Raw genomic sequence first — 72,089 nt, 5'->3', positions numbered from 1 at the left:
GAATCTTCTTGGAGTGAAGGTCATCTCTAGGGTCGGTTCTGGTGTTTCATCTTTAACTAATCATTGGTGTTTCCGAACAGGATCATTATAAAGGACCCATTTTTCATCATAAGTAACGATACGGTTCAAAAAACTTTCATTTTCAAGCCGTTGCAGTAGCTGAGAACACACATTCCCTCTCTGCTGAAGGTTGGCGACGGAAAGTCTATTCGGAACTCATTTGCCTAGCTTTAAAACCTTTCCCAACCAGGTGCCTGTGAACTGTTCCATGCGATGAATTTAACCTCTGAGCTATCATATCGACTGTCAAATTAGGTTCAGTTTCGACGAGTTCGAGCAAGGCATCGGAGTTAAAGACTTCAGGACGACCAGCGCGCGGGGCATCCTCCACGTCGCAGTTACCACTTCGGAATTTTGAAAACCACTTTACCGCAGTCCTTACACTCACGGTATCCTCTCCGTGAACAGTGTTTATTTCTGCAGCAGCAGTTGTTGCATTTTTACCACTTTTATAAAAAAAATACAAAATGTGCCTCTTATACGCGTTCGAAGATTCCATTTTATTTTTTAACAATACATGCTTCTATCCGCGATTAAAATCACTTGTTGCATGCACAATATATCAAAGGAAACATAAATAGTTTCGCTATATTCCGCGAATTATTTTTTGTATGCAAAAGTCGCACAAAAGTGAAATTATGGGTAAAATAGGCTCGCACTTATGGACTGACCGACATTTTTTTTTTGTTTTTTTTTTGTTTTTTTTTTTGTTTTTTTTTTTTTGTTTTTGTCGGGACTACTAGCAAGTGCAGCACTCAGACATTAATCGAGTCCATTGTATTACACTTGGATTCCCTTTTAATTTTCTTTAAATCTACCCGATCTCCGAAGAAATCTGAGTAGATCTTGTGGTGCCAAGGAGCCAAGATGGTCGCTTCTTAACACATCAATGCCAAAGACCTCAAACCTGATTCGAGCGAAGGCGGGGCAGACACATAGGAAGTGGTCCGCCGTCTCATCCTCCTCTTCACAGGCTGGGCAGAGTACACTGTCTGAGATGCCCAACCTTTCCATGTGCTTTGCCCACAGAAAGTGGCCCGTCATCAGTCCAACCAGCCGTCTACACTCCCCTCTGCCTAATTACAGAAGGATTTGCGACAGTCGATCGGACATGACATAAGTAACATCAGTTTTGTCCATCTACAGCCTCTCTCAGCCTGCTAAGCTCGCTTGTGGGTGGTAGTTACCCATTTGCTAACCGTGGCCGTGATGGCCGCAGAGGGGAGTGGCAAAACGGGCTCTGGGCCAAAGAAGTTGGCCTCAGAGCCCATCTAAGCTAAGGAGTCAGAGGTCTCGTTGCCCGCGATACCCACGTGTCCCGGGACCCATGTTAGCATCAGGCTATTATGTCTACCGACATAGTTCAGCCTGGATTTACAGGACTTGACTACCCCTGATGTGGTTGGAGGGCTGTCTAAGGCCATAAGCGCAGCTTGGCTGTCGCTGCAGACACATATAGATCTGCCTCTCCATCGTTTTCCCACAACAAAGTTCATCGCTTCTTGAACTGCATACACCTCCGCTTGAAACACAGATGCATGCATTCCAAGAGCAAAGTACAGTTTTGTCCCGCTGGATTCCACGTAGACCCCAGAGCCGGAGCCATGCTCGGTCCTGGAGCCATCCGTAAAAATGCGAAAACAGTGTTTGCCGGGCTCATTTTCTGAGTCTCCCCACAACTGAGCCTCTGGTAGCACTACACTGTATCTCTTTTCAAGTACGACCCTTGATGGCATGGAGTCAAGGGGGATGGAGAGAATCGTTGGATCGATGTTCATGCCTTCTCTGTGTTCCAATGCCGGACAAGGACCGTACCAGTTCCCACTGTGTTTCAGTCTGCAGATGGCCTTCAAGGCCTCTCCTTGGATGAAAGCATCAAGTGGTGGTAAACCAATCAGAGCATCTAGTGCCGGGCCTAAAGTAGTCGGAAAAGCTCCGGTTCAACAGATGGCCACAGTGCGTTGTAGTCTCGATAAGGTCCTCCTGACTCCCACTAGAGAGAGTCTACTCATCCAGACCACTGATGCATAGGTGATAATGGGTCTTATCATAGCCGTGTAGATCCATAGGACCTTGCTAAGAGAGAGACCCCACGTTTTCCCAAAGACACCTTTGCACTGCCAGAAAGCTGACCGACATTTGTATGCAATATAGATAAAAGTCAGTCATCCCCCAATTAACTCCGAACGCATAAACAACGAGACCACGGCCCTAATTGTCACTTGGCTGTCACAGTAGATATTTAAGTCCTTCACAGTAATTACAGTAGTAGGCAACCAATCCACTGTTTCCTTATTTATGGGAGCCTCCGCTTGGAAAACACTACAGTGGTCCGGAAGTTCAAATGTGAGCTTTTGGCTGTGGGGAAGCACTATGTCGTCCGCATAGTCTAGATCTTTCAGGAGTTGCATTTATATTGGATGCCATCAAATACCTATTCTTTGTACCTCGCCGAAGTCCTGCCGTGGGCTTAATTGGGTTAGATATGGCACCGTATTGTAAAACTCTGCCCTGAAATCCTAAATAAGTCAGCATACCATATTTTTTCTGGTACGCCTTTCCACCGTAAAGCGTCCCAGATATTGTTGAAACGCTAGCGGTCAAATGCTTTTCGAAGTCGATGCACATCGTATGCAGTGGCTCCTGCAGCTCGGTGTTGTGTTTACAATGGGGTGTACGTGACAAGAAATTTTTAAAATTTAGGAGCAGTTTCATTTAAATTCAGAAAATGGTTCCATCAAGACATCTCTACATTCGGGAAGAGATTTTCATGCAAATCGAAAGCGCGTGTGTTGGTATTGTACGAAATGAAACCAAGCAACAAATCAAGGCGCTTGTATTACTTACTTTTTTTTAATTTTTATTTATTATCCTCTAAAGCTAAAATTCTCCTTTACATGCCATCAAATCAAGTTTATAGTCATAAAATTAACGAAAAGTAAATAAAATAAATTAAGAGACCTTCCTTGATTTGCATGAAAGGGGGGGCAAGACAAGGAACTCATTCGGACTCAGTAGGGAATTTTAAATGTGTATGGACGTTTGTATGTATGTATGTATGTAATAATCAGCAAGAATGGCATCAAGGATCGAGGGTTTTTTTTGCAATCCAATGCTATTAAATACCCTAGAGGCTATATTTTCCTTTCATTTTTTATGAAGCACAAAATCTGCATTGATTAAATAGCTCTGTGTGCGCAGAAATGCCGAAAGAGATTATTTTATTGTATGACTGCTATGTCAATGGCACCTTTTTTTAGATGTGCACTCCTGCAAAATATAGAAATTTTTAAAATTTTCATTTTGCGCTGTGATACAGAAATTACTTAAAGGAATTGTGCGCCGCATAAGTTTTGTCTAGCCCCTTTAGCTGCTTGGAGTTGCTAAAAGGCGAGCGAAAATTTACTTTCTACTTTAAACTCGAAATGTTTTTTCATAGCAAAGTTTTCATTAATAAAATTTTGAATATTTCCCTTTTATAACTTTTCTAGCATGAATTACATCGGAAAATGTATAATATTTTACTTGCAGTAGAATTGAAGTTCAGCTCAAGTTTCACAGCTTAAATGTATGCAACAAAATTATTACGCACATATACACACACATGTTTTGTTTATTTATGCAAATTCATATTTTTATGTTCGAGTTTTCTTCTGTTTTCTTCTTAGTGAAATGCAAACACTTTAGCGCCAAGAAGTAGGCAACATTTTGAAATTAAAATATTTGAATTGCTTGCGCAATCATCGAAGTAATTCTTTTTTTATTACTCTGACTATTTTAGGTATGCCCAAATTCTTGGTTCAAGTATAAAACGTAAAAAGAAAACAAAAGAAAACATTATTATTATGAGCGATAATACGCGTAATGGGTGACGTACAAAACAACGCAGCATCTGCTGAGCTAATCGTGCGTGATTTTTCATTTGCTATCTTTTGCTGTTACACGCACATTTACATTTATTTCTTAGTGGCCGCAAGTCGTGCACGAAATTGCGCGTTTAGTAGCTTTTTACGCTTCTCCAATTCTTGTAAACTTGTCTGGTGTACAGTGAACTCCCCAAGCAATAAAACAACAAGAAATTATTTAGTACTTGTGATGAAATTGTGCAGATATTACAGGAGTCTTTCGGTCAGGTTCAGCGGTTCCTGTGGTTCTGAATCAACTGCCTTTATAACTACACAACCACAAAATCTCAGACAGTTCTGCCGACGAGCTGAGAGAGTCGGTCCAAGCGATTTGAGCAGGTTCTTCGCAGTTAATTGGGATTGAGCGAAGAAGTAGATTTATTTCAATTCTTCATTAGATTTCAGAAAAAAACATGCAAGTGGAGTGCCCATCGAGGCGGTGTTGGAGAAGATAAAGTTGCATTGGAAATGAGACTTGCACTAGATATCGCTGTCTTCGATCATCTACAAGCGGTTGTTAGGATATTCCCAGCAGAAGTACTCCAGATTTAGAAAACCTGTAAAACATAGTGACGTAACGGCGAAGGAGCGCCAAAGGCATCTATTTTTCATCCATTTGTTTTCAGATAGGCAATCAGGATTATTGCTTCTGGCATTAAGAACAATTTATACCAGAAGATCAGTAATCAAATTCCAAAACCCATGATTTTAAATCGATGATGAGCTAAACAGTCGGATGTAATAATAAACATCTCACTCTACTGTTGTGATACCATACAGGGGAGGGGAAAATAATCACACAGGTGGAAAGAGTAAGAAGGGGTTTTGGATTAGAGTATGACAAACAATTACGTTCGTATTAGCCGCTTCAAGCTACTGATGAATTTCACTGTGTGTGTGATGTTTAAATCCGCAATAACCGAAGATGTGATACGAGTATTTAAATCTTCTTCCAGCTTCTACAGAAAGAACTTGAAGCAATCCCAAGTCTCACCGCATGGACACCCAACAGACTATGTCCGATAAGGATACCTACTCGATTCGAGAGCTGCGGCTTTGTTAGTCTCAGAGGTGGCCTTGGGCGCTCCGATCTACCCGTGACCAGAAAGAGCTCGCGACATTGCACGTTTGCGCACTAGCCCAGCGCTCGCTGAGTTGATGCGAGGTTCATATTTCCAGCAGTAGACCACAGGTTTTCAAAATTGAGAGACAGATTTGAATCAAGTACGACACTTAGGACCAAAATATCTTATGAGAAGAACAAAAGCGAATATTTTCAGAATAGCTGACATGACAAGGGGCGTTAAGCTCTAAGCGAATTTGCGTTTTAGATGGACCCTCTCTATAAATAAGAAGCTGATTAAACCGAAGCACGATTACTTCAAAGGAAAAGGCCTTCTAAGTAGGTCAAGAGGGAAATTTTCAGACTGAAAGCTGCGATCACAAAACTTTGACTTTTTAGAAAATATGTGGTTAACATGGACAGCCTCCACAAGCAAGTGGAAGATTTGGTCCGACTATGGCGGCTCAAGTTCAAAAAAGAATATTTTCTGAATGATAACCATTATAACGGGACAGTGATCGCTAAAATGTATTCTTGCAAAACTTTCAGTACTGCAGCTGAAAACTCGATAAAACCACAAGTTCTGCTATATCAGTAGGTATTTAGCTTTGGCTTCCAATCAACACTAGACTCTAAGCAACTTCTCCAAGCAGAAACTAAAGAAGATCTTCAAATACTCCTTGCCTGAGATAAGTCGATTCATCAACAACTCCAAGTAGTTTGAAAATAACTGAGAATACGTTCAACAAACGACATCAGGTGTTTCAGTAAAAAGTGCATCAAATTACTCAGGATTATGCCATTGCCAACTTAGGCAAACTGATCCCCGTTGACTATTGCAATTTCTTAAGCTCATAAGTCGCTTAAGCTGCACAAAGGTTGGGTGATTATTTTAGGATATTTACTGTGGCATATTAACTCGTCAATTTCTGTAAAATTGTCCATTGCTTTTACTGCTTTACTGCAATTTCTTCTCTTCGCCCCTAGAAATATGCTACATCTTCGTTTGCATTCCAAGTGATTTGCTCTTTGTATTTTCAACCCGTTCACTTTATTTGCATTGTTTTACTCTTTCTGCTTGTTTGCATTGCTCGAGTTCAGTGTTACTTACTTATTTGTTTATTTATTTGCTGGCTATTTATGCTTATGTTAATGCTCCTCAGCACTTGCCATATTATTGTAGAGCATCAGTACGAGGATTGTTGTTGCTATTATTGTAGCAACCACATTTCCGCAACTATTTACATTGAAATTTATCTTCTTTTGGAATAATCAAACAAATAAAGAGTTTTGGCAGTGAACACTTGACTACGAGCCACAATCGGACTTTTCCTTTGCCTTTTGTTTCTACTTCTTATTGTTTTTTAAATCTTGGGTTTCACTGCAACTTGGCTTTGCTGGCCGCCACTGGAAAGTGGGTTTGCCTTTATTGTTCGCCGCTTGTTTACTTAAGTATTTAACCCAGTTTGTTTTTCAACTGTACACACACACACTCACACAAACACGCACATAGCGGTGTATAAGCAAACCGACAGTCAGTCAGTATTTGTTTTAGTTAATACGCTTGAATGAGTTATGCGCTTTGCAGGATTTTCGGTACTGCATTTTTCATTGTTTTAACCATTTTTGAGGATTTACGCAAATAAACCAGTTGGTTTTTGTGGAAAAGGGTGGCCATTCACAGGCCATTCATTCAGCTATTAAGTTGAGAAGTTGACTTGGCGTTGAAGTGCGTGATTTTTTTTATTCAAATACAAATTTACTTACCCTTCATGATCCGACCGCCACCTATTTGTGTGTGCTGTAATCATAAAATATTTTTTCTTCCTTCCTTTTGTCGGTCTTCCTGCGTGTAATTCTGCTGTGTCCCTTCTCCACTTCTCACGCTCACATTAAAGCCATAATAGCACCATTTTCTAGGCTTTTAATGCCTTTACCCTTGGATGGGCCTAAAAGCAAATCTTATTTTCATTTTTCTTTTTCTGTTTCTTGTGTTCCTTTGCTCTTTCATCCACTGCTGCGGTAGGCGTTTGCAAATTTCATGCTGTGTTTATTATCGGATTTACAAATCGATACAGGCGTTGAGATATTGGTAATTTATGAGCGGCAATTTAAGGCATCATTAAGCGTACAATAAATGAGGTGCAGGGGATTTATAAGCTTGTCATAATATTTTTGAATTGAATGGAGAATATTTTATTCAAGTGGATACGTACAGAGATTTAGATTTATGATTTCTAGACACATCTCTTTATGGTAATCGTAAAATGTCACAAAGGGATTTGCGAATGCCGAAAATATTAACCGCAAGCTCAGATTGCAAATATATAACCGCACTTAAAACAACAAGAGCAATCATTTTTATTACCGATATCGTAACAAGTATTTACTTTGTAGAGCCTCTTCGATAAATGATGCTTAACCATAAAATAAATAATACTGGCAAAACATTTTCCGCAGGGATTAAGCTGTGGAAGATACGTACCTTCATGTGACTTACCACAAAATCTTTTTGGGGAGAGCTGAATTATGTTGTTTAATATTTTATTGTTTTCGTTGAAATAATTTATATTTTATTTACAAGGCAACTTTATTTTGTTTACTTAGACCTTGTATCGAAAGGCACTAGTACAATCCTTTTTCAAGCTTCTACTTGTAAGCAGATCTGTTTGCGTTTATTCTTATAAATAAAAACTGATTTCTGATTATCACACGAAATAAGGCGTATTATATAAAAGTTTTTATATAATTTATTTTTTGTTTTTATACCAGTTTAGTGCCTTTAGTTGTATGCCATTTTATTTAACTTAATTTCCTTTATTCCTCTTTTAATTACACATTTTTTGCAATAATTTTAGAACTAATTTTAAAAATTTTATCTCTGCCGATTACTAACAGCGCGCAAAAGAGAGGGTGCCTTTGCCTTTTGACTGCCAGTTGCAAGCCTACCTTGCGTGAGTGATGAGTTGGGTGGAAAGTACCCAACAATAAGCCAAGTAAGCTGATCAAGCATTAAGTTAAGGGGGGAAATCCATGTAAAATTTTCAAAAAATCAATTTTTTTTCGATATTTCGAAAGTATGGTATCTTAAGAATACACTGTGAAACTTTCATGCGAAAATTCCTAATATTATAGCTGCTGTAGCCCATTAACTATGTAGGGAGCGGTCCGCAATATGTTTTAAATATTCCTTTTTTTTATTAATTGTCTTTATTAGTCACTAAAATCAACTGTTTAAACAGAAGTGTCTACTAAAACTAACAACTTAAGAGCTAATATTTCAATTTTTTATGTTACAAACTTACTTACAACTACAGTAATCTTTAAACTTAACAACGGAAGTTCTCTTAAATAATGATCTTACTCTTAGAAGTAAGAGAGGATGTCACTCGCGCTCCTGTACCTCAAACTTTAAACTCGTTTATCTCGACGTGTTGTAACTCAAAAAGTTATCGACCTATTTGTTTGAAGCTTGCTGAGGCCTTTCTGTACATTCGGAATAATAAACAATCGGAAGGATAAACCTAAAATTTCAGATATTTCGCGTTGATAAATTACTTTTTTGGGGTTAAAAATGTCAATAAAATTAAATTCTGACTTTTTTTTAAAGGCTTATTTCATAATTAATTTTATACTTGTTTTTTAATTTTATAGGTTCATCCTTTCCGTTAATATGTTATAAAAAAACCAATTGAATTTTTTTGTTTCAGATCGATAGATTAAGAGTAATAAATAGAGCAGTTTGGGACGTCGCAACGTAGGCAGCCGACAAGAAATGATCCTGAGCCGCCATTTTGGAAAAAATGAAAAAAAAATTTTTTGTACTCTCGAAAGGTTAAATAAAGTTGTGTTCAGACCGCAAAATTATATAATTATTTTATCACCTTTAAAAATACGTTTACAAAAGGATCGATTTTGAGGCTTTTACATGGACTTCTCCCCTTAAGTAAAGGGTGATCAGATTGGAGATACTTTTTTCGATAGGGTTTTTTGACAGTTTTTTTCAGTAGTCCTTGACATTTCATCATGAAAAAAGCTACGCCTCAACCATGTTTGCAATCGTACAATTGTATTACAAAAATCGACTCTCTGTGAAAAGTGTGAAAATCGCGCGCTCAGGCTAACTTATATGCCCTTATTATGAGCAACATTCGATCTTCGACTGTAGTCGAAAGTGCTGATCGAAAGAATTTTCATTTGGTATTATGGTGCTCATTCGCTGAAGAATAGGACTATTGTGAATTTCGATCGCTCGACGCATTTACAATAGATAATTTTTCTCAGCTGATACAGCAAATTAAAATAAAAGCAGAAGCGATTGCATTGAAATCCTTTCTTAACAACATTTTTGAAAGTAAACTTAAGCATGTTTTGTGAAAATGAGTACAACGGGAAGTAATAAATGTTCTGGAAAATTATATTTGCCAGAGATGGATACAATGTAGTAGTACAGAGGCTGATCTGCAACAAACAAAAGCACATTTTTAGAGCAAATACCGAATTCCAGGAATAATTGGCGGTGTTGATGGCACGCATATTAGAACTGTAGCTCCCAGGAAAGAATTTCAGCATTTGTATTACAACAGGAAGGGATTCTACAACATTAATGCGATGATTGTAAGTAGATATTTGCATATGTAAATATGGGTCATAAATTCTATATGCGAATAATGTAAATTTTAGGTCTGTGATCATACAATGAAAATAACTTATATAAATGCGAAAAATCCAGGAGTTACTCATGATTCTATGGCTTTCAACATGTCGCCATTGAAAGCGTATTTAGAGGAGCAACATCTCAATGGCCGTCGCAACACTTGGCTCCACGGCATATAATAAATTCCGCTTTTAATAATTTTTGTCTGTCTCAGGTGATGCTGGATACGCTCTAAAACCATATTTAATGACGCCGTTCAGAAACTCTGAGGAAGGGTCTCCACAAAGGACGTACAACAAACAACATGCTAAAGCGAGAAGTATCATTAAGAGAACAATTGGAGTCTTGAAAAACCGATTTAGATGTTTGTTGCAGGCAAAAGCTCTCCACTATTCTTCAAAAAAAGCAACACAAATTATTAATGTGTGCGCAGCTTTGCACAACATTTGTCTGCTTTACAATGTTCAACTTCCGGATGAAGAGTTATGCGATGAGACCCTTAACGATGATGCTGGAGATATTGAAGTAGAGTCAAATAACGGAGAAGCAAAAAACATAAGAAATGAAATTTTTAGAATATTATGGAAAAACTAAAAGGTATTAAATAAAAACCTTTACGCCATAGTTCCTTTTTTATTCAAATATTCGTCATTCGTCAGCCCATACTAACTAAGGGAAAATAAAAATGTATTTCTACACACACAAAAAAAAAATATATTAACCTTAATCCATTTTGCTGCCGTTCTAACTGGTGGTCCCAAGCAATTCAGCTCCGTTGTAAACTCCTCCCATTTTTTTGCTGCTTGAACTTTTGTGCAAATCCCTTTTGCGAATTGTGGATTCTCTTCCATTAATGCAACCAGCCTTTCTAATTGCTGTTTGGTACTCACGACTTTCGACCTGCATAAAATTAACAAAATTAGCATATGTTTATTATACAAACCTTACCACACCGCAGTGAGAAGAAGCATCCATGCCTTCCCAACTTCTCCCACGTTTGCCATCCTTGCTGAAGCAGGACTACCAAGTATTTTGGAGCTCGTAACTAAATCTACATACAAGCTTATCCCCAAACTTTATAACGCCCACAATGAGCTCCTCTACAAGGATGTTTTGCCAACAATTAAAAGCAAAAAAATTTACAAGGTTGAGTCAACGATTCGGCGATGTGTAAGCTTTGCTAAAACATTAAAAATCATCCTTGGACCTCAACTGATTAAACCGGAAAACGAACCACACTGGAACTTAAACCAATCATCATTTATTTTGGAATTAGAGAAATTTCCTAAAGAAAGTACTACCAGTGCCACCTTTAAACAGTACTTCCTGAATATAATTGAACCATACCGGAAGAAAGGGTGGAATTTTTTATACACTGACGGTTCGAAAACCGATTATAGCACCTCGTTTGCAGTTTTGAGAAGTAGTGGCACGCTAATTACCCGAGGAATCATTGACCAACATTGCTCAATATTTACAGCCGAAGCTTTAGCCTTAAAATTAGCTACCGATTACGCAAAAAAAATAAGGGGAAATTTGTAATTTGTTCCGATAGCAAATCAGTAATCAATGCAATACGCAACATAGGCAACGCTAACAATATCGTATCCGAAATCAGAATCATGTATTAAAAACAGCAATAAAATCCGAATCATGTGGGTGCCAGGGCACAAAGGCTTAGAAGGAAATGAACTCGCAGACCGCGCTGCGGATGATACACATTTAACACCTTGCTTCACGTTTCACACAACAAGCAACAATGACATTTTAAACGCAATTTACAGAACATTAGCCCTTGATAAACAAACTAAATGGCTTAATTATAATAATAAGTACACATTGATTAATAAACATGGAGAAAAAGCTATTTTCCCAAGCACATCTACTCGACAGCAAACACAAACATTCATTCGCCTTCGTATTGGCCATACTCACCTCACTCACCTCACTCATGAACACTTATTACAAAATTTACAACGTACAGCGTGCCCCTTTTGCAACAGCACACTGTCCACAGAGCATATTTTAAACGACTGCAGTCAACTAAATGTCTTTCGACTAAAATTTTTCGGAACTATTTCACCCAGCACACTTCTAACTACTATAAACCTTGAAAACATGTCTAAATTCATAAACTATCTTAAAGCTTGTAATATACTATTGTACATAAAATCTAAATTATTTTAAACTTTGTACTTAGATATTAAACGCAATATATGTACATTTTACAGGATTAACAAAAACGCAATTTTAAAAGAGAGTCGAAGGCCTTGGCTGCTAGCACTCCTGTTAGTTATTAAGTATAATAATTGTATTATTGTACCTAATCATAATAAATAAATAAATAGTTTAAAATATATATATTTAATGCAAAAATGTCAAGAAGCTTTTAATAAAAACAAATATGTAAACTTTTTTAAATGCTTTAAACCCGTTTGCTTTTTATAGCCATAAATATGTAATTCCTATCATCGGCCATAATTAAATGGCCAGGTACTGTTAATGTGTTATGGTTATGTGTAATAGACTGTGTGGTTAGAACAGAGGGGTAAAATTCCATCCTTGTATTTAAAAGTTATGTTAAGAGAATTTCTTAAAAAAAAATACGGAAGAACACTTTTTTGCTTTATTTGAGGTTGTGCAATAGGATCAGTTACTCCTCTTTCAAAAAGGTCGTTATGGTGCCTTAAGTAATATTTGGTAATATTTGGTGCCTTCAGTAATATTTTATTTCTTTTAAAAAAGGAGCAAAAAATTTTTTAATTAGTAAGTTTGAGGTATTTGTAGAAAATCCCCATCGTTTTTCTTTTAAACGCAAGCGTCAATTTAGTTCTGCTCCGACCGCACTTGCAACACAGTCGCCTCACTTATTCGAGCGGGTACCACCAGATGAGTGCGTCACATAACTTTACTGATTTTACTATAATTTTTTAAAGCCAATAAATTACTTTTGTTTAGAGTGCGCAATTTTTACGAATGATTCCCTAGTAGCTAAAGTTATCAATTTTACTCTTGGAGATTTATAAATTATTTACTACTTGCATAGAATTAAAAATTAAAATAATAAAAAAAGTAGTCGGCTGCAGTTAGAATCAAATATAACTTCAATCTCTGCCTCACACTTCCAAAATATTCTGCTGAACCCCGTTAAAGAAGTAACTAACCTTTCAAGTGATGCGCCAGAGGCAAAGGAAATGAACAAACGAAACGCATTAATATTTCAGTGCCACAAAATTATGAATAACAATCCGAAGTTTGTTTGCCAAGTTTTACCGCAAATGCGTAAATTAACATTTAAATATTCGTTAAGAAGAGGAGATCAGCAAAAAAACAACAAAAAGAGAAGAGCGTACGTCTGTATGCATTTGGGAGGGAAACCACGGGTGTTGCGAAAAGAGTGCTGCAGCATGCAACACGCTGCTGCGGCAAGCAGCCAAGTGCATGGCCAACTACTAAACAGAATAAACTCATTTGGGTTGTGGCAACTTTGTCAACGCTTTGCGGATACTCCGGTGGAAAGTAGCAAGCGAAGGAAACTTTCGCGCCCTGGCAATGCAGTTGTGCTAGTCGTGAACACCTTTTGTATGTGTGTGTATGTACATATTCCTGTATTTACGTACGCGTGCCGCTAGGTGAGTGCGCGTGTGACTAGGTGAGTAAACTTCAAAGCCGTTGCATGTGTGTGTGTGTATGTGTGCATGTAGATTGTAAACGCTGGTAATTTGCCATTGTTTTTCGCCGTGGCACGTTCTCGCTTTTATTGGCACCGTTTGAATGCTACTACCCCAGTGCAACCATGCAACGTCAGCTATTAACCGCTTGCCACCAGCCAGCTGAATTGTTTGTGTTTGTGTTGCCGACTTTGTGGCGTTGCACCTCCACCATTGGCAGCAACAAAAGCCGAGTATTGTGGCCACTTTGTTAATGCGGCGCCTTCTTTGAGTGGAAAGACTACTGCGAACTGGTATGGGTGTGTACATGTATGTGTGTGTGCATGTATTTGTAGTGTTTTCGTGGCGCTTGTGACCCTAATTCCGAGGAAAGCTGGCATTTTCGATTTTCATGTTTGCTTTTATCGCATCATCTGGCGACTTTGTTTCTCATGTGGCTTTCTCAGCGTTCTTTTGCTGCACACGTATGCTATTTTCGGTACCTGTGCTTGTGTGTGTGTACGTATGTATGATATGTGTGTTAGTGCATTGCGGCGCCAAAGTTAACAGCAGAGTTAAAGGTGAAGCTGTGCACTTCGTTTTCCTATTCGCTTTGTGAAACCTTTCGTGTCTCTTAAGTTTGCAGTTAATTTAACTCGCTTCGTGCTACAGCCACAGTCAAGGGAATAGCTAACTAAGAATGCACGGAGTTGTGCAATTGAACTCTTGTTTTCTGAAAAGAAATTCGATACAAGCAATCGTTGTGGTAGTAAATGAGTAGATTTTTCTTTATTGCCCTGCGATTTTTTCATTCGAAAGTCTCACTTTAGTGTGGCGATAGAATTAACGAGACGACATTAAAAGTGTTGAAAGCTTTCGGGCGCAGTGTGGAGAGTTTGATGAAGCCTTTGAAATGTGCATTGTTGTGTTTAAATGATTTTTATTTCCCATGTATTCGGTTACAATAGCGAGCTGTATTGTGTGCTTGAGACTATTTAAAATTCCGGTTACGTGGCATCGAAGTTGAATGCTTGTGCTTTGCACTTTAGTGAAACGTGTTGCTGTTTCTCCATAAAAAACAAGTTTGAATTTCTTTAAGAACTTGTTGGGCCACATGCCCTATAACAGACAATTTATTTCCAAAAGAATCGGTCTCACTGGTCAGTCAACCGCAGGTGTGCTCTGCGATTTCCAAATATCGAACAAAGAATTTGCCTTAAATTTGGTGTTTTGGACGGGATTTCGTATGCCGAATTATTGAAAATGTTGCAGAAAGTTTATGGCGAGTGTGCTTTATCAAAAACATGAGTCTATAAGTAGTAATGGGCTTGATTGAAAAGTAATGAGACTTATTTTTTAAGCAGTTTTATTAAACCTGTTGGCTTATACAACTAAGATTCTTCAAAATAGGACCCTTGAGCGTCAATACACCGCTGGTACCGGTCCTTCCACTGCAGGAAACATTTTTTAAACTCATCCGCCTGAATCGCGTTCAATTTGGCTGTCACAGTTTTTTGGATCGCCTCGATGGAGTCGAAACGCCTCCCCTTCAGCTTTCTTTTTAGGCGCGGGAACAAGAAGAAGTCCGGATTGGACAGGTCTGGGCTGTAGGGAGGGTGGGGAAGCATCGGAACCCCCATCTTGGCCAATGCAGAGCTGCAGAGGAAGGGGGTGTGCATCGGCGCATTGTCGTGATGAAGGGTCCAATAGTTGACGAGGTCGAGCCGAACCCGGGCGACGCGGTTTTTCAGCCGTAGAAGCACTTCTTTGTAAAATGCCGCATTTACAGTGCTTCCTGGAGGTACAAACTCCTTGTGGATTCGATCGAGCAACGTTGCTCCAACGATCACTGCATTTTCGCCACTGCAAAATCCTAACACACTTTTGAAACAGCTTTCACGCGCGGAGCAATGTTGACTGCACCGCTGATGCCAGCGAACTGGGACCGGTTTCTAGTGGAAGGGGAAGGTCCAACGATCATTTTCCCCCATCAGCCGATTCGGTTGATCGCTTGGCAGACGCTTCGCGCGGAAAGGCTCATTACTTTTCAATCAAACCCTGTATAAGGCTTTTGCTGAGGGCCGAGAAGTCGTGGAAGATTTGCCCCGATTTGGTCGTGCATCAACGTCTTCAACGGATGAGAACGTCGACGAAGTCATGGATGGAAACCATCATTTAAGATGGAGGGAGGTAGCTCGTGACCGTAGCGGTTCTCGCGAATCAATTCGCAACATATTACACTTTCAATTGGGCATGAGACGCGTGGCTGCTCAACTCGTTCCAAGTTAGTTGAATTTCTTTGAAAAAATTCAACGGAAGAAGGTGGCTGAAGACATGCTTGAGCAAGTGAATTCGCACGCAACGTTTATCCAGTGCATCATAACTGGTGACGAGATATGGGTATATGAGTTTGACATGCAAACCAGTCAACAGGTGGCTGAATGGCGCTATTCACATGAGCCGAAACCTAAAAAACCACGTCAAAGTCGGTCAAAAGTGAAAGTCATGCTACTCGTTTTCTTTGATTATCATGATGTTGTGCACTCGGAATTCATTCCAAATGGTTCTACGGTAAATAAAGAATATTATTTAGAAGATATGCGACGTTTGAGAGAGAATGTGCTTAGGAAACGGCCCAATTTGTGGAAAGAAAGCTCATGGATCTTGCAGCATGATAACGCACCGTCTCACAAGGTTCATATTGTGAACACTTTTTTACCAAAAACTCGACAAATATCAGCGAACTACCACCGGATTTAGCCCCTGTGATTTTTTCCCTTTTCCCAAAACTTAAATTGCCACTCCGCAGACGCCGCTTTGAGTCGATAGCGAGAACTCGCTGAAGAAACTAAAGAAGATCTCTTCAAACGCGTTTAAAAGGTGTTTTGATGACTGGACTAATGGTATTTGGCATATGTCTATTGTTTCGAATGGAGCCCATTTTGAAGGCGACAAAAGACATTTTGTTGATTAAACCATTACTTTGCGTTTTATTGAACAATTACCGGTACTTTTTTGACAGAAGTATCTACATCTGTACCCTTTTTCGCTTGCACCCTTTTTTGGGTGTTTGGCAGAGCTCCTCCTTCTATTTGTGGGACACAAATTGAGGGACCTACAGTTTTGAGCTGACTTCGAACGGTAAATAGTTTTTTATGATTAGGTTTTTCATGGCAGAAATACACTCGGAGGTTTGCCATTTCCTGCCGAAGGGCGGCCGCTGTTAGAAAAACATGTTTTATTATTTTGCTGTATCGAACCTACGCACTCCCGAAAGGTAGTCAGGCACCAACGCATTTGGCTACGGCGGCTGCCATAATGAAAAATGATAAGAAAGAAACTTTTGACAAAAATTAGAAAAAAAGAAGATTGTTTCCCACCAAAAATTGCAAAAAAGTATATAAATGAAGCGGGTCGCTGGAAAGAAAAAACTTATGGTCATGCCAGTCTATTATTGCGACAAACTCAGTTAACCTCGGTGGGGACTGACTACATCGTCCCGACGGTAACATTCAATAGGAACCTTGCCACTCTTCCATCCGAGGAGGAAAGGAATAAGGGATTTTCACTAAACAACTTCGACACTATAGTCGGCACAGCCGGCTCTAAAATGGATTGTGGTGTTGGAGCTGGTATATACTCTCATATACTTAAAATTGAAAAATTTGTGCGTCTCTCTAATACCAGCAGTGTGTTCCAGGCGGAAGTACTAGCAATTGGGGAAGCCTGTAGGCTACTAATCGCAGATTTCTCTTTTAAGGGCAATATCGCTATTCTTTCGGATAACCAAGCTGCAATCCAGGCACTGGATTCAGGTACAACAACCTCTGAAGTGGTGGAACAAAGTAGGAATAGGCTTTCCACCTTGAGGGAAAACCATAAAGTTACCTTAATCTGGGTCCCGGCATATCGGAACATTGAAGGTAACGAAAAGGTAGATGATCTGGCAAGAGGGGGATCTGCCATGAATAACGCTCTTGCAGAATCGGTACTCACACCATTAGGTGCAATCAGGAATATAATTTCCCAAAAATACCTCCGAATCGAGAGTCTTGAACAACTGTCTGGATTAGACGTCAACAACCTAATAAGGTTCTTAAACCGCACAGACTGAATATAGTCGTGCTGTAAGTAACCGTTAAACAAGTTGGTAACGAGGATGTGGCAACAAAATGGTGTGAAAGCGCTAGTTGGATTCTGGAAGAATCACCACTTTAACAAACCAACCAACCAAAAATTTCACTATAACCAGATTGTCAATGTTGAATAGATCTCAAAATTATAAAACCTTTTAAAAATGTTTCAGTTTACTTCTTATTATACCCAGGTCTACAAATAAATTTTCATACAAATTTTCGACAATTCCCAAAATACTTGGCTCACGTGCTATATCAAGGACTTGGATAAAAAAATCTCTTTTAATTCTTGGAATCTTCAGGATACGCTCCTTAAAGCTTAATTTATCACCCCCTCTGCCACATTTAATGACTGCTGAGTCTGAACTCAATCTCCGCCGAAAATCACGGGAATGTCACAAAAGCAGAGATCAAATAAACGCTGAAGGGGAAAACAAATGTTCCAGTGAAAGGCAAAAGTGTTAAATCGCGGCAAAAGTGGTAAACACGCCAAGAGGCCCATCCCCGCCATCTTGCATTTACCACGAACTGCTTCTTCATTTTACTACACTACTTAAACAATACATACACACAGCGTATGCCTATGCATTTGCACGCGTGTATGCTCTGTGTCTTCATACTCATTGCCGCACAAGTACAACGTAAAGGTACTTATTTATGCACAAGTCACTTGAACGTTAACCAGAAACCAAACGAAAGCCTTGAAGTGTCGGGAGTGGAGTGTAGAGGGTAAAAGGAGTTAAGTGTTAGAAGCAGTGGGAGTGAGGAGCAGGTGGAGTCAAGCCAAATTGGTGCGGTGAGAGAAGCCAGCTTGTAACTTAGCTATGTATGTAAAATGCGCTAAAGCTTAAAAGCATATTTGTGTGTGTGTGTGTGTGTGCGCTTGTGGGTACCTTAGGAAGTGATAAAAATATATACATGTGTATATATGTTTGTATGTATGTATATACCCGCTACTAAATTGCGGAGCGCCAAGAAGTATGCTCGTTTATTTTAAGTACGCTGCGGTGGCTGCGGCACACAAATCCAATACAATCACACATACAGGGACACTCAAAGTGCTGAAAGTGGAAAGGTTGGCGAAAGGATGCTGCCGCAGCTGTTGTTTGTGGTTTTGTAAATGCAGCGCGCCGGCACGCCGCCAAAGTAGATATGTACGGATATATGTATGCATCTGTGTAGACTTGTTGTTGTCGACAGCAAAAATTGAATTGGCGGTGGTGCAGCACCTCGTCCGCATGCCCTGCTTGCCCTCTTCTGTTCACTGGCAGAAGTCACTTTTTTGCCGGAAGTGAGCATTAAATATTATTCAGCATAGTTGGCGAGAAAAAATACGGAAGAAAAATGATCGGCGAGGAAAACAAGCGAAAAAATATTGCCTTGCTATTGTGGAAGGCGTGCAAAAAAATTGGCCTTCAACGGAAATGGCAGTGTTGCATTTTTTAAGGCTTGAAAAGCGACGGTGACGCTGTTGAATGTCAGACAAATTAATTATTTACCGCCAACTTACAATGAATGTTTTTTTTCGCGTAAGTGCACTTTGATAGTGAGTGAGCAGAAGCTGACAGACGCGACGAATGGCTGGCGGAGTTAAGCGCGAAAGCATAAGACAAATTAGCGAAGCTGTGTTTTCAAGTGTTTCGATTTTTTACTCAAATGAAAACATCAACCATGCGGTAGGAGGTGGGTGGGTGGTTGCTGCTATCTAACTGAAATATGGGCTAGAAAAGCGAGATGAATTAAAGTTGAAGAAGAAATTTGTGGATACAAGCTGAGGAATTTCATAGGATTACTTTCTGTTTCAGCTAGATAATTTACATTACACATAAAAGTAAAACGTTTTAAAGCCATGGTAATGGTAATGTTATTGATTGGTAATGTGTTAAATATGATACTATATTAATGACAGTGGTAACAGTCACAGACGGAAGAGAAGGATGATGCGACCAAAGATTCTTTCTATGAGCGCTGGGAACGTTCCTATGAGCGCTACGCTTCGACTCTCACTCCTGCTCTCAGAGAGCACTGCCCAACAAATCGGCATGCACGAGCAATGGAGCAACATTTCTCGTTCCCTACATACCGCCGCTGAAGAAGAAATCGGATTCCGACGAGCCCGAAAAAACAATTGGTACGACTAGGAATGCCATGCTGCCGCAGAAAGAAAGGATGCCGCCTATAGAGCTAGGCTGCGATCGGGCGCAAGCCATGTGGGATCGCTACAGAGAGCTAAAAAAGGGATAGAGACGTATAAATACGTGAGTGCGAGGAGCTTGAGATGCTGGCCAACAGGAACAACGCCCGAAAATTCTACCAGAAAGGTCGGCGGCTTACAGAAGGTTTTAAGACCGGGGCGTTTTCCTGTAAGAACAAAGACGGCGATATCTACAGAACAATCTTAATTTATGGAGGGAACACTTCTCGAACCTGCTAAACAGTGACAACTGCGCATGTCACAGAAAATGTGAAGATCCCGATACCCCATTCGTTGACGACGGAATTGTCGTTCCGTTACCCGACCATGACGAGGTGAGAATAGCGATAATGCGGCTAAAGAACAACAAAGCCGCGGGCGCCGACGGACTACCGGCTGAGCTATTCAAACATGGCGGCGAGGAGCTGGTAAGGTGCATGCATCAGCTCCTATGCAGAATATGGTCGGATGAAAGCTTGCCTGCCGATTGGAATTTAAGTGTACTCTGCCCAATCCATAAGAAGGGCGATCCTGCAATTTGTGCCAATTACCGCGGGATTAGTCTTCTAAATATCGCCTATAAGGTTCTAGCGAGAGTATTGTGTGAAAGGCTGAAGCCCACCGTCAACCAACTGATTGGACCTTATTAGTGTGGCTTCAGACCTGGAAAGTCCACCATCGACCAAATATTCACAATACACCAAATCTTGGAAAAGACCCATGAAAGGAGAATCGACACACACCATCTTTTCGTCGACTTCAAAGCTGCATTCGACGGTACGGAAAGGAGTTACCTGTATGCCGCGATGTCTGAATTTGGTATCCCCGCAAAACTAATACGGCTATGTAAGATGACGTTGCTCAACACCAGCAGCGCCGTCAGAATTGGGAAGGACCTCTCCGAGCCGTTTGATACCAAACGAGGTTTCAGACAGGGTGACTCGCTGTCGTGTGACTTCTTTAACCTAATGTTGGAGAGCATCGTACGAGCCGCAGAACTTAATCGCTCAGGCACAATATTTTATAAGAGCGTACAATTGCTGGCGTATGCCGATGATATTGACATCATCGGCCTTAACAACCGCGCTGTTAGTTCTGCCTTCTCCAAACTGGATAAAGAGGCAAAGCGAATGGGTTTGGTGGTGAACGAGGACAAAACGAAGTACCTCCTGTCTTCAAACAAACAGTCGGCGCACTCGCGTATCGGCACCCACGTCACTGTTGACAGTTATAATTTTGAGGTTGTAAAAGACTTCGTGTATTTAGGAACTAGCATTAACACCGATAACAATGTCAGCCTTGAAATCCAACGTAGAATCTCTCCTGCCAACAAGTGCTATTTTGGACTAAGTAGGCAACTGAACAGTAAAGTCCTCTCTCGACGAACAAAACCAACACTCTACAAGGCTCTCATCATACCCGTCCTAACGTATGGCGTAGAAGCTTGGACGATGACAACATCCGATGAAGCGACGCTTGGAGTGTTCGAGACAAAGATTCTGCGTAAGATTTTTGGACCTTTGCAGGTTGGCAACGGCGAATTTCGCAGGCGATTGAACGATGAGCTGTATGAGCTTTACAACGGCATAGAAATAGCGCAGCGAATAAAGATCCAGCGGCTACGTTGGTCGTCCGAATGGATACAAACGCTCCGGCTTTGAAAGTATTTGATGCGGTACCACCTGGTGGTAGCAGAGGAAGAGGAAGGCCTCCTCTGCGTTGGAAAGATCAGGTGGAGAAGGACTTGGCTTCACTTGGTGTGTCCAATTGGCGCCGGTTAGCACGAGAAAGAAACGACTGGCGCGCTTTGTTAAGTTCGGCCAAAATCACGTAAGCGGTTATCGCGCCACTTAAGAAGAAGAGAAGAATAGTCACAGTATGAATAATGGTCGGTCATGGTAGTTATAGAGGTAATAGCAATAGTGGTGGTAATGATACTGATGACAGTAGTTTTTATTGTAAGAGTAATAGCCATGGTATTGGTCGGTGTAATGGTAATAATAATGGAAATAACAGGAGAAGTGGTAATGATATTGGTAATTGAAAGGTAAGGGGTATTGATAATGATATTGGGGAGGGGAGAAAATATATAAGTAAGGGTAATCGAAAAGGTAGAGCGGATAGTTACAAATATATGTAGAAATGGAAAGCATCAGCAGCTATACTTAGGGTCTTACAACTACAGTAAACATAAGCTGAACTCGGTCCAAACCGACATTTACATACCCCCACACATTTGAGTAAAATTAAAGTTGGGCTGGCTGTTAATTTTTGGAATTCAAAAAACTCATAAAAAAATAGTAGTATAGACATCAGAGAGGCAGGGCACCCTTGAGATGTTTTCACTACAAGAAGATAAGACTAGGGTTCTCTTGAGAACTTCTGCTCTGCTCGTGAAAAGATGGAACTGATGGAAATTCAGGTTGGTTTGATGGGAGGAAGTTCAGTCTTAACATAACAAATTGGGCGCTGTTTTTATACGATAATATTTATGTCGGATCTAAATAATATGGGGAGCAATGCATGTACCAAGTTTAGGCGAAATTTTATTAAGTCCTTATTGAGGCACACGCATTTACTGAAAACTGTGTGGGGTACTGCTCATTTTTCGAGCTTTTACTTGTGTAATATTTTTTTTCTTAGATTCGTGATTTGTGCAAAATTTTAGTAATTTCTCACCATTTATAATAGCAACACCAATTTAAAATCGAATTCTTTATTCATTTTGCGTATATATCTCGATTCTTTACATACGAGTATTAGTGAACAAAATTCTAACACCCTTGAGCTCAAATCGCGGGTACAATGAGGAATGCCCATGACCTAGTTCCGAAATGAGCTTTGAGGATAATAACACCCTTTTTGGGTGTTTGGCCGAGTTCCTTCTCCTATTTGTGGTGATCGTCTTGATGTTGTTCCACAAGTGGAGGGACCTACAGTTTCAAGCCGACTCCGAACGACAGATATTGTTATGAGAAGCTTTTTCATGGCAGAAATACACTCGGAGGTTTGCCATTGCCTGCCGAAGGGCGACCGCTATTAGAAAAACGTTTCACCGAGATTCGAACCAACGTTCTCTCTGTGAATTCCGAATGGTAATCACGCACCAACCCATTCGGCTACGGCGACCGAATTAGACCAGTTCAAAAAGTTTGTTTGGAATGCCCGCTATTCCAATCTCGATTAAATTCTTTGTTTTCAAGAACGAAAAGCACCGAAACGGAATGTAAAAAATCCTGTTGTATTTTACTTTTCAGACTATTTCAGACCAGAATGGCAAGTCTGCTTCCCTTTCTCACTCTGCTCGAAACCTTTTATTTATCGACCCGGTCACCATTGCCAGAACTTAAAAAATTGTCAGAAAATATGTAAGTAATTTTAGATCACCATTTCGCAAATTCACTGATCACTTCCCTGATAGAGCCGATTCGCCCTATTGTTCTGCACTTAATATACCAAGCTTCATATCAGAAAACAGCTGCGGAACTTTCCAATATTCAATTCTCTTTAAAAAAACTTATTTATTTATTATATTTATGTTGTACTTGTTGTTGTTAGCACTTATAGTTTAGAGAAATTAAAATATCACAATACAAACGAAAATAAGAAAAGAAAACTTCTTCAGTCACCAAGATCTCAGCGCCTTTCTCTTAAAAGCGCTCGAGCGGGGATAAGTCACTCAATCTCGTTGGTCAGTGAAGATTGGCGTTTTGCGAGGTGACAAAACCAACGGACTTTTTATCCGAGCAATTCAATATTTCCTGTGCGGTATGACAAGTATTACATCCTGTTGGAGTATTACATCTCCGTGCGAGATTCATACCATCCTTCCTAGGCAACAAAAAGGCTGTTATCATCATCCTATATCAATCACTAATTAAAATCAGCAGAGCTCATTGCTCATCTAATGCATTTCCAGTGGTTTATTCTTACTTGAGATTTTAAATTTTACTTCTTTGCGAGGTCGACTCTGTTATTAAGTGGGCATATCACTTTACTATTAATATTGTGAGGGATTTAGCACTGCGATCTGAAAGATCTATTGTATCTCCTTCATGGATTAAGAGTATTCCTCGGAGCTCGACTTCCTCCATAAATTTTCGTATTTATTCCATTTAATTTTTATTCCTTCTCCGGTAAAATATGTTTTCCACGTGCTTGTCCCTTTTATGTATCATACCTGTGCATGCTTGGTGGTTTCATCTTTCGGATTTTCTCATTTTTATGAGGTATCAGCGATACCTCTGCAATGACCTCGCTTTCGGCCACTTGTTCAGCTGTCTTCACTGCTACGTCTTTTGGTATTTTACTCCTGGTATTGATGTATTGATTGCTGGCTGCTTCTTTAGTTGAGCCTTCCGCTAATTCAGCGGGTTTTCTCACCCCTGATGTCGTCTCAGTCACTATTACCGCGTCCTTTGTGTAAGTGGACGAGAATAGTGCCAAATCTGTGGGATATTCTACAGTTGCTCTCCTTGATTGCTTTTATTGACTGATCGTTGATGCGTATTTTAATATGTAGTATTTTTAGTGTATACAGACGCCTGTTTTGGGTAATGATAAGATCTTCTCTTTCTAGGTGCATACCTGATGAGATTCTTCCTGTCGCATGCGCCTAACTTTGGACTTTCCCAGCTGGACAGTATTACCTATTTTTAAAGAAAATTCAACGCGTTCTTAAATCACGTAGCTCTCCATCGTTAAATGTCGGGGCTAAGTAGGTATTTCCACCAAGCTTCACAGCTGTAGTTTTACTAAAAATCGAGAGCACCTATTGAAAAACCCTATATAAGCATTTTCTCCAATTATACGTCTTTAGCCATCAGAGTATCAGTTTTATGTTCATATCAAAATCACCGTCTTTTGCCCTTTCACTCTCATGACGCTTTTTGTGTTTAGTCACAAATTCTTCTAAAGGCATGCGCGTATGTATGAGTATATAACGGTTTAAATTTTTAAACGAATCGAGGTTTTTCCCCATGCCTGCCTATTATTGCTTTTTTTAATTAATCATACCTTGTTTTAACCTTTCATCAACTACCCTCGTTAAAACGCATTTGCACCTTCAGCTACATCCACGTATGTATGTATGTGTTCCGCTACAAATATGTCGCATGCAACACGCGACTGAACCAATTTAAAACCCATGCAATTATCGCTGTCGGCACAAGTTTTATTTCTGCTCCCCGCCCATACACTTGCACTCGCAACAATGTGCTCCACGGGTGTCCAATTTTTTAAATAATGATAATCTCAGAAAAATGGGTGTGGCTAACCCAACACTTTGCTGTAATCAAAAACGTAATGAGTTTGGGGAAAAATGAAAAATGCTTAAATATTCAGAGCATAATAAATTGCTTTAGAATGCGCGTATGAAAGACTTGAATTGGGGAGGCGTGCGAGGGAGTGTGAATATAATTTTTGTTTTGAAAATGTGACTTGAATATTAAATTTGTATAATTTGTAAAGATTAAATACTTGTGTGTGTATGTGCATGTGTGTGCACTTAGAATATAATGTACGTATGTATGCAAATGTGTGAAGCATAGCCGCGAGGTGTTGACGCGAACTCAATGACTTTTATGATTTGTGTGAATTTTTAATTAAAGCTGAGCCAAGAATTTAAGTTACGGGGTAAAAAGAAATGGGTAACAAACCGCAAGTAAAGCAAAGGTGGCTGTGGAAATAAATTTTTTATGAAAGTAAATTTAAAAATGTGTTTCTTTTTTTCTGCTTGCTTTACAATAGTGCCCTTTTGTGAAATAATGCATTTTTTAAACTGTCCATATTGTTAAAAAATATTGTGTATGGAAGGTGTGTGCCAGTTCTCTTTACTGTAAAATACAAGGCTTAGAATAAAAATAACTGATATTTGCTGCTTTAATATTTAACACTTTGCCCACGGGAGATTAGAAACTTAATTAAAAAATAAAAATAAATTCCTTTAACGAAAGTAAATCTCTTTATAGTATGAAAGAACATTTTAGGCTTAATTGCATAGTGCAATAAAATTTAAAAATTTTAGTCGCTGGGGTCTCATAATATTTTACTTAATCGCAACAAAGTTTTGCGACAGAAGGCCAATAGCGAAAATTCCAGGAAATATACTTGTACAGGCCCAGCACTCGAAGTGTAACCAATTAAAAAGGCCATAAATTTAGTATGAAGAATTACTTTTATTCAATTTAAAGTAAAAAAGGTGTGAAAATAATACAAAATTAAGAATCAGTTTACTTTTCTGGATATGACCAACTTTTGCTTTGACTATGACCTTGAGACGGTCCAGAAATGGATTGCAAGCTGCCCGAATGTGACTTGGAGGTATTTTGGCCCACTCGCGGACAATGGATTTTTCAGCGCCTCGAGACTGGTGAACCTTTTAGTTCGGACCTTCCTCTCCTAAATGGCTGAAAGAGAATAATGCATCGGATTAGTGTCTGGTGAATTTGAGAGCCATAGTATGGACGTTATGAAGTTCGAAAAGTTGTTTTTTAATCATTCTTGGTTCACTCGAGCTTTGTGAGAGGGTGCCGAGCCCTGTGAAACGTCCATGTTCTGCCGCCGAAATGTTTGTCTGCCCACGGCTTCAAAGCAATCTCCAGAATACTTTCCCAATAATATTCCGCATTTACCTTGTCGCCAGGCTCGATGAAAACGATTGGAGAGTGCCCATCTGCGGTTGAAGCGGCCCAAACCATTACCTGTGGCGGGTGCTGGCTTCTGGTGGCCAATCGATGACTCAAATTCTCGTATGAACGGTCGGTCAAATAAAGCCTATCGGTTTGGGAGCTTACGAATTGCTCGATTTGAAAAATTTTCTCGTCAGAAAACACAATGTGAGGAAATTTACCGATTTCGGCCAAGCGAAGCTCTTTCAAGTCTGACTTGTTGCTGCTTTGGTGTAGATCATGCGCCCTTTGGATCTTGTAGGGCTTGACTTTGAGCTCATTTTTCAGTATGCGGCGGATGCTACGGTCAGAATTTTTTAGTTTCGCCATTTGATTGCCACTACATCAGGGATTTCGCTCAAGTCACTTTTTCACTTTTCGAACCATTTCACGTGGCGTTGCAGTCTTTTGATGACCACCTCCAGGACGTTTCGCGTTGCTACCAGTATCATTGTACCGAGTAATGGTGCGATAAACCAACACTTTATTTACTTTAAGGTACTCGAACTCACGAACAATCGCTGGTTGTGATTTTCCAGCCAAATATAATGCAATCACACTATTACGTTTGAAATTCATTACTGATTTCCATTTTTCGAATTTACTCTCCTCAAAATGCTTCCGTGTGCTTGTAAAAAATACTCTGGACTGTCATTTAGCCAACTAAGAGACAGCTGATACCTTGTCTGAAGTTGGCTACACTTGAAGTGCCGGACCCTGTATACTTTGTCATGGCAGACATATACCCGGTGGTTTATAATTGCCTGCCAAAGGGTGATCGCTCTTAGAAACAACTTTTTGTATCATTAATTTGTGTTTTGTGTCCAAGCACTTCCGAATAATAACCACGCACCAACCCATTCTTATGCGACGGCCGCTACTGGTGCTAACATAGACGAGATAATTTATGCAAATTTCAAAAAAATCTATTTCTAATTTGGTTTGGTTCAAACTCAGAATTTATATTGCTGACCAACCTTGGGATGAATACTTTTAAAGTTTGGAGTTCTGGGTTTCTTGAGGTGGCAGATTATGAATAAAAAGTCAAATTTTCGCAATACCAAGTAGGAGATCCACTGTAATGAATGTAGGTGTAAGGGACGGTTTGGGCTCTCCATTGGTTTTTTTTCAATATTGTGTTTATTGAAAAATAAAACCCTGGCAGCCTTCATTTGGTACTTTGCAAATTTCTAAAGACTCACTTCATTTAAATTAGTATTTTCTGCTAGTTCGATTGGTTACTGTTCTCAAAGTATCCACTATGCCATTACATGATCCTTTCCTCTCAAAGCAGTTAGCCAGCACCTCAAGTAGAATAAGTTTTGAAAACAAATATAAAAAAAATTGGCATCCATAATAAATCTGTTCTGAAAATGGCAATACCTTAAGAGTGGAACCAGCTTAGTTCAGAATACAAAAAAAAAATTGGTTGACTCCATGCCACGTACTCTTTAAGCGTAATTGATAATAAAGGATACCCAAAAAAGTACTAAATACCTTAAATTTTTAAAAATTAAAAATAATCTTTTAAACTGCGGCGTGAATGCTCTGTATGTCTTTGTTTTTTTTTTTTGTTTTTGCATTGCAATGAAATGAGGGTACACTATTTTGTATTTTATGTTGGGAAATTTCTGCATACTCTGCTATAGAAAATCGCCATAGAACTCCCAAAATTTTACAAATGCAATAGAACTGATAAAATAAAGCGCCTTTAAAAAACTAATATGTGAAGAATTCACTAAGGGGTATTCCGGAAATCACTCGAGGCTGTTAACAGAACCTTCAGAGATTGTTCGGTTGAACGATCAAACCTTGTGGGTGTCAGGATCCTTGTTTTATCGAGTTTCAACTGGCGGACATTACCAGTGGTACCATTTGGAGCAAGAGCAGATGAAATAAGAGCACTCATGAATCGATCGCAATGGTGCTTGCATATGACTTTTACCAGTACTCGTATATGTTATGTATCACATCAGTCCATAAGTTCGTGCGTATTTATTTATTTATTTATTTATATATTTATAAGCACGTGTTGTTAAAAAATAAAATGGAATCTTCGAACGCGTATAAGAGGCATATTTTGTATTTTTTTTATAAAAGTGGTAAAAATGCAACAACTGCTGCTGCAGAAATAAACACTGTTCACGGAGAGGATACCGTGAGTGTAAGGACTGCCCAAAAGAGGTTTTCAAAATTCCAAAGTGGTAACTGCGACGTGGCGGATGCCCCTGAAGTCTTTAACTCCGACGCCTTGCTCGAACTCGTGGAAGCTGAACCAAGCTTGACAGTCGATATGATAGCTCAGACGTTAAATTAAATTCAATTCAATAATCCTGTCCGCAAACACCGACCCCTAGAGATGGCCTTCACCCCAAGAAGATTCTCCTGTCTATTTGGTGGGATATGGCCGGTGTTGTTTATTATGAACTTCTGGAACCAAACCAGACGATAACTGCTGATTATTATTCCCATCAGCTATCAAACCTGAATGAGACACTTAACACAAATCGACCGCTTTTAGTGAATAGACGCAAAGTTTTGTTTCACCACGACAACGCAAGACCTCATACCGAAAAGCAAACATTAGGCTTCAATGGACTTCAATCCCTTCCTTAAATTAACCAACGAACTCCCAGACGAACAAATCACCAAACGCAGACGATTTGGCTGGATACGCCACACTTTGCACCTGCTGGCGACGCACAGTAGAAGTGGATTTATGAAATTCTAATAAAACTCGGAAGTTTTTCAAAAACTTGCTCGCAAAATGATTGATGAAAAATGAATGATGATGAAAAATGATTTCATTATTCTCTTTCTCGCTCTATGCTTCAATCGGAGTTAAAGAAAATTTTATACCATATATTTATATACATATGCCATGAGAAAGTGAAGAATAATAAACCTAATGTTTTGCGTCCTCCCTCTAAAGTAAAACTAGGCCGCTGGTGCAAGAAACGACGGTGTTTGTTAAGCGTCGGAATTTAAAAGATTTCAGCATACAGAAAAAAATGATTAGTTAAGTTTTCGAAGATATTCGATCTGAGCCAACTGCAATGCCTATAAGTAAAATATTATACTAAAACTTTGTTTGTATTTATGTGTTTTCAGTACGAATTTTCATTAATTTTGATGTTTAAATAGCTCTCCTGTAAATTTAAATTTTTGGACTTGTCGTGTTTATATCTTATTAACTTGTTTATGACTTGATAAATATATGTATGTCTGTTCTACATTTGGTTGTGTAGTTGGATTCAATCAAATTATCTTAAGTGCTATGCTTAAGATTTTAATGCCTTCAACCACGAACGTCTAATTTCATTTGAGAATTTCGCGTTATATTATTGTACATTTATATGTATGTATGTATGTGCACGCTATGAGTATAATCACCTCATATTTGTATATAGTATATATGCCTACGTGAGAAAAGTCTCGATAAATATGTATATGTAAGTAGGTATGTTAATGGCGTGAAGAAACGCCGTAAATGGCAGAAATGTTAATTTGCAAAAGTAATGAAGTGATGAAGCAAGCACACAATTAAAATTGAGTTATAAATAATAAAATGCAATAAAAATCAAAGACCCCGAAACTGACAGCAGGAGATATATTTATGATGCGTAGATAAATTTTGGAAAGCAGGCATACAAATTAAATAACAGCTCGACATACATATGTACTCGTATATGGATTTATGTACCTACATAAAAACGTAGAAAATTTCTTTGAAGGAACATCCTCCAAAACCATTGTTCTGATTTTGAACTTTTTTACACCTTTGGAAAGCCTATGGGACGTACATAGATGTTTGTGCATAAAACTTATTTTGACGGCGTGTTGCCACCTGTTTGTATTTTAAAAACAGTGATTTATTGGAAAATATGCGTAATTATCACAGCAAAGATATCAAGGCAAATATTTTTAGGAAATATCTATTCTAAGAACTGTTTCTTGATAGGGTTGTCACCTGATTTTTTTTGCAAAATAGCAACTTATCACACATTTCACTTGAATATTAAGATAAAGGTATTAAATGTAAAGAAGCCGTAAGAAAAAAATATTTCTGCCTGGTGTTGCCATATGTTTTTTATTGCAAAAATAGCAACTTATGGTAAATTTCTTTGGAATGCTAAAATATGGATATCGGAAGAAAGGTGTTTAAATGATCTTCAATAAAAATTTATTTGGTTGGCGTTGCCATCTGTTATTTTGAAACTAAGAAACTGATTACCAAAAAATATATTAATTAAAAAAAGTAACAGAAATAAAACATGTGTATATCAATTCTAGGGTAAATATTGCTTTAATCCAAGAACGTTTTTAAATGGCGTTGCCATTTAATTTTAAATAAAAATTGTAATTATTAAAAAAACCAATTGAACTTTATGCACAAAGATTATAGTTATAATTAGAATTATGTGCTTATCGGGTTGCCACCTAACTCCAAAAGCAAAAATATTAAATAATTGCACAGTTGAATTAGGTAATAGGATGTGGATATCACGCAAATTGTGTTAAAAATGTTTTTGTTTTTCAATGGAGTTGCCACTTATTTTTTAATTCAGAAAGTATTGGAATTGAATTATATTATAAATTTTGAATATCTACTAAAGAAAAATATGCTAGTGAATTTTTTTAAGTGACTGCTTTTCTCCGAAAAAAAAAAAAAAATAAACAAATAAATAAATAATTGGGGCGTACACTTCTGCTAGGTGTTTGGCCGAACTGCTATTCATATTTGTGGCGTGCGTCTTGATGTTTTTTCACAAACGGGGATACCTACAGTTTTAAGCCGATTCCGAAAGGCAGATGGTTTTAATGAGCAGCTTCTTCTTGACAGAAATATAGTCAGCAGTTTGCCCTTTCCGGCCGAGCGGCGACCGCTATTAGAAAAACTTTTTCTATCATTTTCATGCACGGAAACTCGAACTTATGCACTCCCAAATGGTAGTCATGCACTTACCCATTCGGATATGGCGCCGACTGTTTCTCCTGCGTTGGTATTTTCCGTGCAAGTAACTGAAATGATTTTTATGTACATTTGTACTGCCGATATTGAAACTAAGTTTATTTCGTATAGAGGAGCACTTCAATAAATAGAGGGTGACGGGTGGTACAATTACTACTAATAAAAGTTTATTTCAATCAGGCCCGTGCGAACGGGGCGGGGTTTGCAGGGTTCAAGCATGAGAACATTGATGAGTTATTATAAAGCATATTATAATACATTAATTTCAATCTTTTTTTGATTATTATTTATCCTTATCACCTATCAATGATTCATCATATCCAAAACTGTGACTTAGGCGTGTACTGTGTCATAAATTTATAAACACAAGCAAAATTATATCGGACTGCAACAAAAGTTGGAATCGCCCCTAAATCTGAGGGTCTGCGCACGGGCCTGAATTCAATCACTTTTCGTGGAAGACAAGTATCAATTTTTTTCCGTTATATCCGAAACACTCTTGGAATCTGCCCTCCGTACTCTTTACGCTCAAGAAGTGATGTCGGGATGCCATTAACCTCGCGAACGATATTTTCTTTTAGTGCTGAGATGGTTGATGGTTCAATTACTCCACATCTTGACAATGCACACCAAGCTGCCATTTTGGGACTATGAAGTTGTTACTGATACTTTAATAGTGGGTCCGGTCTTTTAGGTGACCAGTAGCCGAAATTTGGCCTACTTACACTTACCATTTAAAGTGGGCTTCATCACACCAAAGTGTTTACCGCACAAAATAGATCCAACATTGGTTGGCAGAAATTTGTATGCAAATTGTAATAATTCGGCATAAGCGGTTTAAAGAAGATTTGAATTTAAAAGGCGTGAAATCTAAAATCCTTTCTCAATATTTCGGGCACAAGCCAAAGAAGTCCGGGGGCTGCCGCTCTCTTGCGTACGGACTGACGCGAATTATCGTGCAAACTTTTAGCGACGAGTTCAATTATTTTCATTTGCTCTCCATGTTCGGGTGGGCTCCGGCCGTGAATTGTTTGCCATCGACCTTGTTGCCAGGACCTTTCGCATCCATGAACGAATAAAATCTTTACTTGAGGCATCACGTAAACTTCGAATATTGTATCGTGAAAAAAAACTTCAATGAAAAGTTGCACACGAATCATTGGCCTTAATTTACGCTTCGATTGCGATTGATCACCCGTCCACTGCGACATCGTGATTGCATAAACCATTCGAATAATAGAGCTATATAAATGAGCATGCATGCCGCTCTTAGGCTTAGCGGTTAAATCCTAGTCACCGGACGCCCTGTATATGAAAAAAGACTATTAAAAAGAGAAATTGTGTACCTTGCCGTTTAAAAAATTTAATATTCTTCTTTTCTGATTTATGCATTTATTATATTTGTAACCAAGGCCGCAGCCAATGTGGTTAATGAACCGATTACTTTATTAGTTATTGGTGTGGACTTAGATCTAGTAAATTTCCAGGCACAAAAAGGGGTGGAATAATCATTAAATTCTTATGCTCTTAATTACATCTGTTTACTGAGTTTTCGTTTGCTGAGTTTTCGTTACCTTTTAAATGCTTGTGGGATAATATGCAATTTGTTATGATTGTTTTTTACAATAAAAAAAATCAACGAGTTTCTCCAGTTCATTTATTGCAATATTGAAAAAACCAAGAGGAAACGGAGCTCTAGCAACTACACATTTTTTTAAGCGCGTACATGGATTTCTATTTGAAAACCACTTCACTGACAGGCTTTCTTGCATTCCTCATCATCTTCACAAATATCGCACATCTTCGAAGTAACTTCGTAGTAGGCGGTCGCTCTCTTCAACGTGTCATAGTAGTCGTACAGCACAATTGAGGCCGGTTTCTGGCGTGCGACGGCATATTGGCGCAAAGCCTCGATTGGCAAGCACTGCGGTGCACCTTTCGATAAACTTTCAAAGTAGATGACAATTAAGGTGTCCGATTTTTGGCTCTCCACTTGCTGCAAATGAATTTAAATAAATTTAAGAAAATAGACAATAGGTTTCTTGGTTATCATAATTTAAGTGCATTTTCTTACTCTAACGTGTGGCACGGACTCAATATACTCGAAAGTGTCCACATCGGCCACAAATCCGGAAGGAAGTGTGACTTCCAAAAGCGCCATGTTGGAAGCTTCTCCCTCGCCGACATATTCAAGACACACTTCCATTTCCAACTTCAAGACTGGCGTATCCTTTTTGATAACGGTTTGGATGTTGAAACTTGGTTTGGGATCCTTCTCGACGACATTGTATTGATAGGCGATTTGTACTAAGGCGGCGCCTTTACCTTTCGCATTGAAATCCACTGAAAGAGTTTTTTGTGGTAGCTGTGGCAAAATAAACAAAATTGGATGAAATAGCTGAGTCTGGTTCTTAGGTAAGGGAAAATAGCTGCTGGAATTAAAAAAGGAGTAATTGGAAAAGAAATGCAAAAGTCCTTATATTGTGTTTTATAACTAAATTTTTATTACTAGTACTAACTCTACTCTCTATCCCCGAACTGGAAAATCTGGGAAAAATCTGCACCGACGCTGGCACCGCTGTTTTCACTAAAGCTCCCAAAATGGAATCGGGAGTCGGAGCAGGAATTTTCTCTAAATCAGCTAATTTATCTTAGTCTTTGCAATACTGCTGGAATGCAACATTCTTAGAGAACGCGGGAGCGAGGGAGATATTAAAATTGTTTCCAATAGTTAATCCAAATTTCTCGTAGCCGGCCAACTGGCATCTCACTGACTGTTGTTAAAGCGTACTTGCACAACTTATTTCTCAGAAAAGCGCAGATCAAATGTAGCTACATTTCGTCATATACTACTTCGAAAACCCTTTAACCCCAGTACAATTGACGTAGGACGCAGAAAGTCCTGGGGACTCCACGACATTTAATTTCCGAACTCGTAGCTGTGTTTACCGGTCATTCGGCGATCGACATACTCAAACTTCGGTTTACCAACTAATCCCCATTCACAGAAGCTGTGTGGACCTTTCAGAGAAGGAGAGTGTTGTGCACTTTCTCTGGGCTCGGGTTTGGCAGCCAGACGATTAAGGCCAATTTCAAGTGGCTGAAAATTCGCGATGATTGTTTTTTGTGTTGATTGTTTTCTTCGATTTAAAAAAAAATGTGGAGAAGGTGACCACGACCAAAAAAATTCTCATTTTTGACCTACTTGAAAATTTTATACAAAGTTCAAATCTCTGCTTTACATGGTTTTTGTTGCAGTATAAATTATATTTCGATAAATAGTTAAAGCTTTCCTTTGAAGTTTGATAGGAAGTAAGTGATTAATTTGTTTAATGCAGATTGATAGTAAACCTGTCAAAGTTTTATTGCGAAAAGCTGTATTCCAATCACTTCAGTAATTTTGAGTATGCTGCAGATTGAAAACTGAATTCATGATTTTTTAACACATTTCGACTTATAGCCAGCGCCCTTTTCTAAGTGTGTGCCACTTTTGTAGAAGGAAATCTGTCGTGAGTGATCAGCTTCAAAAAAAAAAGAACTCTGTGCGAATCGCAGCATTTTGTGCTTAGTTATTTGCTTTCATACATTACAGATATTATATTTTCGGATACGGCAATAATAAAACTATTGATTTCTCTATATAATTTAGTTGCCCCGCTATTTCTTTACTCACCTCCACACTTTGTAGGAGCAGCCCATTATCCTCGGTTACCTTGATACTTTCCGTGCGCTCTGCACCACCCTTCGCCATCACTTCAATATCCATTAAGCCTGGTTCATACTGCGCCTTCTCTGCGAACTCAATTAAGGCGTGCAATCCCACCACAGTGTCTTGGGTAGAAATGAAACCACCATAGCTATTACGTTGTGCCACCAACCACTTAACAATGGGCAGCAAATCTTCAATACTTCCAACATTTTTGTCAAGTAGGGTCAAGAGCACATACGAAGTGATCTCTACATCACCGTTAGGAGTCCAACGCCACCACTGCCTTGGTTGATATTCAACAGCCGACCACCACCTGCGATCTTCAGTCGATTTCGCAGCTGACTGTAATAAGCTAAGATGTTTTGCAGCCAAGGGATGATTGGCCCTCTGTAGGGTATAAGCCGTTAGTGCTTTGGCGTAAATGCTATCAGTCTTCTCGATGTTCTCCAGAATAAATTTGAATGCATTGTCGATGTTAGTTTGATACTTCGTAGCGAATTGCTAGGTGTTTTGGAAAAAAAAGGAATATTTGGTATATGTTTTACAATTTTTCTGGACAAAGTGCTACCTTGTTTTCTAGGAAGGCCAACAGCACATGTGCCGTTAACGGTACGCCATGCTGACGCTCTGCACCGAAGAGAAATTGGTTTATCTCTACAAAGCTCCCATTGGTCGCTTGGCGTTTAGCCAGATAGTCTAAGCTCTTGTCTAATGCTGCATCATCTACTTTTATGAATTCTTGCAGTTGATGTAGCGAACGCGCAACGTATGCCGTAAGCCAAACCGAGCCATTCTCATGCTGATCCTTGGCACGGAAAGCAATAAAGGAGCCATCATTCAAACTAAAGCCCAGCATGCGTTGATAGCCCATTTCCAGGTGCTGTAGAATTCTGGTTTCCAAAGCTGGCGTTAACTTGTTGATGTTCTGTGGGACAAAAAGCAGAAAAGTAACATTGACTCTTTAGCTTAAAGTTGACGTTAATGGTTGCAAAATACAAACCTTCAGATACTTCAATACCAAATAGTTTGGCATCAACGTCGACATGGTTTGTTCAGCACAGCCACTTGGCATGCGCAATAATCGATCGAGATTATTAAGAAGTGGTCCTAGTAAGTCACCGATCACAGAAACTTCAATATGCTCTGAGTCGGGCACAACATCTGCCGGTAGCACCAAGTCGAATTTTTGTTGAAACTCTGGCGCTTCTTTTAGATTTATAAAGAAAGCGCGATTGGCAAACTCTGTCACACCCTCGGGAACTACTTTCAGCATTTTATGTATAGCATCTCCTGCAAGTGGCGATATGGCTGTATACTTCAACATAATGTTGCCAATTATTTTGGGGCGCAACATAAATGCCACCCCTGCTGAGGACTGTGCGGGCACACGCACGATTTTTACGCGTTTGGGTTCGCTGATGACCTCATTGGAGATTTCGGTGAACTCGTACTCGCCATCTGTATTGTCGAGTGTTATTTCAACGTCCAGATCCTTGTCAAGGTAGTTGAAGACTAGAGCTGGTATGTTAATGACCTCACCTTTGGGGGGGAAAGTGGTTAACAAAATAACATTTTTTGAGCGCCAGCAATAGCTGACTAAGTCGAAAATCAGGTTGTAGAGGTAAAAAAAAAAAAAATAATTTCGTATCTGCTTATTGTATACCCAATAAATGAAGGTTGCTTGGAGGTTGAGTATACAGAGCTTCGTTAGTAGTATATAATTGACTCAGGCAGCTATCGGGCACTTAGTGATCTCCGACTTTATGTCGTTTTGGTTTAGCTACATGCGAACTGTCGGTATCGATAAGAGTAACTATGATTTGACAGCTAAGACAGCCATGGACGCCATACGGCTAAAATTTAGATCGCAGCGGCTGCGAATAATGCCGGATATCATATGCAAAACCCAAATGCCGTGAGCCATGAAACCTTTCTGGCCCAAATTGTCATTATTTTTTAGTTAAAATTTGTCGTTTGCTTTCTTTTATAAGAACCTGTAACGCCATTCTCTAATCTAACCAATAAAGTAAACTTCACTAACCAAGCCGATAAACTATTCCTGACTTCAAAATGCACTTTTACTATTTTCGTTTTCTCAACCACTTCATAAAATGAAAGTTAAAGTAAAAGTCTGCTATTCGCGCAACTATGGCAAACAAAGCTAGCCGTTATTTATTTTCCTCTCCTTACTAAATTTCCCTTTAAATAAAAATTTAACTACAAACTTTAAAGTTCACATCAACTACAATGGTTCCAGTACCTAACAGAAGTTTAAGAGAACAAAAATGTGTTATCGGCATAATAAAATCAGCTATAAACGGCCTTTTATTATTTTCTTTTTAATTTATCATAATTTTCTCGGCGCATTTTGAAAGCTCTGCTGTAATTTCTAAACGTCTAAATTATGCTTAAAAATTTCAAGATTTGGCTCACCTCTCTTCACTGAGTACGGCAATCTGATTGATATAAAGAATGGCTGAAATGTCACAATGTCGGTTGTATGGGTAGTTACACCAAGTCCTTTCTCCGCGTGTAGCGCGAAACCAGACACGACCCATGAAGTTATGGTGTCAGGGATTTTCTTAGTCCATGTGAATTCTGCCGTTTCGGTGCTTAAGAGAAAAATTATTAAAATAGTTTTTCAAATCGAGATCTTACGCCTTAGCTTACTGTTCAATATCGGCAAAAATCCATGTCTCTGAAAAATCTGTTCGAACCGCAATATCCTTGTTTGCAGTTGAGCTTTGGGCCACAGGGGACGCGGAAGCTGGCTTAGCTACGAGTGATACAGAGCCCTCTGGTACGCGTAGAGCGGTGAGATCTTGAAAACGGTTGTCCACTAAAGAGTTTACAAAAAACAAAAAAAAAAAATTACTGTAATCCAATACAGTTTAAAATTTTGGTTTTTAAATATTACAGTCTCCGATAGATGTATGGGGCGCCGTGTAGTTGTAGAAGTAATTGGCATTGGTTAATGTCACAACGCCAGTATGTCCACCCGGATAACGCGAGTAGCCACCTTGCCAAGGGGTAAAAGTTGAATACGAAGTTAGACGCCAATTGAAATCATTCTGTGAGACATCGTTGTTGCGACCCAAGAGAAGAACACTCTGATCAACGGCGAGCAAGCCAACGAAGGAATTGGGAGTAGTTTTGATGTGAAGAGCGACGTCTGCCCCAGGTTTCACTTGAGCTGGCGCAGAGATTTCCAACTGAAAAAAAGAGTGAAAAGGCAATAGAATATGAAAAAGCGAGCAAGGGGAGACGCGCGCCAACACCCAACCTTGTTTTGCATTTCAACTTTGATATTGAAAATCGTCTCGTCGTAATGAAATTCCCCCAGTTCATCAATGAAATAGGCATAAAATCGCGCATATGGCATCCACATAAATGTTGGTGTCAAGGTCAAATCATAGGTTTTAGCCTTGTTGGGCACAAAAACGCGCTCACTAACTAAGATATTGCCACGACCGACGATGTTGTAATCAAAATAGCTCAAAGGCGCACTGGAGTTGATAGTCACAATGATTTGCTCGTCGGCGTTGAAACTGAAAACCACACAGGAGTACACTCGTTTCTCTACATACAGCTATATACTTCACAATATTACTCACGCGTGCCGTCCTTTTGGGTATTCCAAATGCGTCGTAAAGTACGGCTTAGGGTTCTCAGGTTCCTTTGTTTCTTTCTGATCTGTAACGTTTGGCGCCCGCTTCTGGTAGGAGCTGGTCACATTGTGTATCTCATCCTTAAACAGTACTTGTACTTTAAAGTAGTGCGCGTAGCCTTTGAATACTTCCAGATCTGGCAACTTCACCTTGAAAACCGCTGTACTGTTGACATTCAATTTACTCTCGAACTCCAGCACTTGATGCTCTATTTTGGGTTCGGGTAGTGCATCATCTTTGTAATAATACTTGTCAAGTGTTTCGATATAACGCAATCGCACGGGTGTATTTGTATCCTTCAAAGTAGTTCCATCGACGAGCAGTACACGGAATGACATTTCCACTTCCTCGTCCGCTTTGAAGTTGTTGCATTCTACGTAACTCGTGCAACTAATGTGGTAACGGTCTCTATGGAGTGTTGCACGTGTTGAGCCATTGATTTTGACACCGGTGAAATTTTCTTCAACCGTTGCGGTTATATCAAGCGGTGCAGTTCTGAAGTCCAGGAAACTGTCTTTGTACTGTTTGACGCTGAGATCAAATTTGGCCTTACCATTTACCATATCGGTGGTCTTAATTATTTGTGTAGGCGTGGATCTGGTCTTATCATTGTTGTTGAAATGATAAAAGCTATCTAAGCTGAGGATTAGCGTAACTTTAGCGTTTACTGGTTTGCCGTAAGTGTAACTGAAAGAAAAGGGGAGTAACTTAGACATTTTTGAAAGCCGTAAAGTCTTTGAATTTTTTAATATTCAGAAGAAGTTGTCCACATTTCAGACATCGGTTTCAAAATTTTACTGATAATCATATGCCCGAGAACGCAGAAAAGAGAGACTGAGCAGGCTTTGAGAACTAGGTATAATACCAGTTTCCTTGGCTTGACTAGTTTGGAGCTGATTATAAAGCGTGGTTAAATTTTAAGGGCCGATGTTGAATGTGAACCACACCTAAAAATAAAGTTTCTTTCTGCATTTAATTTGACATTTATCAATTTTAGACTAACTCAATTTGAACCATGGAAAGATACAAAATCGAGCAACGCGTTAAAGTTATTCAGGTTTATTATGAAAACGGGCGTTCAAATCAAAATGCATATCGCGCACTTCATCTTCAGTGTTGAGGCACATTTTCACCTCAGTGGATTCGTAAATTAGCAGAGTTGCGCATTTGGGCGAATGATAATCCAAGAGTGATTGCCGAAAAACCAATGCACCCACAAAGAGTGACTGTTTGGTGCGGTTTGTGGGCCGGCGGCATCATTGGGCCGTATTTTTTCCAAAATGAGGCCGGTCAGGCAGTTACTGTGAATAGTGTTCGCTATCGTGAGATTATAACGAACTTTTTATGGCCCGAATTGGGAGATATGGATGTGGACGATATGTGGTTTCAACAGGACGGTGCCACTTGTCACATAGCCAACGAAACAATGACCCTTTTGCGCGAAAAATTTGATGGCCGAATAATCTCACGTCGCGGCGATGCCAATTGGGCGCCAAGATCATGTGATTTGACACCGTTGGACTTCTTTCTTTGAAGTTATTTGAAAGAAAAGGTGTACGTCAATAAGTCAGCAACAATTCAAGAGCTAAAGGATGAGATAATTCGGCACATTAACGGCATAGAACCTCCATTATGCCTCAGCGTCATCGAAAATTTTGACTTTCGGATGGAGGTGTGCCGCCGAGGCTGTGGCGGCCATTTGGCCAATATTTTGTTCTATACGTAATTGGGCCATGCGAATATTATATAATCATAATAAAGAGAAATGACAATAATTTCTTAAAAAACTTGTATTTTATTCAAAATCAACACCGGCCCTTGAAACTTAGCCACCCTTTACTCATAAATGACATTAATGACTAGATCTCAAAACAGTTTGCTGTCTTTGTTCTGTTAGTAGTTCCATGTTTATAGGCTTTACAGGCCTTGCATAAATCTAGACATTTCATTTGAAAGCCCAAAGCAAAGCTAGCGGGTGAGTCCAAGTTGCTCGGATATATGAGGCTCCTGCCTAATAGTGCAGTGCATCTTAGACGCGTTCGTTGCCTGTCATCTGCTCTAAATTTCATTCTTAGAAACGTATTTGGTTGTACTAGTCACATCGAATATTAAGAATGATCTGCAAGTCTCTCTACAATAGATTTATAACAACACCATTTATTTGTCCTTACCACTTTTTGTTGTAGGACTGAGTTTCTGAAAAGTTTTTGCTTTTTGAATCCTCCAGTATTGATATGGAGCTTTAAGGTACATTTGTGAATTAAATGTAACGTAAATTAATTGCTTTATCTAATCTCAATTGCTGCTAGCTTGACAGCTAAAATGTGTTAAGTCAATTCCTATTGTTTTATTAAAAGTGCACTGCCAACAAATGTATGTATGTGTGCATATATGTACTCACTTTGCTCTCACCACCACCTGCATATCTCCGTCCTTCACCGACACTTGCGAGGTGGCATCAACGCTGACCTTATATTTGGGCAAAACATATTTTTCCACATCGAAGCTAACGATCGTTCTACGCCAACCACCGTTATCGATGGCCAAGCGCCATTTACCCAAAACGGGATATTCGGAAATCTGAAATTTGCCCGTATAAACACCGTTGACGACAGTAATGTTTTTAAATTCCTTGATGCGATTGCGCTTGCCATCCTAACAAAAGGGATGAATAGTAAATTAGTTCAAATTATTAAAGAATTGCGATTTCTTTTATAATAACTCTTACCTCAAACCAGATCACACTTTTGGACGACGGACCACTTGGCCTCAGATTTTCATCCAAGAAAATGACACGAAAGTTAACCAAATCGCCAGGCTTATACTTTCCTTTATCTGTTTGTATCTTTGTGTGTGTCTGAAAGACGTTGCGATTGAGTTTTGTCGAATTCTTGAAGATCACGCCAGCTACACCCTCGGCAGTGATATTGAAATCGCCCTCGCGTAGAATGGGCACATCGAAGATAATCTGCTTCACTTCATGCGGTTGTAGCTCTACGGTTTTAGCGTCATTGTACTCTGGGCCCGCAAGAGTGATCTTCAGCGTAGCCGGTTCAGTGGCTTGGTGAAGAGCGACAGCAACATTGTATTGCCTGTCTGCATGTATTGTGCCGGGAGCGACAACTGTGTATCGGCTGCTAGAGAGAAGAGTAGTGTAGAGTACATTGAGGGAGAGTTGGTTACACTTGTGTGTTAGAGTAACGAGTATATGGTAATTAGCATAAAAAGCCGGTAGGTCAATGCTTGGCATAGGTGGAAAAATATTACAGTATAACCTCTTTAATCCGAACCAAATATTGCGCGAGTTGATTAGAACTAACGACATTTACGATTTATCGATGTTCCAGAAAATTGTTATTACTCAAATTGTAAATATTTAGGGTTTATTATTTCGTATAAATATAATAACGTTCTTGAAATGTTCTGGAATGTTTTGGGCTGAACTAAAAAAAGGTGTTTTGTAACTTTGGTAAGAAGGCGCATCATTAAATTTTTTCACCGCTTATTCATTCAAAAACTACTTCTTTTGATGGGTCTGCGCTTCTGTTATTTTTTTTTCTATACCCACTGAGTAACATAATTCCACATCCACTCAATTGAAATAAAGCATAATGAAGATTAGTATCTACATACCAGCCGTCATTAGTCTAAGATAGAAGCTGGCATCCACATTTCTCAATGCCTTTGTTAATCCTCGCTTCAATGTGGCAAAACAGTAACATGATCATGAAACGACTGCCAATATTTATTAACTACTGCCCTCGGCACATCATATTAACTTTCTGGCCGCGAACAAAAACCAATGTTGATTTGTTGAGGAAAGCCTCTCAGGTGAACGTAGCAACCGAAATACGACAAAAGAAATTGAAGTGGATCGGCCGCACGCTGAGAAAGAGCGACGAGAACGTTGATAAACAGGCCTTACGCTGGAATCTTTGAGCTGGAATGTCAGCTTTGAAATCCAACGGTTAATCTCTCTTATCAACAAGTGCTACTTTGGACTAAGTAGGCAACTGAGTAGTAAAGTCCCCTCACGACGAACACAACTAACACTTTATAATACTCTCATTCCTCATTCCTAATGTATCGCACAGGACCTTGGACGATAACAGTATCCGGTGAGACGTTGTTGTTGTAGCAGGAGCCACCGTCAGTGTAGGAGCCACCGGTCGTCTTCGTCTAACCCATCTAAAGGTAGACCCTACTTAGACCTACATGCTATTTCGACAGGTTAGGTCCAGAGGGAGAGGGGTGTTAGATGAGTAGGTTTTAAGTGGCATGTGAAAAGGTGGTTATTGTCGTGCGGGTTGCCTTTACTTCCCGGACGTGCCACAAACGTTCTTTGGATTGTTTGAGAGAAAGATTCGGGGGAAGATTTTTGGACTTTGCACGTTGGTGACGGTGAGTATCTAAGACGATGGAACAAAGAGTTGTATGTGCTTTACGACGACATAGACGTACTGCAGCGAATAAAGATCCAGTGGCTTCGTTGTCTGGATCATGCCGTCCGAATGGATACATACGCTCCGGTTCTGAAACTATTCGATGCAGTAACAACTTTTGACTATTCAGATTGAAGAATCTTTTTTGAGGAGTGCCGTAAAATTCTGCTTGGCTGGAGGTTCGCATTATAGAGATCACACTGTAACTGCATTCAGACGATAGATAAGCTGCACCTATGTCAGTGGCTGATATGGGTTTTAGTTATTTTGGTATTTAGACAAAGAATAGAGACAAAGAAATAATCTAAATTGAGTTAATTTGGGTGCAGAACATACAATTTTTGATAGCACTATCTTCTCAAATGAAATGCATAATTTTATTCATTAAAAACCGCTCATATCACTTTTTTTATGCGTCTAAGGTTAATTTACTAAAAACAAACTCGATTAAAACCAGCAATTTCTAAGTTTTTACCAACTATTAAAATATTAAAGGAAATTGTAATAATATTTAGTTTGAAAATTATCTAATAACCCGCAATTCATATAAAAAGTAAAAAATAAACTCACCCATTTGCATTTACCGTCAAGACGATTTGCAAGATGGCTAATAATAGAAGCATCAAACGTTGCCGCATGACGCCGAACGAGAAAGCCACGCAAAGCAAAACAAAAGAAAACAAAACGTAAAAACCGGTCACTTAACAAACACTGCCTTCTTCAGAATAAAGTTAAATCCAATTATTCACAACTACTAAACTGATAAACGCGTAACAACAACGCGCACCAAAACACAGCTCGGCTGCGACTAAAGTCGATTGCAAAATCACCTATGAAATTAGTATCAATCCTTGTTGTAACTCATTAAAAGATGCTATAAAGTCTTTACTTTCGAGTGAAATTACTTTTGAGTTTGTCTCAAGTCGCTAAGCCGGTTCGATCAAATTCTATCAAGCGCGATAATTCTGCTTTTAATCAACTGAGACTTACACGCGCGCTCCCTACCAACTCTTACGCTCTTCTTCTCTATTATGGAAAGATAAGAAATTCAAATATTATTGCAATGATGTACGGTGTGAATAAAGTATCTTTCAGTTGTTTGTTATCAAAGGTTAAGTATTTAAATGGGTGTTGTCACGAAGGGGGCTAAGCATGGTGAAGACATTTTGGAGTCACTGTATAGACCAAGGCACTTTTTAGCAAATTCTAAGCTAGTCAGTCGGTCGTCGAAGCCGAATGGCTTGGTGCGTGACTAGTATGCGAAAGTGTACTGATTTGAAATCCCGAGCATGAAACAATGGATATAAAAAGTTGATTCTCATAGTGGTCGCTCCCCAGCTGACAATGGCAAGCCTCCGAGAGCATTTGTTCCATGAGGAAACCCCTCATAAAAACCCATCTGCCGTTCGGAGACTGCATAAAGCTGTAGGTCCTTCCCTTTGTGGAAAACATCAAGGTAAGCACAACAAATAGGAGGAGAAGCTCAGCCAAACGCCCAAAAACGGGTGTAGACCACCTAAAGACCACCATGCTAGGAGAGTGTAAGTGACATTCCGTGGCTCAGGCCGCATGTTTTTTCAGAAAGCCTTGTGCAGGCAAATAATGATCTTGTGGTTTTTGCGTTAACTTTCTCAAGATGATAGTTCTAGGTGTACATTTTATCAAGGTTGATGCCAAGGTAGTTCGCTTTTGATCATTTTTTTAATGAGTTAGTGGTGACATTCGTTTCAGTGGAATAAACATTCGTTTATTGCGTCTAAAGTGTCAGTTGGTTTGTACCATCGGTACCAAAAAGAGTTTCAACCAAGGGTCCAATTGTGTTTCAAAATCGGTAAAATGTTTACTGAAATATTTGAATTGATTAAAATAGTTTATGGCGATCATTGTCTACCCCGTGCCGTTTCAGAGATGATTGTGAGGACACAAATGACAATGAACATACGGACCGCCCAAAATCAGTAATCACCGAAAACTCCATCGAAACTGTTCGTAAGTTTATCAGAAATGATCCGAAATCATAATTAAAATTCATGAAATTGGAATTGAATATCTCTAAAACATCGATTTATCGTATTTTAACTGATAATTTATGCTTACGAAAGGTCTGTGCACGTTTCATTCCGCACAAGATAACTGAGGACCTAAAATTTCTCAGAATTCAACATTCGAAAGACCTCATTAAAGCGGCGAGAAACAACGTGAATCTCCTTCAAAACATTTTTACTGGTGATGAAACGTGGTGTTTCCAACATGAACTTGAAAATAAGCGTCAAAGTGTCGAATGGAAGACCCCAGACGAGCCACCACCCAAAAACTCCCATTTGGAAAAGTCAAAAATCAAGTTGATGCTCATTTGATTTTACGCTCCGAATTTGAGCAAATAAATCATAACTGCTAATTTTTCAAATATGCGAAGAATGCTCCACTTAGCACATCAATTTTCTTATTAACTTATGCACCATCTGCTTTAAACATGAGCCGAATAGGACCCTAAAAATGTTTTTGAGAAAAATTTCTATGTCAGTAATATTTGCTGGATAAAAATAAAAATAAGCCCTGATTTGTAAATTACTCTAACTATTAGTGGAATTCACAATTAGTTCGATTGATCCACTCCGACGACTCATCTATTCAAACAGACAAGCATTGTTTTTTTGTTCTTGTATTCTGTTATACTCTCTAAAGCAAGACTGGTTGGGATCGCAGGCTGATCAGGGTACCTGGTCGTAACGACATTGCTAGAAACTGCGATCCGGGCTAGACAGAGGACCTGTGACATAGTAACCCTACAAAACGATAGGATTGGGATCCCGTTGATTACTTGCGGTCTGCTACTGGAAAGATGGGCTTCGCATTTACGTAGCGAACCCAGGGCAACTACACACACCAGTAAGGTCGCGAAATCTCTCTATCCACGATAGGATCGGAGACACTCGAGGGATCTCCTGAAGTTAACAAAATTTCAGCTCTCGTATTTCGAGGGCGCCCTTACTTACAGTACATAGGCGGCGAGGTACATGCTGTGACACTCGGCATTATTCCGATCCCTTTTTGGGTCAGTTGTATGAAGGATCAGGGAGAATAATATTTTATCTCCTTTACAAAGGTATCACAAAGGACGAATTTTTGATCTTTTTTTCAAGTGTGCCCTCTCTATGGACAACCAATTCCACCTAACCTAACCTAACCTCTACAGCATCCACAATAATGTTTTGCGATTTTCAGTGTACTCGTACAGACTCGCTCATTCCACAGTTTATTATAGCGTTCAAGTTTTTACAAAATTATAGAAGTCGAAATATATTATTATAATTTTTAGTATATTTTTTTTATTTTATAGAAATATTTACAATTTATTAAAAAATGTCCCTATGCGAAATCACTCATGCAATCATTTTACGCAGTAGTTGCACACGCCTTCTTACACTCCTCATCTTCCTCACAGATATCACATAATTTCGAGGCCACTGTATAGTATTCGGTAACTTTCTGCGTCGTATCGTAGTAATCATACAAGACAATGGAAGCCGGTTTCTGCTGCGCCACTGGATACACTTTGAGCGCCTCAACCGGCACGCACGCCACGTTATTCTTACTGAGACTTTCAAAGTACACGACGATCAATGTGTTCGATTGTTTGCCTTCTACTTGCTGTGGGAAAAGTGGGTAAAATTTAGCATAGAATTTGTTTTTTCTCTGATTAAAAAAACTTACTCTAACACGCGGTACAGCTTCAATTTGTTTGAAGCTCTCCTCATCCGCTACATAACCGGAAGGTAGTGAGATCTCTAGAAGCGCCATATTAGATGCTTCAGCTTCGCCGATGTATTGTACGCACACCTGTGTGTCCAATTTGAAGGCAGGTGCCTCTTTGTTGAGGACGTTGTCGATTTTGAAGGCAGGCTGCTTCTCCTTCTCATAGACGTTGTACTGAAAGGCGATTTGTACCAAAGCAGCGCCCTTGCCTTTGGCGTTCAAGTCCACCGAAAGTGTTTTTTGTGGTAGCTGTGGCAGAGGTAATGGACGTTTTAGAATCAATCTCTCAATCTGGCAGGTGCTGTAATTCACTTCAGAGTGAATTTCAATGCAGTTGCCAGCAAATTTCAATCGGTAATGAATTACAGAACCTGCCCGAATATCTATGTAGATAAAAACTAGTTACACTGGCGGGCATAACTGGATATTTGGGGATTTTATTTAATATTACAATATTTTTCGTGCTAGACCGCTTTTGGAATTTTTTTTTATTATTTATATTGAAAACCTTATAAATCACATTTTAAAATTTTATAAAAAAATTAGAAAAATTCAAAAAACTTTCATCTCAAATAATTAATAAATGTAATCTGAATTCTTAGACAAATTTCGGGTATGTGGGTTTACAGATCAGTGAATTTTCGTATAATGAAGTGCAAGTTGCAAGTGTTTCAAAAATCGAATAGGTTCTTGACAATTCTTTCTGCTGACGGTATTAGGTGTTTAATGGAAAATTGTTTTTGTTTTAAATACAGAACATTTTTACTCGAAAAACATCGTAAAGAATTAGGAAAAATAATAAAATAATAGAGTTATGACCACCACTTTTTATGTCATATAAGAGAAGATATTCCTCAAACTCTTGTTGATTTAATGAAATGCTCTTCTGCTGGTTTACTTACCTCTACAGTTTGTGTCAGTAAGCCATTATCCTCCGTTAAATGAACGGTTTCGCTCTTCTCCTTCTCACCTTTTCCAAGCACATTCAATTCCATGGTGGCTGCCTCATAGCCGGAAAAGTTTGCAAATTTAATTAATGCTTGGAGACCCAGCACAGTGTCCTGTGTGGAAGCGAAGCCACCATAACTATTGCGTTGTCCCACCAACCATTTTATAATGGGCAACACATCGTCCACAGTTGCCTTGCCAATCTCGAACATTGTAAGCAAAACGTAAGAAGTGATCTCCACATCATTACTATAAGTCCAACGCCACCAAAGTTTTGCATGGTTCTCCTTCTGATTTGTCCACCATTTGCGATCACCTTCAGTCTTAGCGAGCGCTTGGAGCTGTTCAAGTTGTGTGGTTGCGGCAGGATTGGCAATCTTGCTAAGAGCATAAGCTGTGATAGCCTTCACATGCAGATCTTCTACCTGGCCCAAATTATCGAAAATGTACTTGAAACCCTTTTCGATTTGGGATTCATAAGGCTTAGCGAGTTCCTATAAGAAATATGTGAAGAAAAGTGAAGAAAAGGGAAATTGAGTGACCTTACTTACCTCTGTCTCTACTAGCGTGAGTAACACGCTAGCCGTAAGGGACAATGGCTTTCTATATGAGCCAAAGAAGAAATCATTACCCTCTACGAAGCTGCCATTATCTGCTTGTTGACTGATTAGATATTTCAAACCGTCTTTCAGCACATTTTCATCGATCTTGAGGTGAGTTTTAGCGTTGTAAAGTGAACGAACAATATACGCCGTTAGCCAAGTTGAACCATTTATGGGTCTGTCTGTGTCTTTGGCTCTGCCGAAGGAACTAAACGAACCATCGTCCAGACGGAAATTCAAAATGTGCTGATAACCAGACAGAAGATTGCTTTGTAGTTGTGATTGCAATGCTGGTGTCAATTTGTTGGTATGCTGTAGAAAGAAAGAAAATTGAATTACAATAAATTTTCGTAGAGTAAAAAATTGCACTTTTACATTCAAGTACTCCAAAACCACGTAGTTTGGCACAAATGATGAAGTCGTTTGCTCGGCACAGCCAGTTGGTAGACGCACCAAGTTATCTAAATTATTCAAAAGTGGTCCCAAAATATCGCCAACAGCTGACACTTCAATGTGTTCTGAGTCGGGCACTACATCTGCGGGCAAAACCAAGTCGAAGGTTTCTTTAAACTCCGGCACATCCTTCAGGTTAACAAAATAGGCACGGTTGGCGTACTCTGTTACACCCTCGGGCACAACTTTAAGTGCCTTATGCAGCGCATCACCAGCAATTGGCGATGTGGCGGTGTATTTTAAAAGTATGTCGCCAATTACTTTTGGGCGTATCATAAATGAAACACCGGCCGAAGATTGAGCTGCTACGCGCACGTTTTTTACACGTTTCGGCTCATTAATGACTTCGTTCGAGACGTCGGTGAAATCGTATTCGCCGTCGGTGTTGTCGAGTGTGACCGCAACGTCTAAGGCTTTGTCCTGATAGTTGAACACCGCAACTTTTATGTTGACAACCTCACCTGAAATGTGATATTTAAGGATAATTTTTTTATAGGTAACCTCATCTATTGTGAATTACCTCGTTTCACGGAGTAGGGATGGTGTGGCGCTAAGAAAAATGGCTGGAATGTTTTGATCTTTGTAGATTCCTGCGTTACGCCAAGGCCCTTTTCGGAATTCACTGAAAAAGCTGTGAGCACCCAGGACGTAATGGTTTCTGGTATCGTTGTAGACCAATCAAACTCCTCCGTTTGTGTGCTTTATAATTATGAAAAAAATTAAAATTTATTATACGATTATGCGATATTTGAGTGTAAAACTCACTCTTCGATGTTTGTGAAAAGCCAAACTTCTCGAAAGTCTTTTCGCACTTTTTCCTGTTCTGCGGCTGGAGATGCATAACTGTGTTCTACGTCTGCTTTAAAAGCGACACCACCACCAGCTCCACCAAAGGTGCTTGTAAGCACGCCTCTTTGACTACTGACTGGCATTGCTGGGACTGTGAAATTAGTGAAAATTTCGTGTGTTTTAATTTATTTGTTTGAAATTTATTTGAAAAGTTGAACTTACGATAAACCGGTAAAGTCCAATTGTAGAAGTAGTCTGCATTAGTCAGCGTTACCACACCAGAACTTTCACCGGGATAATACGAACTGCCACCCTGCCATGGGGTACTTGTATCATAGCCGCCGATGCGCCAGCGAAACTCGTCGGAGGTGATATCGTTACTACCTCCAAGCAGCAGCACACTCTGGTCGACAGCTGAGAGACCGACAAACGAGTGTGGAGCTGTCTTAATGTGCAACGGCACATTCTCGCCGGGTTTCACTTCAGTGGGTGCGGTAATGTCAATCTAAAGTGTAGAATGATTTAGGAAGCATGCAATTGTATAGATCTGAATAGTAAGTAAAATGCAACTCAAACCTGATTTTGTAATTCTGTGTCTACTGCAAAAGATGCCTCCGCATAATGGAATTCACCGTGCTCGTCCACGTAATAAACATAAATTCTGGCATAGGGCACGTATTCGAATCTGTGCGGAAGTGTGATGTTGTAAATTTTGGTACTTTCCGGAAGCACAATGCGTTGGTGGTCTAAAATATTACCACGACCAATGACATCGAAAATGAGATACGACAAGGGCTCACTCGAGTTGACTGTTAGTGTTATGATGTCAGAAGAATTGAAGCTGGAGAAGAAGAATTGAAAATTCAGAAGTGGAATACAGAAGAGTGGCAATAGAATTAAAAAGAAAGCTCAATTCAACCAAAATGAAATGTTGAATTTAATATGCTAATATTTATAATCGATTGTGTCTTCAAAACAACAAGGCCTTTACTGCCATCCAACAAATACCTACCGATAAGTGTTTGATGGAAAATTGACTTGCAATTTGAACCACTCGGTCGGCGGTTTCGCATCAGGCGGCGGATTTATTTTCTTTGGTTCGCGGTATTCGAATGTGCTGGCGACTGAGCGATTTTCATCAATGTAATCAGCACTTACTTCATAGTAGTGCTGATAGTCTTTGATTTCCTCCAAAGGTGGCAACTTAATAGTGAACTTTGCGAAACCTGTGCCATTGAGATGACTTTCGAAAGTATACATTTTTCCTTCAATTGTGGGCTTCGGTGTTGTCGTTTGGTCCGGAGTGGACTCTACTTTCGGCCAAACGATTCTCTCTGATAAGGTTTCCTTGAAGGTAAGTTTGATTGGATTTTTTGTATCCGTCACCACTGTGCCGTCCACCAATTGCACTTGGATCAACACATCGGCCTCCTTGTCCGCATGGTATGTGTAACAGGTGTCATAGCTCACACAGGTTATAAGGTAACGGTAAGGGTAGACGCTAATGTCTTTGGTTGCATTCAATTTAATGCCCGTGTATGCCTCTTCCACCGTCGTAGTGATTGTCAAGGACGTGCCGTACATCTCGCTCGTTAAGTGATCTTTAAACTCTTTTACGTTCATAAGCAGTTTTGCCTTGCCATTGACCATATCTGCAGTCTTAATTAGTGTGGGTGCGCTCCTAATTTTCTCGTCGTCCACTTGAGAGTAGTATTCGTTGTAACCCAGTGTTGCGATAACCTTGCCTTCGACGGGCTTACCGTAGGTGTAACTGAGAAAAGAAAATTTCATGAGAAGATGTATAAGAGAAGAAACTAAGTAAAAAAGTGGCATACTTTGCTTTCACGACTATATTCACATCGCCGTCACGCACAGATACGGCATCCGTAGCGTCGAGTTTTGTTTGGTATTTAGGCAGGACGTATTTGATGACATCGAAGTAGACTTCGTCATTGTAAGAGCGGCCATTTTTTACAATCAAACGCCAATTTCCAAGCACCGCAAACTCGGATATTTGGAATTCCCCCGTGAAAACACCATTTTTGAGCTCGAAATCTTTGTATTCTTTTAGAATGTTTCGTTTTCCATCCTGTGAAAGTAGTGAAATAAATTAATGAAAGCCTGCTTTTCGATTCTATGGTGAATTTTTGAACTGAGTTCAAGCCTGCCAAATTGGCCGTTTAAACTAAGTTTGTTTATGGTTTAAAAGCTTAAGCAAGTTGGGGTTGACTGTTTTACAGCGAAGGAAGAGGGAGAACGCGTGGAGGAGGTTTATTGCCTATGCTCGTCCCTGGGGCCTTAAAGTGGGGGACATAAAATTGTTAAGGCGTAGTTTAGGCGCCATAAAATTTTGTTGCCGTTTTGCCATCTAATACTTTTCTGGCCACAAATAGAGGTCTTAGGTAGGTAGATAGGTTAGATGACAAGAGTACCATGGATACGCTACAAGTGTCACTAGAGTACTGTTATGATACCATAATGTGGACCAATATCTGTGAAAAGCTGCAAAACTACAGTCATCCAGTGCTGTTGATGTAGCGGAAGGGAAGAAAGTTTTCTAAGCTAGAGAACTGCCTCAGACTATCCCCAAAAGACGCACTAAGGAACCTCAAGCGTCTAGCCACCAGACTCGGACATTTGCAAGGGAAGTCTTTTTCTCTGCGGGATATTCACAGCTTTTGCAATGGTGGTTATACGGAAGTCAAAGCTTCTCCGCATGAGTTCCTATCATCCAGTGGTATTAAGAGTCGAATAATGAAATTAGTCTTGAGTTGTGTATCTATTTTTAAAGTATTCCTGGTTATTGTCAAAGAAATACAAAGTTGTAAAAGCAGGGCCGAAAGTGGTGAAAATTTGTATGCGACGGTCGGAAGGTTTGACTTTGAGCAATAATTGCAGCAGGGTTTAGTAGATTTGCAAAATGGAAATTTTTAAGTGTTCTCTACGCTATTGGTCGCATAACTCAAAATGTAAATCGGTAAGGAGTACGAAAAGCCCCAGCTTAGCAAGACCGTTTGCTGAAAAATAATTTGTTTGCGCGATCGGTTCCAAAGAGAACAGAGAATACTACTTATGGAGTGTGCTTGTGAAAGAAGTCGGAGCAGAACTGATCACTCGAACGTTTCGACGAATACTGCAGGAACCTGGCTTGTTGTTCGTAGCACTACCAAAAATCAGCTTTTGCTCAAAAAGCCTTAGGAATTCGCGAAAAAGGATGTAAAGTGCGTGGCGTATCGATGCAAACAAATGATAATCGGAAGGCGCCAAGTCTGGTGAGTAAGCCGCATGCACCAGCGGTTCCCAATCGTACGGCCCGTGCCAATTCCCGGGTCGCTCTTGTTCGATGTGACGGTGCATTGTCACATTGTCAGTTCATGCGGCACCCATCTTCCGACCTTTAAAATCATGCCCATGTCTTTCAAACGTTTGGAAATGGTTTTTTGGGTCACTCCCAACTACTCTGCCATCATTTCTTGCGTTTGACAATCATCTTCAACCAACAATGCTTGCAATTCGGCGTCCTCAAACTTTTTCGGTGGCCGGCCACGGTCCTCGTTCTGTACACAAAATCACCACCTGGGAATTTTTCAAACCACCTGAAGCACTGTGCTCTACTTAGAACATGTCCACCATAAGCTTCTATTAGCATTTGATGAGCTTGAGAAGCGTTTTTCTTCAATTGTTAACTGAAAATCAACGATATTTTTAAGAGCGACAAAAATGCATTGTTGTATGAAACGTAACAAACAATGAACTGAATATTGTTGACAGATGACAGACGAAAAAAAATTTGGAAGGGTGTAAAAATATTCCTAGCGACATCTATGAACTAATAGCTGAAAGTCTCATTTCATAGGTATATACCTGGTATATTATTCTAACAACGACCTTTACTTTGCAAAAAGTAATGCCTGTCATTTTCGAAAAATAAATAAAAAAATAATTAAAATAGAAAAATATCCGGTTTCATATGTAGGTATCCTCAGCCAATTTTTCCGATATTCTGCACAGTTTTGAAAGCTCAAAGAATTTCGTATTTAAAAATCCCTCAACACATTTCGAAGCTCAGTATGCTTGACACACAAATACATACTCACCTCAAACCATATGACTGAATCTTTATCCGCTACACCCGGTTTCAAATTTTCATCCAAAAAGAGTACGCGGAAATTCACCTTATCGCCAGGTTTATATTTACCCTTGTCGGTTTGTATTTTGGTGATTGCATGGAAGTTTGCGTAGTTAAGTTCCGTTGTATTTTTGAAAATCAGTCCCGATACTCCTTCGGCAGTCAGATTGTATTTGCCCTTCGGCAGTACTGGTACTTCGAACTGCACTGACTTTGACTCATCGGGTTGCAATTCAACTGTTTGGATTTTTTCGAACTCGGGGCCTACCAAACCAACTTTCAATGTGACCGGTTCTGTGTTCTGATAAACGGCGACACCAACGGTATATATGTTGTTCGAGTGCAAAGTGCCAGGGGCAGTTAGTGAATAACGGCTACAATGAAAGAGGAATTGAGAAATTAGAAAGTGAAATGAACGGAGATAAAAATATTAGAAATGTATGTATATTTTTATACATATACAGATTTGGGTACATATTTGCAGTGGCTGTTATTGCTGTTTGTTTGAAACAAATTGATGCTCACTTTATCAGTAACGCTGCAATAGGCTAAGTGCATAGTACGATTCGAAATTAATGGTTGAGATAAGCCGAATTTTCACTCATTAAATTATTGTTACTTTTTAATTTAATTTGCAAATAATTTTATTGAGTTTTAATCTGAAAGTTGGCGCTGCTTTGTATGTAGAATAGATGCATATATTTAGGGAGAACAAAATTTAAAATAAAATATAAAGGAGAATTATTTTGGTCAGTGGAGGAACTCAGATTGAATGCAAATGAACTGTCATCATGGCATTTGCAAATTACCTCGGTAACACAACAATTGAATGTATTTATATATATTTGCCGTTATAATTCGCAAATGCCGTGTTGCCAAGCCATTTAAGGGGTAACACCACTGTAGAAATTTCAAAAAATTGATTTTTTTTTATAAGCTTAAAAAATTCTTTGAACCATTTAAAACAAAAAGCTTATACGTTACCGAAGTCTATTTCATAAATATTTTAAGCTTTTAACCAAGCGTTAGTGACTACTACCTAACGACTTCTCCAAATTTCCAAACTTTAAACGCGTTTTTCTCAAAACACGTTTTCTGAAATTGGCACGCAGCATAACTCAAACAATTTCAAATATTTTTAATGAGGTTTTTCACTACGTCTGTATAATAACCTTCTTAAGAGAAGAGCGTAGGGGATTTTCGATAGATTAATTTAAACGATTGTTATAATTATTTAAGTGCCGTTTTTTTAGTCCAAAATAGAGTTTTTTCCTTCAAATGCTTGCTAATTCCACAAAAATAAATATTTTTTAAATCCCCTACGTGTTTCTCTAGCTATTCTTATCTAGATTAAGAAAAAAAATGTTTCTTTGTTCCAGATTAAAATTTGCACCCTCTGTGCTGCGTGCCGCGGAGCTCCTTCAAGAGAAACCACATTACAAAAATGTCTCCAATGCCGCCATTTTGTAAAATTTTTCGATCAAACTTTATAGTTTTGTATTTTAGTATATAAGTAATAACTTCCCAAATCAGAGTGATTGTTTCCCCTTTCCTTCTATACAAAAAAATTCTTTAAAAATCGTGTTTATTTTACGCGTGTACAGTGGTGTTACCCCTTAAACTTAATAACGAATGGGCACTAGTATGTGATGCCTCTTTGACTCTGAGTATTTGTGTTTTTCATTTTTAATTTCAATTATCTTTTTATAAAAATATAGTTCTTTCTAAAGGGTGGCTAAATTTCAAGGGACGATGTTGAAGGTGAACCACACCTAAACGTCAATGACACCGTTGGACTTCTTTCTTTGGAGTTTTTTGAAAGAAAAGTGTACGTCGATAAGCCAGCAACAATTCAAGAGCTAAATAATGAGATAATTCGGCACATTAACGGCATAGAACCTCAATTATGCCTCAGCGTCATCGAAAATTTGGACCATCGGATGGAGGTGTACCGCCGAGGCCACAGCAGCCATTTGGCCAACATTTTGTTCTATGCGTAATTGAGCCATACCAATATTGTCAAAATAAAGAGAAATGACAATAATTTCTGAAAAAAATTCTATTTTATTCAAAACCAATACCGGCCCTTGAAACTTAACCACCCTTTATAACAAATAGCATAATAATCCAAGTTTATAACTTTGTAGAAGAATTATGAAAATTTGAAAAAAATTTACTCAGAAATTAAAAAAAAAGGGTACGCAGTTTCATAGTCCATAAAACTTTGGTCTAACAAAGTGCAAGTTTAAGTCGCTCGCTTTCGTTGATTTTTGATGATTTCATTTTCTGGCAATGTTTCGCATTTTCTCCGCGGTTGCGATACTATTAATAAGATCTCTCCGGTAATATAGGACGAAATAATAAAAGAAATTACAAAACTAAATATAAAAAAATCATCAGGCTACGATCTTATTACTGCTGAAATACTGAAGCAGCTCCCGAACAAAATAATTGCCGTATTGACGAATATCATCAACACTACATTTAAGCCATATTATTTTTCAATATATTTCAAAAATGCGGAAGTCATTATGTTTAATAAGCCAGGCAAAGCCGTAACATCATACAGGCATATCCCACTTCTTCCAATGCTATCGAAATTGGTGGAAAACTTATTGATCAAAAGCTTCAATATAATAATAGAAAATTATAAAATTATACCGACGCACCAATTTGGACTCCGCAGGAAACATTCGACTATTGATGAAGTGAATAAGATAGTTAGAGTAATTGAAAACGCTTTGCAAGAAAGAAAAACTTGCTCTGCGGTATTCCTGAATGTTTCCAAGGCGCTTGACAAAAAATGCCACAAAGGGCTACTAAAGAAAATAAATGCGCTGACAGTACTTCATTATCATACGTTCTTGTTTATCCGACCGTGACTTCAGAGTAAAGAGGATGCATATTCATGTCTCGAAAAATTTAAGTAAAGGTTCCCCAAGGAAGGGCACTTGGTCCTTTATTATATTTGCTCTTTACAAATACCTAGGTGCCAAGTTATATTGGAACGTCCATGTAAAGAAAAAGAAATGGAATTAAATTATAGAAATATGTATTGGCTTATAGTATGTGAAAGGAATCAGCACTTTCCACCAGCAATAAAATAATTATACAATAAGGGTTTTCCAATAACAGGTGCTATTTTGAATAGTCCGTAATTTCCGTAGATTTCACTTTTGAAGCTGTAATTTTTTTATATTTGACAAGTAGAAATTACCCCTTTAATAAAAATGGAACGATACACGCTTAAACCACGCATTGAAATTATTAAAATTCACTATAAAAATGGTGAAAATTTGGCAGAGACGGTTCGTAAATCTCGAACATGTTTGGGTCATCGTGAAGCACCTTGTCGGACCGCAATACAGAAATTGGTGGAAAAATTCGAGCTGTTGGGACAAGGTAGTGATGTGAAGAATAAAACCCGTGCACGTCGCTCAAGAACAGCCGAAAATATAGCTGTTGTAGCCGAAAGTGTTGAAGAAAACCCAGGTTTGTCCATTCTTCGTCGTTCTTTGGAATTCGGTATTTCACAAAAGCCATTACACCGTATTTTGCATAAAGATTTGGGTCTTAAGGCTTATAAAGTCCAGTTAACACAAGAACTCACGCCGGCCGATCATCAACAACGTCGTGTCTTTGCTGATTGGGTCGTTCAAATGCATAAAAATGATCCGGAATTCCATCGAAAAATCATCTTGAGTGATGAGGCCTATTTCCACCTCAGTGGCTTCGTCAACAAGCGAAATTGTCGGATCTGGGGCTCAGAAAATGCAAGAGTTATTGTTGAAAAGCCTCTGTGTCCTCAACGTGTGACTGTTTGGTGCGGTTTCGTGTAGTCATTGCACCTCACTTTTTCGAAAAAGAAGCTCGAACAACAGTTAAGGTGAATAGATTGCGAGAGATGATTAACGATTTTTTATGGCCGGAATTGGATGGTATTGATTTAAACAACGTTTATTTTCAACAAGACGGCGCTACGTGCCACACAAGCAACGAAACCATTGATCTTTTATCAAAATAAGACCTCTGATTGGAAAACCCTTTATAAACATATTTTCGAGCCTATGTGGTCCTACGGAACACAGTCATTGGGCTGCTCTAGCCAAAGTAACATTCAACTTATGCACAGGCTGCAGGAATAGGTGCTCCCTGGCTTATCCGTAGCGCCGATCTCAAGCAGGATCTAAATATTAATTCGGTAGCAGACACAATAAAAAAGGCAGCAAAAACCCACGGCGAAATATTAAAAAAACCACGTCAATACGGCGGCCTCTATTCTTGGTAATCCAACTAATTGGAGAAGAAAATTGAACCGCATAAAACCCAAAGACTTAACGGAGTAAACAGAATCATAACTTAAGTGTTGTATGTACCTCAGTATACAAATTGCTTGTTAGTTATTAATATTTTTCTTTGTAACTAGTCGCAATGTAAACTAAAAATAAAAATAAAATTGTGTGTGTAAAAAAAAGTCATGCATTTGTTATATGGCGTCAACGGTAAGATAATGCCAAATATTCGAGTGCATTTTCGCTATTAAATTTTTTTTTAATAGAAATCATCTGCCGTTGAGAGATCTTGGCCAATTACCTAAAAGAGGATGCACTCTCAAAATATAGTGGGACTTTAGATGTTTCCGAAATGAATTTAATATTACTTCAGCAGATAACAAGGGGAGAAGTTCCGCCGCCTTTAAATGGTCAAAACCCTTCAACTCTTATGTTTACAAGGTGGCGCAAAATTAATCATCCAATTTTGTTTTTTAAATAACTTTTTTACGAAAAAAGAAATGATGGAACTCTTTATTTTAAACTTTACGCATTCCGATGCTTGCCTGTCTGTATATTGCAGCTGTTTAGTTTACAAGTTTCAAATTTGATTGGCATAGGACGTCGCTTACAAAAGTCTCAAAAAGTTATAAATTTTCCGTTAGGGTGATTTATTTTGCACTTTCTCTTTTGTGAATGTACCCCATGCGGGTCTATGCAGATATTCGAATTTATTCACAATACCACGTAACTGCCTGCTGATTAAGACCGACTTAAAGACTTAAAGGTGGGACTTAGATTTATTGGATTTTTGCACCTCGACCTCGTCTTTTCGTTGGTACTTAGAATTTGTGCCTTAGTTGGTACTTAGAATTTGAGAAGGTATTTTTAATAATTTCTAAACGTTGTCAGTTCGTAATTAATAAAAATGTAAAAGGTAGGTGACGTTCTGACATTAGCAGAATATAAAAAGTTTGCGCGTTTTTTAAAAACTCGATATTGAAGCTTAATTATACTTCTGAAAATGGGCCGCTAGTATTTTGCGCTTAGGTACGCAACTTCTGTATAGGTATGCAGATTTTCCTCAAAATCTTTCCGCCTCTAAAACTTTCTTCTGTCTAGTAAAATAGTGCTTTTTGTGCACCAAGAGTACTTTTTGCTCTCAACTGCGTCGGCCGTTCTAAGAAGCAACAGTGAGCGAAAGTGATGCTACGCTGGATTTCAAGGTTGACATCACTCAAGAAGTCAACGCTATTCTCTCAAGAAACGAAATACTCTAAGCCTTCGAAATTGTAATCATCAATAGTCACAACACATGGCTCTGTCTGAAATCTCGTTTGTGTCAAACGGCTCGGTCTCTGCTCCCGGTTCAGCTCTAACCGAGCTGAAGTGATTGTAGACTGCCAATTTACACAGCTCTGCAATTATTGCAAAGCTCAAATGAAATAAAATAATCTTTATTATTCATTTAAGATGTCTAAATTAAAATTCAAATGCTTTTAATTAGCGAAATTACAACTTTTTTTTCGACTATGCGCAGAGGCAATACAGCACGTGTCATGCATGCAGATGCCCCCGCTCATGTTCTTTAAGCAAGAAAAAGCGAAAAAAGTCGTAAAAAGTTTACCGTTAATTAATTAATATTCATTAGCAGACAAGTTTGAAATGTTTCCACTGGTTTGTTGAAATTCTGCAAAAAAGCCGACTTTTTGTTCAAGTATTTCTCTTAAAAAAAAAAAATAATAAATATAAAAATAGAATTAAATTTAAAAAGCGTTGCGTTCAGCGTTTTAAAATTTACGAAAGCAAAAGTAAGTCATAAGGTAATCATAATCATAATTTTACGAACGCAAACTAAGATACTCTCACGCATTTCAGTTTTTTTGTTTTTGTGGGTAAACCTTCATACGCGTATTTTGAAAAGCAACTATCAATGAAAACGTCATCATTAGCATACATATAAATGTGCTAAAATATGTGCATATAAGTCTGTTGATATTTACATACAAATACCGTATTTCAAAGAATTAAAAAAAATCGTGCACAAAGCGCGCTATTGAAAAAAAATTGAAAAACACGAAATAAACAGCTCAATAATAACAATAAGTTATGCTTTTTCATGGGCACTTAAAAAATCAAACACGACTGGGATGAGATTTTGTGTGAAGCATCGTAGCAAAAATAAAAAAATAAACAAACGCAAAAAATGCGAGTTCACCCATTAATGCTTTGGGAATACCCAAAATAGTTCAACAATGTTTTAACAAAACAAATCGTAGACAAACAAAACAACACATCTTTCAAATCTGAACTCTCGGAAATGGCAAACTAAACAAAAATTGTACAGCAATTAGCAATTATGACTTTTTTACTATATCTGATCAATCTAATAGTGCCAATGCCTATTTGCTTATTAACAGTGCACAGAGTAATGGGGGATATGGGTAATTCCAAAGCTATTATTTTTTTATGCATTTGCCGTTTCCACCTTCCGAGTTTGAAAATATGATGATAATATTTTCTGCCGATAAAGCGTTGACATTTTAAACAAATATCTCTTTATTTGAGAGCTCGATCTTGTCCAAATAATTGGCATTGGGAAACATGAATTAAGTGGTCTTTGAATTTGAATTTGTAATTCGTTCAAATAAAATTGGGAACAAAAACAGATTTTCTTTTCGCGGAACCGTTCAAAATGGTTGCATCAATAATATTCTTTTTTGTAATTACGGCGTGACAAAAAATAGTACCTGTTATATATTTTGTGCTCCTTCTAAAAACCATCGTTGGCAATACTGTTACTTCGAACTGTGCTGACTTTGCCTTATCGGGTTGCAATTCAACTGTTTGGAATTTTTCGAAATCGACACCAAGGCAATATTTGTTGTTCGAGTGTAAAGAGCCAGTATCAATGGTTGTTGTTGTAGCGGTAACTTTGCCCTGCCAGTGTAGTGTAATCACCGGTCATCTTCGTCTAGCTCATCTAACTGTAGGCCCAGGAAACTTGCTGTTTCGACGTGCTGAGCAGCTTATTATGCTCCTTCACAGGGCCTCATCATGAAGATGTTATATTGGGGGCATTAGAAGACATCCTGTCGCAGTCCTTATGGCAGGTCTGTAGCTTCATCCACTGCCAATCACTGGTTCTAGGCGACTAGACAGACGCAGCATAGTTTAGAAGTGGTCGGCCTATTGCCTTGAACGTCAATGGCAACATTTTTTTATCTTTGCCCCAAAGTGATGCCTGTTGTGATTTTGGACTTTAATGGCAAGAGCGGTTGTGTGCGCTGAGAAGGAGAGCGAACTGTCGAAGGTTACTCCCAATATTCTGAGGTTGTTTCAGTCGGAATTGGTGTGTCATCGACTTTTACCTTAAGTTGCAGTTTGACCTCCTTTGTCCAGGTGGTGAAGAGGGTCGCCTGGGGTTTAGTGGGGGAAAGTTGTAAGTTCCTCGCAGTGAAGAAGCGGGAAAGGTAGGCGATGTAGTCGTTTACCTTGGAGCAAAGACCATCGATGGACGACGCCATTATCGCGCAGTCTTTGGCGTAGGAGACCAGGGAGACTACCTCTGGTGGCTGGGGGAGTTTCGAGATGTAGTAGTGGAACAGAAAGGACACCACCCTGGGGAGCACCTTCCTTAATGTTCCTCTGTTTTGAGATTTGGTTTCGAAATAGCACCGACGAATGACGACCACTCAGGTAGTTCGCGTCTCTCTATCAATGGTCAATAGTATTTGTTTTTTGTAGTTAGGTCGTGATATTCATAGCGTTGAGTACTGGCAGTATTTCCATTTTCGAGCTCATAATATTTAATTAAATTTTTCAATTATGATTAGGATTTGATTGATAGTGTTAAAAAGACTTAAATAGTGTACTTTTTCCGTTATCTCACACTATTTTTGTCTGGGAGGACCCCTACTGAAATTGTGGAATAGTTTGACCCTCCAAACATCATATTTCTCAGATTTTTAAAAATAAGTGTCAAAATTACACGGATAAGAAACATTTGGTTAAAATGTTCCACAAAAATATCGACCATTAAATTCTACTATGAATACGTAAACGCAGTATTAATGGCAAATGTGGGTTTCCAAGTGATTTTCCAAATAATTTAAATTAACTTGAGACCAATTTGGAAAACTTCAATGCTTTGTACAAAAAAAAAAAATTGTGGTATTTAGGGGCAAAGCGGCAAGTGGTCCAATACTCTATAGCTCTTCCTTTTACAAAAATGCTAAGTAGCTTTTTTGTTTTTTTTTTTTGTTTTATTTTGTCGCACAGTGTAATTAAGTGGCAGCTCCATTAAACAATATCACCTGAATAAAATTCTATTTAAATACCTTTTGTTTGATACCGATACTTTGCCTTTAATTTCAATAATAATTAGGTGGCAACGCCACTAAAAATATGTCTTTATTGAAAATGTTATACAAGTACACTTCTTTTCATACCTATTTTCGAATATTAAATTTTGATCGGTAAATTAATTTATATTTTCTGGTTAAAAGTTAGGTGGCAATCTTTTTAAAATATTCATACCTTACGTAATTGAATACAACTCGAAATGTTATGGGATCCCATTATGTAACTTGTAGGGTTTTCTGAGCATAGTATCTGCTTTAATAAAAATAACAAAAATATGCAGTAGTGTTTTTCAAAAATGAAAAAAAAAATTATTTTATTTATTATTTTTAAGAAAAAATTTAAACCTTTTTCCAAAAATTTCAACAAAAGAATACAATTTTTTTTTAAATTTCCACCAAAAAATTTAATGTTTTCAAAAAAATTCAACAAAAGAATACAATTTTTTTTTAATTTCAACAAAAAATTTAATTTTTTTCAAAAAATTTCAACAAAATATTTAATTTTTTTTTGTTCAAAATATTTCAACAAAATATTTAATTTTTTTTTTATATTTAATTTTTTTTTTAATTTCAACAAACATACCTTTTCCCAAAAAGCTTTTAAAAAGTGTATTTCGTTCTAAAAACACTAAAAAAAAAATTTATAATATAAAAATTTTAAAATTAACTGACGATATTTTATTCCGACAGACTCTATACCAAAAAACAAAATTCCAAATAGGGACTAAATATCTTATTTATACAATTTTTGTTCTAAATTTTTTTACTGAATTTCTTATTATAATCAAACCCAATGCGGCTGTGTACTAAAGTCCACTTTTGAGGGGAAAGTTTCTGATCGTCTTTCTCTTGGGATGGACCAGAAGTGGCTCTTTTGTATGCAACTCAAGCAGCTCACAGACTTCCGGCAGAATGCCAAGTACTCCCTGGGTAGCACCTGCGCACGCGTCCAAATGTGGGCTAATTGTGAGACACATACACCCAGCCTAGTGGGTATCTGCCTTATTTGAGTAATGCGTAAGGTATTACAAAGGATCCAATTCCGGGCCTAAGTCAGAAGGTTTGATCTCTCGGCAGCCGCTTAAGGGGCTATATACAGTTAGAATTAAAAAAAAATCGATTTTGTCTTTATTTTATTTTCTTAATCTACATATATTTAAGAATGCACACAGAAAAGTTACGTGCAAATTTGAAAAGACGTCTCAGAGAATTTTTACGCAATGCAAAGTGCTTTTCGAACTTTAAACGCGTGTTTTCGAAGTTGGTCGACACGATTTCTCAATCGGCTGAACCGCTTGGCTTAAAATTTTAACACAACATTCTCAGATATATTCTCCAGTTATTAATCGAAGGAATACGAATTCTGATGATTTTTTCTACTTTTTTAGGCAATTTTTCGCGAAAATTTTTGTAGAAAATTCGATTTTTTTTCCTATAGCCGCCATTTTATCAAAAATTAAAATTTTCACTATTCCTTCGATTAATATCTAGCTTTATCTATCCACAAAAGGAAACTAATTAATGGGTTTTCGAATCCAGATAATCCAAACCGGATATATTTTGTCCATTGCCGAACGCTTTTTTTTGGAGGACGCTTGGGGGACAATCTGCAGGAGCCGTGCATTTCAATATTTTCACTAACTTTACGTGCTATAATTATTTTTAAAGTAGGCGTTATTTGAATAATTAAAACTTGTATTTTTTTAATAAAATCGTTCTTTGTAAAAAATTCTCAAAGAAACGTGATTTTTCAGCCTTACAAGTGCATAAAACCTCTTAAATTGATTTTAAATTAAACAACGCAAGTCACAGCCGTACAAACTTATGTCTGTGCTCATAAAAAAGTATGACTTTCTGGAATGAACAGCGGAGATTGATCATCGAGTCTTTTTTTTGTGGAGTTTTAAATGTACACATATTTTTAATTATTTTCGTCTCCAAGTGAATTTTAGCTTCATTAACTTATCGTTTTTTATATATTTAATTATTTCTTATATGTGATTAGATTTTTTTTTTATTTCGTTAGATTGTTTTTTAATTTCGTTTTATTTTTGATTAGTTGGCAACGAAAGTCGACAAAAAATTTAATTTTTTCCTGACGACTACGTACGCTAGCGCTTGCCTAGGCCACTAGTTTGCACGGATGTGGTTACTATATTAAAAATATTATCAAGCAAGTAATTGTGAATGACAAAGAGAGTGGTGAAAAATACTATTTAAGACTCTCGTTGAAACCCTTAGTAGGATAAACCGAATGAAAAAATTTTCTCAGAGTTTATCTGAGCAGATCGTAAGTAAATTCTTATCTGGGTAAAATTGTTCTCCAAGTTCGTTGCGCGGCATAACTACCTTTAGGTCAGGTATAGTTTCGAAACCCACAGTTGGGATGAAATACCAAAGTGTACGAAAGGCTTTTTCTAATAGTGGCCGCCCATTGGCTGGCAATGACAAACTCCCGAGAGTATCCAAGACTTATGGATCGATTGATCATAAATAAAATTATTATTTTCGAGCGACTGCACGCCTTCACCTTTTTTGCACAAAATCAATTGGATTATGAAACAGCCTTGCCCTCTTAAGATTCTAATTCAAAAGTTGAAAATTTTGATGGTAATTATTTCAAATTTGTTTTTTTTATAAAAACTTTAAGCAAAAAATCTGTGAATGTTGTGAAAAGATAAGGAGACTTAGTCATGTAGGCGCAAGTGTCTATGTGTGTTTGCCATAATTTCACAACATTCGCTTATTTTTCTATAAATTTTTTTTTGGAAATAAAAACTTTCAAGGATTTCGTTGATATTGTAATTCAAATTATTTGTTATGTTATCCATTGTAATTGGTTTGAAAATTTGTTTTTTTTTTGCTAATAACTTACCCTTGGCCCTCGGCGCGCACCAATGCACTCAAGTTCAGCAGCACAGTGCACAGCGTTAGAAAAATTAGACGTTTCATTTCGTTGAACACAAAGTTTTCCTAAGCAAGTTAAAACCCGAACAATTCAATGGATTTTAAAGCATAAAGCACCACCAAAATCAAGTTAAATTTTAAAATGTTTATTTAAATTAAATATGGAATTTTTTATTTAAAACGTTTGAAGTGACCAAGTCACCCTACTCTCTAGCAGCCGCTTCGTTTTGACTTGACTACCTTCACCGAAAAGTGTTGCACAGCGACTGACTATCCAAGCGTATCTTTGCTTTGAGCTAAGCTCAGGCCAGTATTGAAAAATTTAGAAAACAAAAGAAACAACAAAAAGCCTAAACGAACAGCAGACAAAGTTTTTTATGACAAATGATGACAAATAAAAATGAAAAAGTGAACCCAACCAGTAAAACAAATCAAAATCACAAAAAATCAAACCTAAAAAAAATTAAATCAAAAACACAAAAAATAAAAATAATAAAAAAACTAAAAAAAGTGCAAAACAACAGATGTTTAATGTCAGTCTGTATTGTAGCTATAGCCAAACATTTTTGAATACATAGTAAAACGTAAACAGAGAAGCACTCGAATGCGAAGCCGGCAAAGATAACCTCCGGCAGTCATTCGTGTATGAGAAGACTGTTCAAAAACTGGTTTGAGTGTATTGGAGGATGTTTTTGCTGTTTGTTGTTGTTGTTGATAAGCCAACTAAGAAACTGAGATTTTTTCTAGTGCAAAGTGCATACTCTGTTTACGCTCAAATCAGGTTCGGAAGGTTGACATTGCTTTCTCAAATCATTGCGCTCCGAACGAAGCGAATATGTGAGTGACTCCAACCGGCTTATGACGTGCATACGTATGTATGTGGCAACCTGATCGCCAAGGTGCTTCAACAACTAGCGAACAAAATGACGCATGATGCAGTGTTTATCTCACATATCAGTGCGTGCAGTCAATGAGAGTGATTCCCCTGGCGAATGTGAGAATTTGGAAAAGCCGGCTAAAGTACTTATTAACGCTTGAACACAAAAAAAAAACGCGAAAAGAGAAAAATACGGAAATTCACTGTAATCTGGGTAATGTTGGGAAAATTATATGAGGTACTTAAAATGTTAAATACGAGGTGTGGCCATTAAATAATCATATTGACACTTATATGAAAGCGGCTATACAGCCAATTATATGGCGTGAAGCCTTTTTTGCAAGCAATACATTCCTCTTCTGTAAATCAATCAGCACTTACAGGTAATTCATATAGCCTTAGTCCTCCATTCGCATTGGAATCGTATTATTATTTAGGTGACACAATAAAGTAATGAAGTATTGTGGAATCTTATAGCTGAAGCTTAGAAGAATTGCTACTGTAACCGGAAATTTATTACAATAAGTGTTTGGCAATGAATGTTGAACGCGTGAACTTATTTTTGAGATGATCGTGAAGGTGTTAAAGCTGATAAGGGATAAAATTGTCATGTATTATTCTCAAAATTCAACTACACAGGTTAACAAACAATTACTGATTTTTTTACCTAAGAATCAGGTCATCCAGATTTAAAAAATTTACGCCATTTTTTATTTTTTTTTATCATGTACCTTTAGAGATATCGTCAAATAACGACTTAACGATTAAATAAAAAAGAATAGACCAAACAAATCTCTAATATCTATAGAGTTCCTTAGTGCTGGCTGATCTGTAAAAATATCTCACTTAGATCTCTAGGGTCCATTGCGTTGCCAGTGCTACGTATTTGGAGTCGAAGATATTATAAATATTTTATGAAATTCATAATGCACGTCTTCGCGAGTTTTAACAGCCGTTCAGCCTCTTGTCGGCTATATCCTTCAAAGATGAAAAATATTCTGATCCTAGGCACATTTGTCGAGTCCCACAAAGAGCAGGACAGTGGCATAGTAGGTGTTCCACAGTACGCCTAGCATTCGCTTTGTTGCATGTTTTACACGCATCGCTCTGGGCTAATCCCATTTTAGCTGCATGATGTGGGGTAATATAAGACATTGTCCCATCAGCACTCCAACCAATATTTCGCAATCTGTCCTAAACTGTGACAAAATAAAGTTTCAGTTGTTGTATTCCAAGTTCTTAGCATAATTTTGACAGTTTTGTGCGAGGTTCAGTGTTTCCCAAGTTAGCTCCTCATTTAGTTCCGTTTCCAAAAAGAAGAGTGATGGGTGTTTATCTGATGTGCTCAATCTAGGCAAGCGAATACCTGCCTTAACAAGCTCATCGGCTCTCTCAGTTCCTTCTATTCCTTGTGTTCTGGTATCCGGTAAATAGTGATCTGCCCATTTCCGCAGGGTTCATCCATTTTGGATCTGCACTGTAGGGCAAGTAGCTATTATTGCTTAAATATTCTCTTTCAATGAAAATGTTTGTCCGTGTATTAAGAGGAGTTGATTCCAGAGCTAATTCAGTTGCTTTTTAGGGAGTATGAATGACTTTTGGAGATCAAATTGCGTACAAAAGACAGCTGCTCCTACTCCTTCTGCCATTTTGCACGCATCTGCATAGAAATTGTATGAAAGGTATGTGAATTCTAGATCTTCCTCCCAGCCATTTTGCTCTATAATGACGCTGGACTTTTAGACTAAATTTAACTCGAGGAATTACGTAGCCTGACCTTTAGTTTCAATCCAGAATTTTGCTGTGACCAGAAAGCCTCTGTGAGAATCTGTGTGACATCTTCAGCCTTGGAGCAGATTTTTCCCCTAAGTTTCTTACTACTAGTTTGACTAAATACCAGTTGAGAACTCTTTCTGTTGCCACTGTTGGAGTTGTGCTCAAAGCGTCCGTTACGGTATTCCTACAATCCTTTGCATGCATTTTTTTTTTTGCTGTGAACTAATTCCCCTATCAAGAGGACACCACACTCTTGCTGAACTATGTAATATAATAAGGGAACACTACCAGAATTGTGAAAGAGCAAATTATAACTTCTCTGCCAAGATCGTGTACCGAATCATACCGTATTGTCCATTAAGAGATTTCTAGCCTAGTACATACACCCAGAGCTTGGCGATCTGCTACATCAACTAAATTTTGTATTGTGCTACTTCTATCTGTTTTCTAAGGTGAATCTGCATTCAAAGAGACAAGATTTCAGCCCATTAAAGCCATGAAAAGAAAACGGCACTCATCGCACTGAAGAAGTACAGAAAGCGAGCACCAGCACTGTTTCGAGCAATGGAATAGTCGTACTGTGTTGGTGTTAATATTTCAGACAGTCAGACTCGTTATTTTGAAGCCACACCTCGTACATATGTAACAACTTAAAAGATTCTCTTAGCAGGTACTAAGGTTTTTTGAGTAATCCGACATATCTATTCAAATAGCTGACCAATTTTGTTCGGAGCACTGCTCAGAAATAAAAAAAATCGATTTTATAGTTGGAAAAACAGGTAAGAAAAAACCAAGTTATATTTTATTTTATAAAAACATTTTCAAAAAAGTATATTGTGTGCTGTGCAACAAAAAAGAAAAAAAAACTACTTTATAGGGATTCGCGAAACACCACAAAATTAAACAATTGAATATATATATCGTTTTTTTATTGCTGTATCATAACAAGTTGCTACAAAATTTTCTAATTTTAATGAACAACTTGCATCATAATCGCTAGCATCATTAGAACTACAGTCTTACAAACCATTGCTTACACAACTACGATTCTCCATTTTCAAAGGTCCGCTGTGACCTTTAATATACTTGGCCTGCCTTGTCCTTTGCGCTATACTGGCAGCTCTGTGTTTGGGCATTCTGTATATTCCCTCAGCCATCTGATTCGTTGACTTTTTATAAAGCGTATTGCGATTCCATTATGTACATATCAATGCGTCGAACTCGTGATTTTATCTTATCCAATATGTTCCGTCATCTCGCCCGAAGATACCAGATATTGTTCGCAGTATATTTCTTTCAAACCTCAGCATTTGGTCGGTACCTGTTGTTTTATGTACCTCGCTGCTGTATGTTGGTACTCCCTAGTGGCTTATACATTTTCATCTTTAGAGCTCTGCACATCAATCGTTACTTGAATAATTTTATGTGTGCAAAGAATGCTTTATTTGCCCGGTTACTCGATCAGCTATTGCCTCGGTAATATCAGAATTGCTGCTGATGAAGAGTCCTAAGTATTTAAATTTGTCGACTCTCTGTATGCTTTCACCATCGATTTCAATGTGTGCATCATCACCCGGTTTCTTGTGCGAGGTGCATATATTTCGTTTTCTCTGTATTTACACGTTGACGCACTTCTAAAGCTGAAGTTTTCACTTGCTTATATATTTTTTTAAGAGTTCATATTCATTTGTGTTATCACGACAATATCACCGGCATCGTTGGTAGTGATTCACCTTGTCTTACACCCGATGAGATGATAAATTCGTTGGTAACATCTCAATTCATCATAACCCTCGCATGGGTGTTTGAGAGCGTCCTCTAGATTAGTTTTATAATTTTTTAGCGGTTTACCTTGTTTAAGCATTGTATCGTTCAGATGGTTTCAATTAATGCTGAGGAAAGCTTGCCTAAAATTAATAAAAACAATGCAGATTCAGTTCGATCTCTCTGTGTTGCTCTAGTATTTGCATATTCAATGTGAAACATTGGTCTGTTCTGGATCTACCCTGGCGAAAACCGCACTGGCAGTTATCCAAAATTGCCGCTGAATATACGCTCAACCTTTTATTATGTAAAGGCTTTACAGCCAGTGTTGAGTAGAAATACACCTCGGTAATTATTACAGATTGTTGAACATTGATGTCCTGGTTTTTCTTTTGCTTTACAATTTTCTTTGCGGCTTGCCTTTTTTTATATTCAAGTATCATAGGTTTTTTTTGTTCATCTGTTTACTGAAAAACTTTAGCCTTAAGCAATTTCCACTGAATTTAGGAAAATTAAATATATCCTGGAATAAATCCGGGCATTGCATTATGAAATTCGAGACAAAAATTTCCACTTATATTGAAATGGCTGGTAAATCTGAATGCTGCTATTGGTTTTTTTTTTAAACTAAGTCTTGGCTTTGCTTCAGTAAATTATTTGGTGTCGGTAATTGTACTGAATTAAAAAATTTCTGCGAATTGTTGAACAAAATTTTATTATTTCTATTAATTACATTGTACAACAAGTTTATAAAGGATTGCATCTACAAGCTATTAATTTAATGATTTCATATCTCACCGACACTCACGTTGTAGTCACCGTAAATTAACAATTAAGTCATTAACGTTGGCTTTAGATTTGTTTTTAATTTTCAAATATTTATTGTATATTGTATTATTTTTAATAAAGTTTTTTTCAGAATCATTTAATTGATTTATTTGTTGTGGCATTATAAATATATTTTTTTCTACTCCCTCATTGCAGTATTTGCATAGTAAGGAATTTTTTTCATATTTTCAAATTGATATGGCAGAGCAATTAAGATAATACTTGCAGGTACGCTCGATAGCAATGTATGCGAATATATACAAACACACATACAAACATATTTACTTAATATCTACATATTTACTTAATATCTGCAAACATTAAAAATCTGAAAAATGTTCCGCAGCAAAAAAAATATATATTTTATATTAGCATTTGGGCTTAGCTGCATGGGGAATGGGCAAGAGGATATAACGAGCCTATTGAGTTCTTTGCGTATTTGTATTAATATAGTAAAAAATAATTATGGTTTGATTTTAAGTAAATTTAATGTTAGTGATAAACGGGCTTCAGTTTCCAACAACTGTAATATATTTTATTGTTTTAATATAAAATGGCATTTTTTAATAATTTATTTACGGTGGCGTTTGGTGTTTTCTGGTAAAAGAATGTTGAGCATTCGTTATATGGAGAGAATGCACAAAACTCCGCCAGCAAAAAACATTGTCATAAAATAACGCAATTTTGGAATCATTTAAAACTAGCAGCTTAGTGCACCAAAATTTAATGGGCTATAAAATTTCATACCCACAAGTTTTAAAGAATTCTACCTAAAAAAATCCTCATGAAAGTTTACTGATATTTTTTTTTAATTCACATAAATTTGAAATTTGCATATAAAGCAGATTTAGTGTAGATTTTGTAGTAGAATGAATTACAAAAGCATAAATAAATCCATTATATTTTATTAAAAAAGTTACTAAAAATAAGTAATTAACAAATAAATTGTCAACACTCGTCAATAAAGTACCTGTGCTATTATTATGAACGCAGTGTACATTTAAAATAATTTCGTTTTGGAAAACGGATAATTTTACAACGGCTCAAAAAACAAGTCTCGTTTCTTTATTGTTGGGAAATTGGCTCAAATGCATAGAAAAGTGTATTGATCGTCATGAATTGAAAAGGTTAGACTTGACACTCGGTGGCCTTAGGGCCCATTGTGATATCTGCATTTGGTCTCCATCCCCTAACTAAGTTGAATAAGCCACTGCGATCTTTTTACGAAGTTAACTAGTCGCTTCAGTGAGACATTTTGCAAATTTCCCAAGTCTTCAAAGAAACATGTTAAGGTAGTAGTCTGGTAACTTATTTTGAAAATTTCGAATTTCGGTTTTTACATATTTTGAAAGTGCGATATATTGGTAATATACTGTACAAATTTTAGACCAAAATTCGAAATATTGACGGAATTATAGCACATACATGAGAGCGGCTCGTACTTGCGCGGCTCAATTGCTCAAAACTTTAAACGCGTTTTTCTCAAAACAACGTTTTTCTG

The 72,089-nt window shown here is 38.2% G+C and overlaps 2 protein-coding genes across 2 annotated transcripts; both read right to left on the bottom strand.

The window, feature by feature from the left end:
* Nucleotides 1–33,017: 33,017 nt before the first annotated feature.
* On the bottom strand, nt 33,018–46,143 carry LOC129247315 (alpha-1-inhibitor 3-like). The gene is made up of 13 exons (XM_054886401.1): nt 46,121–46,143; nt 41,411–41,816; nt 41,084–41,337; nt 38,629–39,369; nt 38,298–38,562; nt 37,932–38,226; nt 37,685–37,853; nt 37,448–37,626; nt 36,015–36,553; nt 35,583–35,939; nt 34,979–35,515; nt 33,380–33,670; nt 33,018–33,301 (listed from the first exon to the last, which is right to left on the bottom strand). Exons 1-13 carry the CDS (start codon nt 46,141–46,143, stop codon nt 33,056–33,058), a joined length of 4,302 nt encoding a protein of 1,433 aa, XP_054742376.1. The 3' UTR covers nt 33,018–33,055.
* Nucleotides 46,144–46,342: 199 nt separating this feature from the next.
* Nucleotides 46,343–65,595, bottom strand: LOC129247136 (pregnancy zone protein-like). Its single transcript, XM_054886087.1, has 13 exons — nt 65,312–65,595; nt 53,770–54,175; nt 51,508–51,761; nt 50,685–51,443; nt 50,249–50,513; nt 49,895–50,177; nt 49,649–49,823; nt 49,404–49,582; nt 48,806–49,344; nt 48,380–48,742; nt 47,783–48,322; nt 46,839–47,129; nt 46,343–46,775 (listed from the first exon to the last, which is right to left on the bottom strand). Exons 1-13 carry the CDS (start codon nt 65,386–65,388, stop codon nt 46,521–46,523), a joined length of 4,386 nt encoding a protein of 1,461 aa, XP_054742062.1. The 5' UTR covers nt 65,389–65,595; the 3' UTR covers nt 46,343–46,520.
* Between the last annotated feature and the right edge of the window lie 6,494 nt (nt 65,596–72,089).

This window comes from Anastrepha obliqua, chromosome 5, assembly GCF_027943255.1.
Source record: "Anastrepha obliqua isolate idAnaObli1 chromosome 5, idAnaObli1_1.0, whole genome shotgun sequence".
Lineage (NCBI taxonomy): Eukaryota > Metazoa > Arthropoda > Insecta > Diptera > Tephritidae > Anastrepha > Anastrepha obliqua.
Note: the sequence above shows the minus strand (reverse complement) of the source record. Positions and strands in the feature narration are given on the sequence as shown.

What these genes read in the sequence shown, in the direction of transcription:
- LOC129247315 (XM_054886401.1), bottom strand. Translation starts at nt 46,143, where the DNA reads ATGTACCTCGCCGCCTATGTACT. An exon ending in CAGGTGGTGGTGAGAGCAAA is followed by an intron (nt 39,370 to 41,083) that starts GTGAGTACATAT and finishes CTTTTCTTTCAG; the next exon opens with TTACACTTACGGCAAACCAG. An exon ending in TACCCAAAAGGACGGCACGC is followed by an intron (nt 38,563 to 38,628) that starts GTGAGTAATATT and finishes TGTGGTTTTCAG; the next exon opens with TTTCAACGCCGACGAGCAAA.
- LOC129247136 (XM_054886087.1), bottom strand. Translation starts at nt 65,388, where the DNA reads ATGAAACGTCTAATTTTTCTAACGCTGTGCACTGTGCTGCTGAACTTG. An exon ending in ATTCAGTCATATGGTTTGAG is followed by an intron (nt 51,762 to 53,769) that starts GTGAGTATGTAT and finishes CTACTTTCACAG; the next exon opens with GATGGAAAACGAAACATTCT. An exon ending in TTGGACTTTACCGGTTTATC is followed by an intron (nt 49,824 to 49,894) that starts GTAAGTTCAACT and finishes CTAATTTCACAG; the next exon opens with TCCCAGCAATGCCAGTCAGT.